Here is a 72089-nt window from a genome sequence, read left to right as displayed (position 1 = left end):
TGCCCCCTGTATCTGTACTGTGCAGGGTTGGGTTGAGGTCCTCCATGACCCTCGCCCATGACTGCCCCTCTCCGGCACTTTACAACATCACTAGACATCAGAGGTCATGAAGCCCAGGGGTCATTCGATGAAGAAGAGTGGACTGCAATAGCGCCACTCACAGGCACTATTGGCAACACAAGGTATTTGAGAGAAAACTTGTTTCTCAACATAATATCATTGAGGCCAATAATAAGGTGAACCACCCCTTTAACTCAAAGGGAACCTGTCATGAGGAATTTATTGGCACTTTTACTCCCAGTTCTCCACTGTCTGCCTCCTGTCTCTGACTGACAAAGAACTCTTGTTTCTGTGACCTGGCTCCCCTGTCCTGTCATTCAGACATAGGAGGCAGGCAGTGGGCTGGTATATTGAGGGAGAGCAGGAGATCTGCCATGGTACCCAGAAGCATTTGCAAAACACTTAAAAATGATATCAATGCTGGATTTCTCAGAAGTTGCAAAAGGGACTTCCACAATAAAAGTATGGATTTAAGCAGCATAAAAGTGTATGTCCATTGATGTGATTAGTTGGAGGTATAAAAATCTTCATTAGAGGTTCCCTTTAAGATGACAGATTGCGTACACAAGTCTGCAGATTCTGTGTGCTACCTATCAGATTACTGCAAAAAGGTGCCTGATTGCCTTCTCAACTCTGCTGTTCTTGTGCTATACAGACATTTTCTCAGCTGTACAATTTCCAGTTTAGGACATGATCATGTATCAATGTCAAACATCAGAAATACCATTTGACAGCTGACTCTGACTCCTGAGAACTGACATCTGACATCTGATAACTGACTCTGTCAACTGACATCTAACAAGTAACAACTGATATCGGACAACTGACAAATGATATCTTACATCTGACTTCTGACTTGGGACATCTGACAAGTGACAACTGATATCTGACTTCTGACAAGTGAGATCTGACAACTGATATCTGGCAAATGATATCTGACAAGAGACAAATTATATCTGACAACTGACAAGTGACAACTGATATATGACTTCTGACAAGTGACAACTGATATCTAACATCTGACTTCTGACAACTGATATCTGACAAGTGAAAAATATCTGACTTCTGACGAGTGACAACTGACAAGTGACATCTGATAACTGACTTCTGAAAGCTGACAAGTGACACCTGACATTGTTTTCTTAATGTTAAGGCATCTGTGTCACACAGTTTTGGATTCAAAGGATAAAACTAATAATAAAAAGAAAAGAATAAGAACGCAGGCTATTATAGGGACTAGAACCCAGAACTCTGTACCAGTAGGGGAGTACACTTACCACTGAGCTACTTACTCTGTACAAGATAAACCGCCTTTAATATGTTTATGTGATTTTTAGTGCAAATGTGACTGAAACACATTGGGCCTTTTACACTGAAAGGGTATCTGAAAGTCCTTCTGATTCTCATTTTGATGTGTGAGATATGACTTTCTTCACCTATCAAAGTCAGAGTCAAATATCATATGAACTTGGCTTGGAGGAGGCCAGTGTAAGTCCCAATGTGTTTCACACACATTTGCACTGAAAATCACAGAAACAAATTAAAGGTTACCATCCCTGTACTGAGTAAGTAGCTCAGTGGTAAGTGTCCTGTCTTACAGATGCAGAGCTCTGGGTTCTAGGTCCTATAGTAGACAGAGGTCTTTTCTTTATATTATTAGTTGTTTCCTTTCAAATCAAAACTATGTGTTACACAGATGCCTCACCTTTAAGCTATAGGTTCATTATTTATTGGAATAAATATTTAGGTAGTAATATTTCATAAGAAAACAATGCTTTCAGTTATCACTTATCAGATGTCACTTGTCAGATGTCAGATATCATTTGTCAGATGTCAGAGATGTCAGTTTTCAGGAGTCAGAGTCAGTTGTCAGTCAATGATCAGTTGTCAGAGTGAGTGTCAAACAAGGTATTTCTGATCTTTGACACTGATATATGATCATGTCCTAAAATGGACACTGTAGATGAGGGATCTTAGGGTTTTCTGCACCACCATTATATTCAACTGTATCTGTGACCTCAATACACAGATACAGCTGAATTCAGGACATAGTCTCAACTTCTCAGGACAGTGGGAAAGCTACCCAAATTCAGGACAGTCTGGCTGGATCCCTGATGGTTGGGAAGTATGGTGTAGGCTGCAGAAATGTATATATATTTAAAAAAAAACCTTTAACATATCTCTCAGTATATAAATAAACTATTGGCTTCACAGGTGCACAGGGCATGATAAATTTCCCCCTGAGTCTATAAAAGACAGTTTAACTGATAACCCTTGTTCTATAGAACGCTCAAATATATAACACTTTTATTGGACATCATTGATATACAAAGTTACAATACAAGTTTTAGGCCGTTGTATTAAACAATTTATTTCTGTTGGTTATGTTGCAAATATTTTTAATCTGCTACTAACAGCTTGCCTAAGTTCCTTCAAGTGATGTCTCAAGTGAGGTTTGTTACAGACTTCTAATAGATACTCCCAAAAAATAGGCAACATTAGCCATGGACCACTAAACTATTGAATAGAGTTGAGCGCGGTTCGCGGTTCTCCAGTTTGCGGCTCGAGTGATTTTGGGGGCTGTTCTAGATCGAACTAGAACTCGAGCTTTTTGCTAAAGTTCGATAGTTCTAGTTACATTCGAGAACGGTTCTAGCAGCAAAAAGCAGGGCTTTTTACAGCTACAGTGTGCAGGAGCCATCGCTGGCAGCCTGCCAGAAGCTGGTAACCAAGATAAACATCGGGTATCCAAGCAAAGCGCTTTGGTTAGTAACCCGATATTTATCCTAGTTACTGTGCAGGAAGCCGACACTTCCCCGCTCAGCTCGATCCGCCCCCTCCTGCACGCGGCATGTACACATACATACACACACACACACACTCACCTGTCCCCAGCCATGCAGGCCACGACACTGACGTCCTCAGCGCCACATGACCCCGCTAGGCTCCACCCACTTCGCACTCCGCCGCCAGCACACATGGCTCCGCCCACCTGGCACTCTGCACACATGGTCCCGCTAGGCTCCGCCCACCTGGCACTCTGCATACATGGCCCCGCTAGGCTCCGCCCACCTGGCACTCTGCACACATTACCCCGCTAGGCTCCGCCCACCTGGCACTCTGCACACATGGTCCCGCTAGGCTCCACCCACATGGCACTCTGCACACATGGTCCCACTAGGCTCCTCCCACCTGGCACTCTGCACACATTACCCCGCTAGGCTCCGCCCACCTGGCACTCTGCACACATGGTCCCGCTAGGCTCCGCCCACCTGACACTCTGCACACATTACCCCGCTAGGCTCCGCCCACCTGGCATTCTGCACACATGGTCCCGCTAGGCTCCGCCCACCTGGCACTCTGCACACAAGGTCCCGCTTGCCTCCGCCCACCTGGCACTCTGCACACATGGTCCCGCTAGGCTCCGCCCACCTGGCACTCTGCACACATTACCCCGCTAGGCTCCGCCCACCTGGCACTCTGCACACATGGTCCCGCTAGGCTCCGCCCACCTGGCTCTCTGCACACATGGTCCCGCTTGCCTCCGCCCACCTGGCACTCTGCACACATGGTCCCGCTAGGCTCCACCCACCTGGCACTCTGCACACATTACCCCGCTAGGCTCCGCCCACCTGGCACTCTGCACACATGGTCCTGCTAGGCTCCGCCCACCTGGCACTCTGCACACCTGGCACTCTGCACACATGGTCCCGCTAGGCTCCGCCCACCTGGCACTCTGCACACATGGTCCCGCTAGGCTCCGCCCACCTGGCACTCTGCACACATGGTCCCGCTAGGCTCCGCCCACCTGGCACTCTGCACACATTACCCCGCTAGGCTCCGCCCACCTGGCACTCTGCACACATGGTCCCGCTAGGCTCCGCCCACCTGGCACTCTGCACACATGGTCCCGCTAGGCTCCACCCACCTGGCACTCTGCACACATTTCCCCACTAGGCTCTGCCCACCTGGCACTCTGCCCACCTGGCACTCTGCACACATGGTCCCGCTAGGCTCCGCCCACCTGGCACTCTGCACACCTGGCACTCTGCACACATTACCCCGCTAGGCTCCGCCCACCTGGCACTCTGCACACATTACCCCGCTAGGCTCCGCCCACCTGGCACTCTGCACACCTGGCACTCTGCACACATTACCCCTCTAGGCTCCACCCACCTGGCACTCTGCACACATGGTCCCGCTCGGCTTACCTGCGGTGATGAAGTCCCGACCTCAGCGCTGTCACTGTCCTCCATGGCCGCCGCTTGTCACATCACCTTCTCTCGCTTCCGACCCGAGACTGTGGCTAGCGGTGACATCACGGGCCTCTCGCGATACTTGGCTGTGAAGGTCATTGAACTCAGTGACAGGTGCTGTCAGCAGTGCAGGAGATCAGCGCAGGTAATGTACCTCGCTGACAGCAGCACTTGTCATCCCCTGCAGTGACCTGGGCTGACCCATTGATGTTAGCTCAGGTCACTGCACTGCTCTCCCAGCCAATGGGAAACATCCTGCTCTTCATTGACTGGGACAGTGTGGATCGTCATGGCAACCCCTTGGATTACACCAGACCTGGATTTGTTTTTCTTTCTAATAAATTGGTTAAAGAGGGAATGTATTGGGGAGTGTTTTTTCAAATAAAAATGTGTTTGTCGTCTATTTTTTTTTTTACTGACTGGGTTGGTGATGTCGGGTATCTGATAGGCACCTGACCTCACCAACCCCAGGGCTTGATGCCAGGTGACATTACACATCTGGTATTAACCCCATATATTACCCCGTTTGACCACCGCACCAGGGCACGGGATGAGCTGGGGCGAAGCACCAGGATTGGCGCATCTAATGGATGCGCCACTTCTGGGGCGGCTGCGGCCTGCTATTTTTAGGCTGGGGAGAGTCCAATAACCATGGACCTCCCTAGTCTGAGAATATCAGACCCCAGCTGTCTGCTTTACCTTGGCTGGTGATCCAATTTTGGGGGACCCCTACGTGTTTTTTTTTAAATTTATTTATTTAACTTAAAATAACAGCGTGGGGTGCCTCAGTTTTGGATTACCAGCCAAGGTGAAGCTGCCAGCTGTGGTCTGAAGGCTGCAGCCGTCTGCTTTACCCTAGCTGGCTACAAAAATAGGGGAAACCCCACGTCATTTTGTTTTTTCATTTTTTTGGCTAAATACAAAGCTAAGCACCCCTTAGTGCCACATGAAAGGCACCAAAGAGTGCAAAATTACAAAATGCAGGAGAGTGGGACATTATCTGTCTTTCTGCCATTATAATGACAGAAAAGACTGATATGAAGTGCACAAGCACAGGAAAATCTCCAGAGCGCTCTACGCTGTGAAAAGCAATAGAAAATGGCACTGGAGTGAACATGTGACCGTCTCATGTAGGTTGAAGCTATGGATCCTGGGTAAATTTATGTATTTTCCCTCCTTCAGTTTTTTTGCAGTACACAAAAAAAACGGAAGGCACACGGATGACAAACAGATGACATACGGACCGTCTACGGAATGGAAACGGATGCCACACGGATGCACCCGTGAAAAAAAACGGACTGTTTTTTGCAGACCACAAAAATGGATCGGTCGTGTTAATGTAGCCTTATTCTGATCTGCCGTTTATAAACAGCAGGCAGAAATAAGTGAATAACGCCCCCCAGCGTCAGAAAATCTCCGGAGTTTCAGGGCTAGCTGAGACCCTGGAGATCATGATTCAGGACGGTTTTTCCGGTCCCCGCTCACGTGATCACAGGTATACACCATATACCGATGATCACGTTACAGTAAATGACAGTGTCGGTAAAAAATTATTTATCTCCCATCTGGCATGAACAAACATGATAAATCTCCTCCGGTCCCCCAGTGTCGCCAAAGTGCCCCCCTGATGCCCTCCCAGAAATCCAAGATGGCAGCGCGCACAGCAGCGCGCCAGCCGCATTCACCCTACTCCTCTGATTTCTGTCGCATGTGCCATGACGTGCCATGACACATGCGACAGAAAACTCCTCCCCAGGCCCTGCCAGGTCACCCCCTATAACCCCACCAGTGTTCCCCGGTGTCCCACGGTACCTGTGCAGCATTGATCCTCCCACGGCCCTCTCCTTCACAATAGACGCTGCCGCATGCAGAGAGCGGCTGTCAGCTCAGCTTCCTGTGTTCAGACACAGTGAGTGGTGGTTATGCATCTGTAAGCTAAATGGGCGGCACGGTGGCTCAGTGGTTAGCACTGCAGTCTTGCAGCGCTGAGGTCCTGGGTTCAATTCCCACCAAGGACACCATCTGCAAGGAATTTGTATGTTCTCCCGGTGTTTGCGTTGGTTTCCTCCGGGTACTCCGGTTTCCTCCCACACTCCAAAGACATACAACGCTATGGAATTAATAACGCTATATAAATTAATAAATTATTATTATTACTGCAATGCCCTGCTCATGAGGTAAGGAACATAATTGATCAGGAGAGCTATATACTACATTTCCAAATGGAGGGATTTGCTTTCATAGTTTCCCTGCTGAACGACTACCAAACATGAGAGTCCGTTATACGCCACAAGAAAACACATCTAAATAGCGAGCTCTGTTGTTAAGTATTCATTCAGCTGGATAACTGGACTTAAAGGGGTATTCCATTTCCAAGATCCTATCCCCAATATATAGTAGGTGGAATAGCAATAATATCAGCAAATACCAATATTTGGAAATGTAGAATAGTTCTCCTGATTAGGCATGCCCTTACCTCATGAGCAGGGCATTGCAGCTTTGGTAGCAACCGTTACGACATGGACTCTGCTGCTGTGGACCCGGGGAGAGTGAGTGCAGATTCATTGCACCCACACTCCTCACATGAAGGGTCTGCACTCCTAGAAAATGGGGGATACGTTCCCTGAGTGTCTCCCCCCATATTCCAGACGGTCCCGAGTCGTCGAGGGACCCCTTTATTTTTTTTCTTACAATAGATTGGTGAAAGAGGGAATGTTTTGGGGACTGTTTTTTCAAATAAATTTCTTTTGTCGATTTTTTTTTGTTAGTACTGACAGTTTATGATGTTGGGTATCTAATAGACGCCATGACATCACAAACTGCTGGGCTTGATCTCAGGTGACTTTACAGCTAGTATCAACCCGATTTATTACCCCGTTTGCCACTGCACCAGGGCACGGGATGAGCTGGGGTGAAGCGCCAGGATTGGCGCATCTAGTGGATGCGCCACGTCTGGGGTGCCTGCGGCCTGCTATTTTTAGGCTGTGAAGGCCCAATAACTATGGACCTTCCCACCCTGAGAATACCAGACCACAGCTGTCCGCTTTACCTTGGCTGGTGATCCATTTTCGGGGGAACCCTACTTTTTTTGTGTAATTATTAATATTTATAAAATAATTATAAAAAAAGAGCCTGGGGGGACCTCCACATTGGATCCCCAACCACGGTAAAGGTGCCAGCTGTGGTTTTTGGGTTGCTTTACCCTAGCTGGCTATCAAAAATGGGGGGACCCAACGTCATTTTTTTTTTAACTATTTTTTAAATAGAAAAAATTAATGGCCTTCCCTGTATTTTGATTGCCAACCAAGGTAACGGCAGGTAGATGGGGGTGGCAACCCATAGCTGTCTGCTTTATCTGCGCTGACAATCAAAAATACCGCGGAGCGCTACGTCATTTTTTTTTAAAGATTTATTTTTACAGCACTGTGATGTCCAGCAATCAAAATACAGGGAAGCCCATTTTGTTTTTTGTATTACTAGCTAAGGCTAATCCAAGCAGCTACTGGCTGCTAACCCCCACTGCTTGGTGTTACCTTCACTGGCAATGGAAAATCTAGGGAAGCATTTTTTATTTTTTTTGCCAAAAAACTTGAGCTTCGCCATATTTTTGTATGCTAGCCAGGTATAGCAGGCAGGTGCTGGAAGAGTTGGATACAGCGCCAGAAGATGGTGCTTCTATGAAAGTGCCATTTTCTGAGGCGGCTGCAGACCGCAATTCGCAGCAGTGGGGCCCAGAAAGCTCAGGCCAACCTGTGCTGCGGATTCCAATCCCCAGCTGCCTAGTTGTACCTGGCTGGACACAAAAATGGGGCGAAGCCTACGTCATTTGTTTTCTAATTATTTCATGAAATTCATGAAATAATAAAAAAAGGGCTTCCCTTTATTTTTGGTTCCCAGCCGGGTACAAATAGGCAACTGGGGGTTGGGGGCAGCCGTACCTGCCTGCTGCACCTGGCTAGCATACAAAAATATGGCGAAGCCCACATAATTTTTTCAGGGGGCAAAAAACTCCTGCATACAGTCCTGGATGGAGTATGCTGAGCCTTGTAGTTCTGCAGCTGCTGTCTGTATGGAGAAGAGCACACGGCAGCTGCAGAACTACAAGGCTCAGCATACTCCATCCAGGACTGTATGCAGAAGATTTTTGCCCACCAAAAAAATGACGTGGGCTTCGCCATATTTTTGTATGCTAGCCAGGTACAGCAGGCAGCCACGGGCTGCCTCCAACCCCCAGTTGCCTATTTGTACCCGGCTGGGAACCAACAATATAGGGAAGCCCGTTTTTTTTAATTATTTCACTTATTTCATGAAATAATTAAAAAACAAATGACGTGGGCTTCGCCCCATTTTTGTGTCCAGCCAGGTACAACTAGGCAGCTGGGGATTGGAATCCGCAGCACAGGTTAGCCCGAGGTTTCTGGGCGCCTCTGCTGCGAATTGCAGTCCGCAGCCACCCCAGAAAATGACGCTTTCATAGAAGCGCCATCATCTGGCGCTGTATCCAACTCTTCCAACAGCCCTGAAGCCGGGTGGCTTGCTGGGTAATAATGAGTTAATACTAGCTTTGTTTTACTAGCTAGTATTAAGCCAGAGATTCTTAATGTCAGGCACGTTTGACCCGGCCATTAAGAATCTCCAATAAAGGGTTAAAAAAAAGACACCACACAGAGAAAAAATACTTTAATAGAAATAAATACACAGATACATTAGAGACTCCATGTTTATTACTCACTGTCAGCCCTCCACGATCCATGGTCTTCTGTCTTTCTCGTTCAACAAATGCAGCTCTGCTCCATCACTGCTGCATGGGGGAAGACGCTGCTTCCCGTGCAGCCTTCACTCCGTGAGAGATCAGTGCTGCTGGCTGTTAGCGGTAACAGCGGTAACGCTGACAGACGCGTTACCATAGCAACGGTGCTCCGATCATCTGATTCCCGGAGCCGCGGTTAGCGGTGACGTCACTGCTAACTGCGTTGCTATGGCAACGGTGATCTCCGTTAATGACCGGCTGTGCCAGCCGGTCCCTAACGGAACGGGGAGTCGACCATGTGCTAGAGCATGTCGCCGGTACACAAATGTGCACCGTGTACCGGAGAGTGCAATGACAGGACCTAGGACAGGACATGACGTCAAAGCCATGTGACCAGTCTGTAGCCAATGAGATAATAGCCACGTGACTGGTCACATGGCTATTTTGACGACGTCACGGAAGGTCCTGTCAGTGCTGGTTATCGGGAGGATGCAGCGATCATTGGAAGGAATAGTGACAGGAGACAGAGTGCAGGACGCATCGCGGGCACCGGTAAGTGTTATGGCAATGTTTATTAACTGTATGTGTACATTTATAATGCGTTTTTATGTGTTTGTGATTGCCTCCCATTCTTTCCTATTGGTTCAAGTTTGGTTCGGCGAACGTTCGACTCGAACTCGAACGGGACCTCGGTTCGGCGAACCGAGCTCGAGCCGAACCGCGGCTGGTTCGCTCATCTCTACTATTGAATAAACATGAAAAGTACAGTATGTCCAAAAGCCAGAAGTGTCTGATATCAAGCCAGAAAAGATAAAAACTTTTATTCTTCTGTACTATTTCATGCACACAGTTATTTATATATACACACATGTGGTCAAAATTGTTAGTATCCCTCATTTAATGTAAGAAAAACTCACAATGGTCCCAGAAAAACCTTCAATCTGACAAAAGTAATAATAAATGAAAGTTCTATGAAAATGAACAAATGAAGGTCAGACATTGCTTTTCTGCTTCCACAGAAATTTTTTAAGAATAAAACTCATGACATAGTCCTGGACAGAAAGGATGGTCCCTTAACTTAATATTTTGTTGCACAACCTTTTGAGGCAATCACTGCAATCAAACGATTCCTGTAATTGTCAAAGAGACTTCTGCACTTCTCGACAAGTATTTTGGCTGCTCATCAAGACCATAAGCAAGGATGATTGACCTTAGGGAGATCAACATCCAGTACCACGGAGACACCATCACGTGTTTCTCAACGCAGTGATTCTAGAACAAGGCCCCATGGGAAAATATGCAAAACAAGACTGCCGTGGAAACACCATCACATGTCTCAACGCTGGCAGGAAACTAGCCAGGTCTTTCACCGGGAAGGAACAACCACGGGAAGGGCAGTTTCCAGTCAAGGAAACTGCCTATGCCAAAACATGGTATCCATCCACAGACAGCTGTTTCGGGGTATTTGCCCCTCATCAGTGTGGAGTAGTTTCCTACTCCACACTGATGAGGGGCAAATACCCCGAAACAGCTGTGCCCCTCATCAGTGTGGAGTAGTTTCCTACTCCACACTGATGAGGGGCAAATACCCCGAAACAGCTGTCTGTGGATGGATACCATGTTTTGACATAGGCGGTTTCCTTGACTGGAGACTGCCCTTCCCGTGGTTGTTCCTTCCCGGTGAAAGACCTGGCTAGTTTCCTGCCAGCGTTGAGACATGTAATGGTGTTTCCGCGGCAGTCCTGTTTTGTTCATCAAGAGCAAACTGCTCCAGTTGTCTTGTGTTTGAAGGTTGCCTTTTCCATACATCATGTTTCAGCTCTTTCCAAAGATGCTCAATTGGATTCAGGTCAGGGCTCATAGATGGCCACTTTAGAATAGTCCAATGTTTTTCTCTTAGCCATTCTTGGGTGTTCTTAGCTGTGTGTTTTGAGTCATTATCCTGATGCAAGACCCATGACCTATGACTGAGACCAAGCTTTCTGACACTGGGCAGCACATTTCACTCTAGAATCCCTTGATAGTCTTGAGAGTTCAGTGTACCCTGCACAGATTGAAGACACCCTGTGCCAGATGCAGCAAAGCAGCCCCAGAACATAATAGAGCCTGCTCCATGTTTCACAGTAGGGACAGCTTTCTTTTCTTGATATGCTTCATTTTTCCGTCTGTGAACATAGAGCTGATGTGCCTTGTCAAAAAGTTCAATGTTTGTCCCATCTGTCCATAGGACATTCTCCCAGAAGATTTGTGCCTTGTCAATATGTAGTTTGGTAAATTCCAGTCAGGCTTTTTTATGATTTTTTTTTCAACAATTGTGTCCTCCTTGGTCGTCTCCAGTAAAGTCCACTTTGGCTCAAACAACGACGGATGGTGCGATCCGACACTGATCTTCCTTGAGCTTGAAGTTCACTTTTAATCTCATTAGAAGTCTTTCTGGGCTCTTTTGTTACCATTCATGCTATCCGTCTTTTTGATTTGTCAGCAATTTTATAAATGTACAGTACATATATATATATATATATATATATATATATATATATATATATATATTTATTTATATATATATATATATAGTACAGACCAAAAGTTTGGACACACCTTCCCATCTCTCCATCTCTAGAACAACTGTTAAGAGGAGACTTTGTGCAGCAAGCTTTCATGGTAAAATAGCTGCTAGGAAACCACTGCTAACGACCGGCAACAAGCAGAAGAGACTTGTTTGGGCTAAAGAACACAAGGATGGACATTAGACCAGTGGAAATCTGTGCTTTGGTCTGATGTGTCCAAATTTGAGATCTTTGTATCCAACCACCGAGTCTTTGTAGAAAAGGTGAATGGATGGACTCTACATGGCTGGTTCCCACCATGAAGCATGGAGGAGGAGGTGTGATGGTGTGGGGGTGCTTTGCTGGTGACACTGTTGGGGATTTATTCAAAATTGACGGCATACTGAACCAGCATGCGTACCACAGCATCTTGCAGTGGCATGCTATTCCATCCGGTTTGCGTTTAGTTGGACCATCATTCATTTTTTCAACAGGACAATGACCCCAAACACACCTTCAGGCTGTGTAAGGGCTATTTGACTAAGAAGGAGAGTGATGGGGTACTACGACAAATGACCTGGTTTCCACAGGCACCAGACCTGAACCCAATCGAGATGGTTTGGGTGAGCTAGACCACAGAGTGAAGGAAAAAGGGCCAACAACTGCTAAGCATCTCTGGGAACTCCTTCAAGACTGTTTGAAAACCATTTCCGGTGACTACCTCTTGGAGCTCATCAAGAGAATGCCAAGAGTGTGCAAAGCAGTAATCAAAGCAAAAGGTGGCTACTTTTGTAGAACCTAGAATATAAGACATATTTACAGTTGTTTCACACTCTTTAACCCCTTCAGCCCCCGGGCACTTTCCGTTTTTGCGTTTTTGTTTTTTGCTGCTTTTCTTCCGAGAGCCGTAACTTTTTTATTATTCTGTCAATCTTGCCATATGAGGGCTTGTTTTTTGCGGGACGAGTTGTACTTTTAAATGAAACCATAGGTTTTACCATATATTGTACTGGAAAACAGCAAAAAAATTCCAAGTGTGGAAAAACTGCAAAAAAAGTGTTATCGCACAATAGTTTTTGGGATGTTTTATTCACCGTGTTCACTATATGATCAAACTGATGTATCTATGTGATGCCTCAGGTCGGTGCGAGTTTGTAGACACCAAACATGTATAGGTTTACTTGTATCTAAGGGGTTAAAAAAATTCACAAGTTTGTCCAATAAAAGTGGCGCACGTTTTGCACCATTTTCCGAAACACGTAGCGTTCTTATTTTTAAGGATCTATGGCTCAGTGATGGCTTATTTTTTGCGTCTTGAGCTGACGTTTATAATGGTACCATTTTTGCGCAGATGCTACGTTTTGATTGCCTGTTATTGCATTTTGCGTAAAACTTGCGGCGACCAAAAAAAGTAATTTTGGCGTTTGGAATTTTTTTGCCACTACGCCGTTTACCAATCAGATTAATTGATTTTATATTTTGATAGATCGGGCATTTCTGAACGCGGCGATACCAAATATGTGTATATTTATTTATTTTTTAACCTTTTAATTTTCAATGGGGGGAAAGGGGGGTGATTTGAACTTTTAGGTTTTTTGTTTTTTTTTATTTTTTTAAAACTTTTTTTTTTACTTTTTTTTTTATTTTACTAGTCCCCCTAGGGGGCTATAGCAATCAGCAATCTGATCGCTGATCGCTATCTGCTGATCACAGCTATACCGCTGTAATCAGCAGATTCAGTCACTTTGGTTTTCCCTCTGCTCTCGGCCGAGGGAAAACGAAAGTGAAACATCGTAGCAGCAGGCGTCATCACATGACCCTGTGCTACGATGGCAACCACCGATAGTCACGTGATAACACACGTGACTTCCGGTGGGGGCGGCTGTAAGTAACAAACATGGCCGCGCGCATTTAAATCTTGCTGCCAGACTTTGGCAGCAAGATTTAAGGGGTTAATGGCCGCGGGTGGAAGCGATTCCACCCGCGGCTAGCAGGCACACATGTCAGCTGTTGAAAACAGCTGATATGTGTGCCGATCCACGCCGCCTGCCCGCGGCAGGGGGCGGGGCTTAACGGGACACGATCCTGGACGGATAGATCCGTCCAAGGTCGTGAAGGGGTTAAAGTATTTCATTCCACATGTTTTAATTCATAGTTTTGATGCCTTCAATGTGAATCTACAATTTTCAGAGTCCTGAAAATAAAGAAAACTCTTTGAATGAGAAGGTGTGTCCAAACTTTTGGTCTGTACTGTGTATATATATATATATATATATATATATATATATATATATATTTGGATAGAAAAAAACAATAATTCAGATCAGCAAAAAATATTTTTTTTCTTCTGGGTAAATAAAGATGAAGGCAAAATACAAAACATACAAACACCAGAGTATCTTAAGGCTTCAGCAATGTCTTCTCTACATATATCTCCTTGACGGTATGTGATATACATGTTACATTGGAACAAGCACTGGTTCTACTTAAAGAGGACTCTTAGGTGGGCTTTACACGTTTTGACATCGGTAACGATATATCGTTGGGGTCACGTCGTTAGTGACGCACATCCGGCACTGTTACCGACACCACAGCATGTAAACCCTAGGAGCGTCGATAACCGATCACAAAAACGTCAAAAATCGTTGATCGGTGACATGTCGCTCCTTTCCATAATATTGTTACTGCTGCCGGTACGATGTTGTTTGTCGTTCCTGCAGCAGCACACATCGCTGTGTGTGACACCGCAGGAACGACAAACATCTCCTTACCTGCGTCCACCGGCAATGCGGAAGGAAGGAGGTGGGCGGGATGTTACGTCCTGCTCATCTCCGCCCCTCCGCTTCTATTGGCCGGCCACTTAGTGACGTTGCGGTGACGTCGCTGTAACGCCGAACACACACCTCCCCCTTGAAGGAGATATTGTTCAGCGGTCACAGTGGCGTCGCCGACCAGGTATGTGCCTGTGAAGCTGCCATAGCGATAATGTTCGCTACGGCAGCAATCACCACATATCGCATGTGCGACGGGGGCGGGTGCTATTGCGCTCGACATCGCTAGCAATTGCTAGCGATGTTGCAACGTGTAAAGCCCGCCTAAGGCCTGCTTTACACACTGCGATATCGTTACCGATATCGCTAGCGAGCGTACCCGCCCCCATCGTTTGTGCGACACAGGCAAATCGCTGCCCGTGGCGCACAAAATCGCGCGGACTCGTTACAGGTACTTACCTGCCTAGCGACGTCGCTGTGACCGGCGAACCGCCTCCTTTCTAAGGGGGCGGTTCATTCGGTGTCACAGCGACGTCACTAAGCGGCCGCCCAATCAAAGCGGAGGGTCAGAGATGAGCGGGAGGTAACATCCCGCCCGCGTCGTTCTTTCCTCATTGCGGGCGGCCGCAGGTAAGGTGAGGTTCCTTGTTCCTGCGGTGTCACACATAGCGATGTGTGCTGCCGCAGGAACGACGAACTACATCGTAGAAGCAGCAGCAACGATAATTGAGAAGAAGGGGTGATGTCACCGATGAGCGATTTTGAACGTTTTTGAGACGAATCAAAATTGCTCATAGGTGTCACACACAACGACATCGCTAAAGCGGCCGGATGTGCGTCACAAATTCTGTGACCCCAATGAGATCGCTTTAGCAATATCGTAGCGTGTAAAGCCACCATAAAGCCTGCTTTACACGATACGACCGATTGTGCGATATCACGATCGATCGTACCCGTCGCCGTCATTTTTGCGTCACGGACAATTAGTTGCCCGTGGCGCACAAACTCATTTAACCCCCGTCACACGTACTTACCTTCCGGACGGCCTCGCTGTGGGCGACAAACGTCCACTTCCTGGAGTGGGAGGGACGTTCGGCGTCACAGCGACGTCACACGGCAGCCGGCCAATAGAAGCGGAGGGGCGGAGATGAGCGGGATGTAAACATCCCGCCCACCTCCTTCCTTCCATTAAGCCGTCGGTTGCCGCGGGAAGCAGGTAAAGCTGCTGTTCATCGTTCCCGTGGTGTCACACGGAGCAACATGTGATGCCATGGAAACGATGAACAACCGCAGCCATTTTAATTAAACAATTTTAAGAAATCTAGCGACGAGTACACGACTCACGATTTTTGAGCGATACAATTTCTGGTGACTGACCATCACCATACCATGCACGCCTGATTTTGGTTTGCAATGTATTCCTCCTGTTGGTAGCTGTTCAGATTCAGTTACCTCACCCCTTTCCACAGGCAATGCTAATTAAGCACCATTCTTGGATCTGGTCCGCATTTATCAATGGTTGCTGTCTGGCACTGGGAGGGTCAGTTCTGATATAGTCCTGGTATGTGTAGAGCTTGCTCCACATGCTGGGACCTGGGCTGGTCTCTATTCACAATTGCCTTTTTTGCAACATGGAAGCGGCTATATACAGGTTACAGGTATGTGTGCTCCATTATGGTTCTGCTTTTAACTTTATCTAGGAGGCCGCATGGCACATGAAATACGTAATATAGGTTAGGACCCCCCTATTGAGATTTGCCGTGACGTTGGCAGGGGTGGCTCAAAGAATTGATCAATTATTTGCTAATAATCTCATTTTTTTATTATAGTACAGTTGGAATAAATCTGTGAATTTTCACTTTTTATATGATGCATGCCAATTTCAGATCGTGCTGGCTCCGTTTTCTCAGAGTATTTAACCCGTGCTGTGCCACCATTGTGCTTGATGTTATCTATGGAATCACCTCCCTGTATGACATATTACACCACCACTACAATTTAAATAGGCATTATTCTTTCCATCTTCCCCTTGTTGACTGGATCATTAACCCATACTGTGCTGTGGCGCCCTGGACAAGCCAGGGGCCACAGAGAACAACACCAACACACCCCACACTCCCGGTCAGGCACACCAAAGTCAGACAAAAAACCCTTGTTGCCTCCCTCCAGGGGCTGATGTCCACACCAGGGGGTGGGCCAGGCAGTTGGCCCCGCCCACCGAGGAGTTCACAGTCCTGGAGGCGGGAAAAGCAGACAGTTTAGTTTTGGAGGTGAAAGTGGAAGGGAGGAAAGTGGTAGTGGAGCAACTAACTGACAGCGTCCGGGTGTGTGGCCCGGGTGGTACAGCAAGGTTGGCAGGCGGTGGTGGCCGTCTGCAGGAGTGGCCTATCGGAGTTTACCGTAAGGACCGTGGACGGGTGGTGGCCCGGCGGTACCGGACCGGTACGCAAAGAGAAGTCAGCACCATCTGGCAGGGGCTTACAGACCCCGGCAAGGCTAGGAGTCGCCGTGAATTTGCCAAATCCGTTAGCGAAGGGAACCTCCTGGGTTTCCCAGCAGTCAAGTCCCGACAGAAGGCAACAGTCCAACCGTGAGAGGGAAACACAGCCACTGCCAAGGCTACCGTTCCCAGGGCCAGAGCCTGCGGGCAAAAGGGGCTCCTCCAGCCCATATCCAAGCTGGGGAGCGGGTTACCGGTGGGAACCCATTGGAACCGTTTACCGTACATAGGTGCAGGGAAAGGCAGTCACCACCAACCTGCCGGGAGAAACAACACCGCAGCTGTCTGTGGGACCCGTCCATCCAGCCATGTGTTTTACCGAGAACTGTGTCCTCATCATTGGCTGAGTGAGTACCACCGTGCCGTGTGGCACAGCGCTGCCCCCGCGACCCTGCACCTCACCAGGCCCCGTAACCCGCCTGCCATCCATCCCTACCCCATCACCGGGCCCCGGGACAACCAACCCCCCTACCCACGGAGGGGAGAAATAACAACCAAGCTGCTCCCTGTCACCGCTCCCGGGATCCCCGTCTAGAGCAGCGGTGGTGTCACCAATATCACCACAACCGTGGGTGGCGTCACGGACAATCACCAAATCCCCCACCATCCAATCAATCTCCCTTTTCACTCACGGGCGAGGAACGCCGCTCGAGTCCCCGGGATCCGGCCCACCGCTCGAGCCACCACAGAGCAGTAGCGGCGGCAGCAGCAGCGGCCGGACCCGAGCAGTGGGAGAGCGCAGCGTCCCCTCCTCCGCCCGGAGATGTTGCGCAGCAAAGGTGTTAACCTCTCCGTGGGCAGGGGTGATGGCCCCGGGACCCGATTGGGATGGTATGTCGGTGCTTGGAGGGCGGTGCGCGGCCTGAGGTCCCAGTTGTACTCACTATGATTGATGCACAAGAGTCTCTGGTAAACCAAGATGATGGTGGTCGGTGCCCGCAGCCGGCTGCGTCTGGTCCCCCTACTCGGCTTGGTGGTCTCCGCCTTTCTCCTGCACCTTGTACTGTAGCGTTGGGCTGCCTGTGCTTCAGCAACGGGAGCCCACTCCCCAGCGTTGTGTATGTTGGGAGAGCCAGTTTGCCCGCAGATGCTGGCCAGTGGGATCTCTCTGCCTATGCGGTGGCTTTCTATCCCCCTCGGTGGGCTGTTGTCTTCAGTCGGACTTGGGTGGGAAAGGACCTAAAGTCCAGACCTCAATCAGTTAATTAACGTGGTGCACTGGTTTCTGGACTCCGCTTCAGGGTCTGAGTACCCCCCTTTGTGCTCCGGTTTCCAATCGGTTCCCCGGTTCGGTACCGGCGGGCCACTACCCTGTCCCGGTCCCTTACGGTTCCACCGAGCCGTCTTCCCGGCTCCTGCAGGCTGAGGTCACCGTATGCCTCCTAGCCAGAGGTGACTGGGCTCCGACCCAGACACCTGATGTCAGTCTGCGGCAGACCTGGGCACAGGTCTGCCTGTGCACTTGAACTTTGCAACTTCACCTCCAAACTCAAACTGAAAACTCCACCATGTTTTCCTGCTTCAGGACTTGTGAACTCCTCGGTGGGCGTGTCCAACTGCATGGGCACGCCCCCTGGTGTGAACATCAAACCCTGAGGGAGGTGACTAGGGTTTTAAGGGTGGCTGATGACACCTTTTTAGGGGATGGGTGTTATGCAAGGGCCTACCTGTGACTACCTGGCTAGTTCAGGGCGTCACATCTCTGTCAGGTAGCGGGTGCGTCAGGCAGCGCGGGTGGTGAGGAGAGGACAGGGCGGCATGGTGCATCGGCACCCGCCACCCACTAGTACTGCAGGGCAGGCTGAACGCTGCTCCCGCAGCCGCTCCTAGTAGGAGCTGTATAATGCCGTCCTCAGTGCCTGCCAGCCGCTCTGCACTGCAGATCAGCACAGCGGGGACTGGACTGGAGTGATGCCATTGACATCATCACTGTACGCCCTGTTGTGTCGAGTCTTGCAGTGCAGAGCGGCCTGCACAGTCACAAGTTGGGGAGACTGCTGGGAGGGTGAACTGCTGCCACAAGTAAAAAAAATGTAAATATTAAATCAGACAGTCTGGGGGTCTGGGAAGCTGTTGTATATGATGGGGGGGCTGAATATGGGAGTCCTATGGGGAGCTGTATACAGTATGTGTTTGTGGGGAGGCTCTTTGACCCGGGACCACCATGTGACCGGTGACGTTGCCTGGTCACATGGTGCTGTTTAAGGTCCTGCTCCAGGTCCTGCTCTGCATAAATGCAGAAATACGCAGCATGTGAACGTACCTTTTTCTCTAAAACAACTAATCGTTCGAATTTATTCCAGTTATAATTTATTAGTTTGCCTTCTTATTTACATTTAGAATACATTGAGGCTGCCTAAATGGATATAAGAAACTGGTTCCAAAAAGGCAAGTTAAGTAATTTCTGTAGGAAATGAAATTGAGAGGAAGCGACCCAGCCTAGAGACATTTAACCATAAATTCCATGTGTTCCAATAGGTCTATAATAGTGATCACTGATGAGCGAGTGTAATCATTACTATTCGCTATTCGCATTATTCGTTATTCGGCCAGTATCGCTGGTGCTCGTGAGTGATGTGTCCATCAATATGGATCTGACACAATTTGACAGCTCCCTTCACTACATAAAGTGAGCTGGCACCTCAGTGAGAGCAGATTGAACGTTAGGCTCTCTCTGGGGGGCACTAAAAGGTGTTTTATATAGTAGAAATGTGAAAATTCCCACTCTCCCGTCCTGTCCCGGAAAGACTCGTTTTATGACCGGATGTGTGTAGACGGATCACTAATTGAAAATCGGGACTGGATTGAAACAAAAGTTTTGAACAAGTTTTCTTTATTCCCAAGAAAAATTATATTAGTATAAAACATGTAATCAGAATAAAAATCTAAATTTGTTTGCAAGCAAATAATTGTAATAACTAATAAAGCACTGCTATAATTACATTTAATTCTCTTTTAAAATTTTCACTTCATTCACCTTTTCTGTTCTAATATTTTACAACCTGAACGACCATGGCTTGCCCCCCCTAGTTTTGATCCTGGGTACGCCCATGCACCAGTCCCTTAGAAGAACAGCTGTCACGGATCCAGTGAGACTCCAGCGCAGAAAGATATAAAGACTAAGACAAATTATCCAGTGTCCGTTCCTCTAAAATCAATTTTATTCCATTTTCTTTTTTAAAACAACCCACAAATACTGGTGCATAAAAGATAAAATCAAAAAGCAAACAACTCCGAGAAGCCTAGTCTGTGTAGACTCTAGGCTTCTCGGAGTTGTTTGCTTTTTAATTTTATCTTTCATGCACCAGTATTTGTGGGAGTTTTTAAAAAAAGAAAATGGAATAAAATTGATTGTAGAGGAACGGACGCTGGATAATTTTTCTTTATATGTTGTTATAAGCACCCTAGGTGGTATTTATTTCTTACACCATTGGGATCATGATTGTTCCTTGATGAAATATTTTTTTTACCATAGGGATTTATTATTTGATACTATGCACTTTATATAAATTTTGATATACACTGATTTTTTTTGTATTGTATATTTTTGTATAGTTCATATATTAAGATATTTATGTATTCACTAATTTATAATATTTTTTTAATAATTAACTAACCCTTTAGTATATATAGACTCACCACTTGGTTCGATTTTTACGTGTGGTGACGCTGCCTTTTTTCTGTAACCAATTTCTGTCACATGTTTTAATAATAAAAGTTGTTATTATAACCTGTTATGTGTTTTTTTTCTCTTTTTCTTCGGTTTTGATATATAATCCACTTGCTGTGTACTGAATCCTAACCACGCACTCAGCATGTTCCATACTTACACACTCCGTACTTCTATTTATAATGAATAGAAGAAAAGGCTGGGAATCATAGTCTACATATATAATAATAAAGCGTCAAAGCTAATGTCTTGCATAAAAAATGTTTTTTTTTATTTTTCCATGAAAGGTTTATAGCAAGATTATAAATACATCATACAATTAATAAATTTATAAATAACATGTAGGTTTATACAGGAGAGGATCCTGACATAGTACACTATGGTCCAACACCAGACATGGGAAAAATCCAAAATCCAATAGCGTTCTCAAAGAAATGCCTCACAAAAGTTACAATCATCAATGGACATATAGTCTTATATCAGAAACATAAATACCTTGTGGGCATTCAGAATTTTTATAAAAGGATTGCATAAGTGCTGCCGTAAGAACAAGAGAATTTCAAACAGTCATCATAGTAAAAAAACTACAAAGTAACAAATAATTATGCCCCAGTCTAGCGTGCAGCGATATAGTAGTTGTATAAATTACCCATGTTCGGGTGGATGCCAGGGTAGAAAACGTGCAGCATCACAATCTTTCCCTTAAACATCGGGAAGCCCTGAAACAACTTAAGACTATTGAAGGAATAGTGATCAAGCCTGCGGACAAAGGCGGGAACGTGGTAATATGGCCGACTCAGATGTATGAACGCGAAGCGTTCAGACAGCTGAGAGATCGGGACGCCTATATTCCCCTCACTGAGAATCCGCTGGTAAAATTTTCATTAGAATTAGTTGGCATCCTTGAGCTGGCTCTGGCCCGAGGAATTATTACAAAAAAAAGTGTTCGAGGGCCTCCACATAAAATTTCTTGTAACACCTACGTTCTACCTGCTACCAAAAATACACCTTTACCTTTATCCTTTTTTATGCAAGATATTAGCTTTGACGCTTTATTATTATTATATATGTAGACTATGATTCCCAGCCTTTTCTTCTATTCATTATGACTGTAATTTGGGTTTAGTCGAATATAATAAGCAATGATCCTATATTCTGTCCCCTTCCGTTTTATTTATACTCCTATTTATGTTGTGCATGTACAATTTTCTGCCTTGATTTAATAGTCATGCTCAAAGCTGTAGTGGATGGAGCCTGAAATTTGAAAGTTCAAAACATTGTTACTCTTTTGATTGTCAGTGTATGTATACCCCTCAGGGGTAAATGTTTTTCAGCCCTTGCACTTAGTGCATATGCTTTACCATTGTAGGTGTGCCACTCTTTTTAAAAATGTATTCAATTTTTGCAGTTGAGACTCAGCCATGGATGTCTAGGTGTCTTTGATAATATATGAGATACTGGAGCATATTATAGCTGATGCCCCTGCTGGCCTTCCCGAAAAAAGAACTGGAATTGCATCTGCCGCCATGGGAGCTCAGAGTGTGGCAAGACAGGAGGGATATTGGGTGTGGCTGTCATGGTCGTCTCCCTATTTTGGAGTGACAGCTTTAGGACTTGAGCCTTTCATCTCCATCTGGAACAATACATTTAAATGTTGTTTTGTTTCTCTTGGTGCTGAAACAGTTAATGTCAGTTTTGCTGCTAACAGCTTTCCTGCAATGCATGTCAGCTGCAGCTGCTCTGTAGCCACGCTGCTTTGTGTTTAAGTAGCTAGGTTTCCCAGCAATCTTTGCTGATTATAAAATTCATTTGTATTCTGGTCCCTTGATGGAAGGAGATGTGTAGGAGTGTTCCAGAAGTCGGACTTTATCCTTTTGTTGCTGTCTCCCCTGTTTGTCTTACCTCTCCTTCTTTTATATTAGTGCAGTGGTGGGACTAGCATCTCCCAGCTGCCAATGCACTAGCCAGAGCAACTACAGGACTTTTTCAAGGTCTCAGGTTCCTGCTTGTTGACAGTTGCAGAGACTGTATAGGGCCTGGCTAGGAGAGTAAGGACAGTTGCAGGTGAGGATAGGAGGTGCCTCATCTACCCCTCTCACTAGAGCTGGGGCCCACCGTTGTTATTGTGTCCCCAGTGGTCCCCCTTTCTTGTATTGTTTGCTCTATTTTTATTGTGCGTCAGACATCTGTTGGTCTGAATGCACCCACTTGAGTAAATATGACAGTGGCGGAACTAGTCCCCATCAATACTATATGTATTGGAAACTTTGGACACCATTTATATGTCAATGGGAACATCCTTGAGGTTCCTCCTTAATGGACAAGATACTATCTAAAAATGAAGGACAGTTCCACAACCAGTATCAGAATGGGGTTACGTGGACTTACCAAAAGTAAAGCATCATAGAGGTTATTTGCAATGCATTCTAGAAATGTTTATTATTAATAAAAACTAAAACGTTAAAGTTTCCAAAGCAACGTATAAAGATACGTCCTAGTGGAAGTGGTTACCTTCAAAATCAGACTAAAATAGAATCGTCATTTTCTAAACCTATGACACCCATTATTGCATAAGAACCTGGAATGTACATGTTAGGGCCAGGTGGACGGGCAGACCCAGGAGGTGGATCCACTGGGCCGAACACCTCACTGAAGGCAAGGGGTCCGGTAGCCGGAGCACTACGGGTAGCAGGACAGTCCATTCAAAGGAGTGGAGTGTAGAAGTCCCTGGGACCACGGAGTCACCGAAGGTAGTCCGGATGACGGAGCTCAGGTTCGGAGGCCGAGATGTTGTCAGGCAGAGTCCGGAACCGACGGAGCGAGAAGACGGGTCACCACAGGGATCAGAGATGGTATGGACTGACGGGATGGCAGACAGTCACCGTTCGGGGTTCGGGAATCGTCAGGACCGGATGGGGAGGCAGGAGCGGCTCTAGGAGAGAGATAGGTAAGTATACCGCAAGACACAAGGAGACCTGACTCCTAGTTTAGCAAAACACGAAGAACAGGCCCCGCCCACTTGGAAAGGATTCCCCTATATACCCTGTACCTGATTCTTCAATATCTTGTTGGAGGACACTGGCCCTTTAAGAGAGGGTCAATGACCGCGCGCGCGCCCTAATGCGCATGCGCGAGGCCCGGGTGCCAGAAGCCAGAGCAGGGAGCGGTGAACAGGAGGCAGGAGAGCCGGGCTGGGGCCGAGTTGCCGACGGGCGCCGGGAGCGGGGACCGGGCTGCCTGGGGACCGCAGGCGATGGAGCAGGAAGGCTGTGGAGCGGGGGACCGGGAAGCCTGGAACGGGAGCGGCGGAGCGCGACCTGAGAGCGGGGAAGCATGGCAGGGGAGCCGGTAAGCAAGGCAGGGGAGCCGGGGAGCATGGCAGGGGAGCCGGGGAGCATGGCAGGGGAGCCGGGGAGCCTAGCAAGGGAGCCGGGGAGCGTGACAGTACCCCCTCCCCCACGCCCCCCTCCCCGCAACCGGGACAGGAAGGCACGTATCAGAGGAGTACCCACATTCTCCCGGGGTTCCCAGGACCTATCTTCAGGACCATACCCTGCCCAGTCCACCAGGAAGAACTGTCGGCCCCGTACGGTTTTCATGGCCACGATATCCCTTACCGCATAGATGTCATCATCAGCAATAGGAGGAGGAGTAGAACTGGCAGCAGCGGAGAAGGGACCAAGGACAACCGGCTTGAGCAGGGGGACGTGGAAGGAGTTGGGTATTCTCATCGTGGCCGGGAGCTGCAGCTTGTAGGAGACCTCATTTATTTTGCTGAGGACTTTAAACGGCCCGATGTAGCGAGGACCCAGCTTGTATGATGGTAGCTTCAATCGGACGTACTTGGAAGCAAGCCAGACCAGATCTCCTGGAGAGAAACATGGAGGATCCAGACGCCTCTTGTCTGCGTGTCTCTTCATCCGCAGGGAAGCACGTCCAAGGGACGCCTTGACAGGGTCCCAAATTGTTGCAAAGTCACGGACTACAGCATCAGCAGCAGGGACATCCGAGGAAGAGGATACAGGTAATGGGACGGAAGGCTGAAGTCCGTAAACGACATGGAAGGGAGAGCTGGAGGAGGACTCACTGACGTGGTGGTTATGGGAGAATTCAGCCCAAGGAAGAAGCGTGGACCAGTCGTCGTGATGGGCGTTGACGTAGTGACGTAAGAAGGAGGTCAAGATCTGATTGACTCGTTCCACTTGGCCATTCGACTGAGGATGGTAGGCTGAAGAAAAGTCCAGAGTCACTCCCAGATGTTTGCAGAGAGCCCTCCAGAAGCGGGAGGTAAACTGAGTTCCTCTGTCGGACACAATGTGTGATGGAAAGCCATGCAACCGGAACATGTGTTGTACATAGGCGTCAGCGAGTTCCTGGGCAGAGGGCAGTCCAGCCATAGGGACGAAATGAGCCATTTTGGAGAACCGATCCACCACGACCCATATGACTGTGTGTCCGGAGGACAGGGGCAAGTCCGTAATAAAGTCTATTGCAATGTGTTGCCACGGAACGGATGGTATAGGCAGAGGCAGAAGACGGCCATATGGCAGGTGTTTGGGCGTCTTGTTCCTGGCACAAGAGGAGCAGGCTGAGACAAAAGAAGCGACGTCCGTGCGAAGGGATGGCCACCAGTAGTGACGTACAATTGTACTCCATGTTTTCTTCTGACCAGCATGGCCGGCTATTTTCGAGGCATGGCCCCAGTGCAACACTTTTTGCCTGTCAGTCTCAGAGACATAGGTCTTCCCGGGCGGTATCTGGGCCAGGGTGACAGGGGCCACCGGAATGATTTTACTAGGGCAGATGATGGGCTGGGATGTCTCCTCCTCCTGCTCCATGGGCATGAATGACCTGGACAAGGCATCTGCTCGTACATTCTTGTCCGCGGGTCGAAAATGGAGCTGAAAATCGAACCTGGCAAAGAACAAGGACCACCTGGCTTGCCGTGGGTTCAGTCGCTGAGCGGACCGCAGGTATTCCAGGTTCTTGTGGTCTGTGTAAATGATCACGGGGTACACTGCTCCCTCCAGAAGGTAGCGCCATTCCTCCAGAGCCAGTTTGACTGCTAATAGCTCTCGGTCACCGATGGTGTAGTTGCGTTCAGGCGCTGAGAAGCTCTTGGAGTAGAAACCGCAAGTAACCATCTTCCCGGAGGAGGACTTCTGCATGAGCACTGCTCCGGCTCCCGAGGAGGAGGCATCCACCTCCAAGGTGAACTGTCGGTTTAACTCAGGACGGTGGAGCACAGGGGAGGAATCAAATGCCTGTTTCAGGGAGCCAAACGCGGCGTCGGCCGCAGGTGACCAGTCCTTTGGATTAGCCCCCTTCTTGGTCAAGGCGGAGAGAGGTGCAGTCAGAGCAGAGAAGTGGGGGATGAACTGACGGTAATAGTTTGCGAATCCCAGAAAGCGTTGGATTGCCTTCAGTCCGGAAGGAGGGGGCCAGTTGAGAATGGAAGAGACCTTCTCCGGGTCCATCTGCAGACCGGTATCGGAGATTACGTAACCCAGGAAGGGAAGAGAAGACTGCTCGAAGACACACTTCTCGTACTTGGCGTACAGACGATTCTCCCTCAGTCTTCGTAGTACCAGCTGCACGTTCTCTCTGTGGGTCTGGAGGTCCGGAGAAAAGACCAGGATATCATCGAGATACACCACCACACAGACGTAGAGAAGGTCCCGGAACACGTCGTTCACCAATTCCTGAAAGACTGCTGGTGCGTTACACAGGCCGAAGGGCATCACATAGTATTCATAGTGCCCATCGCGAGTATTGAATGCGGTCTTCCATTCGTCCCCAGAGCGGATGCGGACCAGGTTGTAGGCACCCCTAAGATCCAACTTGGTAAACACACGAGCTCCTCTAAGCCGATCAAACAATTCGGGGATGAGCGGCAGGGGGTATTTATTTTTCACGGCGATTTGGTTCAATCCCCGGTAGTCAATGCATGGGCGTAGGTCGCCCTCTTTCTTCTTAACGAAGAAGAAGCCTGCTCCAGCAGGAGAGGAGGATCTCCGAATGAATCCCCTTGCCAGGTTCTCTGTGATGTAGGTAGACATGGCCCTTGTTTCAGCAGGAGACAACGGATATATCCGTCCTCTAGGTGGTGTAGTTCCCGGGAGTAGGTCGATGGCACAGTCGTATGGACGATGTGGCGGCAGTACCTCTGACTCCTTTTTATCAAAGACATCCGCGAAAGACCAATAGGCCGAGGGCAGTCCTGGTAGGGACTCCGGAACCGGAGATCGTCGGATGGGCTGTATAGTCTTCAGACAGTTCTCGTGGCAAGAGGAGCCCCATCGGGTGATTTCACCAGTACCCCAGCTGACTGACGGTTCGTGTGTCCGTAACCAGGGGAGTCCCAGCAGGATTTGATGAGACATGTGTGGGAGGACGTAGAGAGCGATGTTCTCGGTGTGCAGGGCACCGATACGTAGTTCCACCGGCTTGGTGATCCACGAGATGGTGTCAGAGAGGGGTCTCCCATCTACAGAGGCAATCACGAGGGGTTTGTCGAGTGGAGCAACAGGCACCTGGTACTTGTCCACCGTGGCCTGCTGGATGAAATTGCCTGCTGCCCCGGAATCGAGGTACGCCTCGGCCGTGAACCGCGTCTCTCCCGTTGTCACTTGAACAGTCCACGTAACCGGGTCTGAGAGAGTCCCAGCACCTAGGGTGGCCTCTCCTACCAACCCTAGGCTTTGGAGTTTCCCGGCCTCTCTGGACAGGAGCGTAGAAGGTGTGTGCCCTCTCCGCAGTAGAAGCAGAGGCCCTTGGCCAGCCGTTCTGCTCGGCGTTGTTCGGACTGCCGCAAACGGTCAATCTGCATGGGCTCGTGGACAGAGACACCAGACGACGTTGACTGAAGTACGGCGGGCTTCTGCGGAGGAGAGGAATGCCGTATCGGACGTCTCTCACGGGACACCTCTTTGGATCGTTCCTGGAATCTGAGGTCCACGCGGGTGGCTAGTGCGATCAGGGCATCCAGAGTAGAAGGAACATCGCGGTCTGCCAGCTCGTCCTTAATACGACTGGAGAGTCCTTCCCAGAAGGCGGCGGTGAGGGCTTCATTGTTCCAGCCCAATTCTGAGGCCAAAGTGCGGAAGCGGATGGCATACTGCCCCACCGTCATGGTCCCCTGACGTAGCCTGAGGAGTGATGAGGCGGATGCGGCGGCACGGCCGGGTTCGTCGAAGGTGGTTCTAAACGCCTGCAGGAAGTCCTGGATGTTAGTGGTTACAGGGTCCTCCTTTTCCCACAAGGGGTTCATCCAAGCCAGTGCCTCACCCTCTAGATGGGACATCACAAACGCCACCTTGGCTTGGTCGGAGGCAAACAGGTGCGGAAGCAGCTTGAAATGGAGGGAGCACTGGTTTAAGAATCCTCTGCAGGTCTTGGGATCTCCGGCATATCGGGATGGAGAGGCCAAGCAAAGTTTAGATGCTTCCGAGGGAGCCGCCACGGGAACCGTGACCGTGGACTGTGCAGTAGTAACCTGAGATGCCAGGGACGTGGCAGATGCTTGCAGCGTGTGCAGGCGGGTATCCACTGAGGACATGAAGGCCAGCATGTGGGACTGAGTCTCGCACTGACATCCGAGTTCCTGCTGCAAGTTGCCCAGCTGGGCCGCTAGTGCTTCAGCGGGATCCATGGCCTGTTCTTACTGTTAGGGCCAGGTGGACGGGCAGACCCAGGAGGTGGATCCACTGGGCCGAACACCTCACTGAAGGCAAGGGGTCCGGTAGCCGGAGCACTACGGGTAGCAGGACAGTCCGTTCAAAGGAGTGGAGTGTAGAAGTCCCTGGGACCACGGAGTCACCGAAGGTAGTCCGGATGACGGAGCTCAGGTTCGGAGGCCGAGATGTTGTCAGGCAGAGTCCGGAACCGACGGAGCGAGAAGACGGGTCACCACAGGGATCAGAGATGGTATGGACTGACGGGATGGCAGACAGTCACCGTTCGGGGTTCGGGAATCGTCAGGACCGGATGGCGAGGCAGGAGCGGCTCTAGGAGAGAGATAGGTAAGTATACCGCAAGACACAAGGAGACCTGACTCCTAGTTTAGCAAAACACGAAGAACAGGCCCCGCCCACTTGGAAAGGATTCCCCTATATACCCTGTACCTGATTCTTCAATATCCTATTGGAGGACACTAGCCCTTTAAGAGAGGGTCAATGACCGCGCGCGCGCCCTAATGCGCATGCGCGAGGCCCGGGTGCCAGAAGCCAGAGCAGGGAGCGGTGAACAGGAGGCAGGAGAGCCGGGCTGGGGCCGAGTTGCCGACGGGCGCCGGGAGCGGGGACCGGACTGCCTGGGGACCGCAGGCGATGGAGCAGGAAGGCTGTGGAGCGGGGGACCGGGAAGCCTGGCACGGGAGCGGCGGAGCGCGACCTGAGAGCGGGGAAGCGTGGCAGGGGAGCCGGTAAGCAAGGCAGGGGAGCCGGGGAGCATGGCAGGGGAGCTGGGGAGCATGGCAGGGGAGCCGGGGAGCCTAGCAAGGGAGCCGGGGAGCGTGACAGTACATGAGCCAGTGTAATCCAGTCCACCCCATGCCAGCACTTACTATAATGCCCAGAGTGGTCTCTTTAATTAAAGTATACATCTGAAAATCCTTCAACTGGGACAGCATGTGTCCCCTTAAACAGGTTGTCCACTACTTTTAGGCTGGGGCCACACGGGGCACTATTGCGATGCTCGCATGACACTTGGCTCGCGCTGGCAGCACAGCAGGAGCCGAGTGTCATGCTAGTATCCCTGCGACTGCGGTCCGTTCGTGCGAGCGGACCTCAGCTGCAAGGGGCGAGCTGGCACTGAGGAGGGGCGGGCCGGCACGAAGGAGGGGAGGGAGGGATTTATCTCCCTCTCTCCTCCATTGCTGGCTATTTCCATTCTCGCTCTGCACGCATGGTACACCGGTGTACCGCAAGTGCAGTGCGATTTTTTTTCTCTCGCCCCATTCACTTGCATGGGTGCGAGAGAAAAGAGTCTCGCATTACAATCACAGCATACTGCAATTGTTTTCTCGGTCCGATTAGGGCTGAGAAAAAAATCGCTCATGTGTGCTGACACACAGGCTAGAATTGGTCTGAGTGGAATGCGATGTTTTATCGCACTCCACTCGCACTGATTTTCTCGCCGTGTGGCTTAGGCCTTATACTGATGACCTACACTGAGTACCCTGCTGCGGCCACTATACAGTTGATGAAGTTGAGTATCGCACCCCCATTGATCTGATATTGATGACCTATCATGAAGATAGGCCATCAATATAATACTGGAACAACCCTATCAATATAATAGTCGAAGAACAACCCTATTAACGCTGATTGATTAATTTAGACTGTACTTTCTATAACTTGGAGACCAATTCAGAAATGACTACCGTAGCATATTCTCCAGCTATTCCACAAACATCTCAGAGGGCTACACCGATAGATAATCATTTATAATGTTTTTTTAGAATAATTGTATACACATTTAACAAATTTTGCTTATAACAATGCAAATGAACCACATTCGAAGAATGGTAAGTTTACATGGCTGTTTACAGTTAAACTTAAGTAATCGCGTACATATTATTTTATCTGATTATAGCGCTATCAGCCACATGGAGTAATGGATCTTGGCTTATAAGTTCCTAAATTCTGTTTATAAAAGAGAAGACCTAAACAGAAGAACAAACCTGTAGAAGATCATCAGACTTGTGAGAAGGCATCTAGACACCATGTGGAAGCTTCTACTGCTGCTTTTGGTGGGGATGATCTATGCTCAGGAATCTGGTGAGTTAATTCATTGATGCTTATATCACAAAGATCTATTGTCTTGGCCAGTAATATAGTAATTATAGTTACTGCTGATGGGGTAAATATATTTAACATCGATGAATGAGGTGGATATTGCAGAAAACAATATTATGGCCACTGATGATAGTTATGCTAAAAACAAGAGATATCATTCAGATTCAATAAGACCAAGTTATTTAATAATGTTTTCTCAAGCTGAAGAAGCTCCAAGACTTTTATTTGTTTACCAATTCACTCAACTTTAAATTCTCCCCAGCTCTATATAATTTTAGGATAATTTTAGTATTTGAGACCAAAACTCTGCCTCACATTAAGGCCATGGTCAGACGATTGTGTAACTGTCATCGACAAAATTCGTTTTGTCATCCGTGACATCCATTTGCCATTTTTCCAAGGGGTTGTCCTGCAAACAAAGTACATTTTAATCAATAGATCTTGTAGTAATCATGGCTTCCAAAATTGGATGTGTTAAAAAATGTACCTATTCTAAGATAATCTTATATATGTGTCCTTGCTATGTACTGTGTAATGGCCATGTCTGACTGTACAGGGACATGGTCTGATCATTCCACATCTTCTAATCAGAGGAGGAAGCAAAATAGTATATAGATAGGACAGCATCGAATCACATCACGGCTGATTCTTTCTGTGATGTAAAACATTTCCCTGCCTGTTTTTAGGTTTGTTTTATCTCACAGAAACCAGCAGTTGCAATTCTATACCATCCTGGCTTTATAATCATTTGTGTCCTCTCCTGCACAGGAGATGTGATATCATCAGACCATGTCCCTGTACAGTCAGACACGGCTATTACACAGTACATAGCAGGGGCACATGTAGAAGATTATCTCTGCACAGGAACATTTTTTTAGCACATCCAATTGTGGAAATTATTTCAAGATCTATTGATTTAAAATGTACTTTGTTCATGGGAAAAGTCATTTAAGCCTATGTGACATCTGGTTTTATGCATCAACATTTTAACATGTATGTGATCACATAAAGTTTCCTAGGTTAACGCCTTAATGACTGTGGGCTGTAAAATTATGTCCTAGCGGTCATAGTGTTAATGTCCCCGGCTGCCGCAGGCAGTCGGAGGGGAACCGCGCACATTTTGCTGATTTGTACAACTGACATGTGTGCCTACCAGGTACGAGCATATCCGCGATCCACCCATACCTGTTAACCCTTTAAAAGCCGCTATGAAACTAGGACAGCGGCATTATAATAGCGGTCGTGGTTTATGCTTACTCACCGCCAGACACTGGAAGTCACGTGACGTGATCACGTGGATCCGAAGGTTGAAATGGTAGCACAGGTTCATGTGATGACTCCTGTATCTCACATAACTCACTTTCTGTCTCACCCGGCCAAGAGCTGTGTGAGACAGGAGATGAGCATATCTGGTGTTCACAGCTGTGTTGCTGTGATCAGCAGATATGGAAGAGCGATCAGACTGCTGATCGTTATAGTCCCTTAGGGGACCTAGTAAAATAAAAAAAAGTTTTGAAAAATTAAAATAAAATAAATAAAACCTAAAGTTCAAATCACCCCCCTTTCGCCCCATTGAAAATGAAAGAGTTAAAAAAAATTAAAATATACACACATTTGGTATCACCGCATTCAGAAATGCCCGATCTATCAAAATATAAAATCAATTAATCTGATTGGTAAACGGCGTAGCGGAAAAAAGATTCCAAATGCCACAATTACGTTTTTTGGTCGCCAGAAATTTTGCGCAAAATGCAATAACAGGTGATCAAAATGCAATCTGTGCAAAAATGGTACCGTTAAAAACGTCAGCTCGAGACGCAAAAAATAAACCATCACTGAGTTATAGATCCCGAAAAATGAGAATGCCATGGGTCATGGAAAATGGCGCAAAACGTATGCCACTTTTTTTAACCCTTTAGATAAAAGTAAACCTATACATGTTTGGTGTCTATAAACTCGCACTGACCTGAGGCATCACAGCGACACCTCAGTTTTACCATATAGTGAACACAGTGAATAAAAGATCTAAAAAAAATGTGTGCAGTTGCCCTTTTTATGCTATTTTTCCGCATATGGAATTTTTTGCCGTTTCCAGTACACTGTATGGTAAAATGATTTCATTTAAAAGTACAACTCATTCCGCAAAAAATGAGCCCCCACATGCCTATATTGACGGAAAAATAAAAACATTACGGCTCTCGGAAGAAGGGTGGTGAAAAAAAATGGAAAGCACAAAATCGTCCGGTCGTGAAGGGGTTAATAATGGCAATATATGCGTAAAGATGGAAAGCAATACGCATCTTCTGAGACTCAGAAGAGAATAGTGTACGCTGTGGTATTTTTCACACGGACACTCTATTAATGTGAAAAAAAACGTCATCTGCACAGCCCAATTGATTTACATTATTCAGAGTGTTGTTCAATATTTACTCAGACAGCACACATCCATATTATACACTAGTCTGAGGACTTAAAAGGAGGGCATACAAATGATTTATTCAGGGTAAATATTATTTATATAAATCATTATTTGCTTTTTTCATACACCTTAAAATCCAATTTTTACAGCAGTTGATTGATATTGAGTACAGCTGCCAAAGTATCCACCATTCATGAAGTTTGCCATCCCAAAAAGTTGTGTTTGTTGTCCACCTATGCCAGTCTTGGCTTCCTTCCTCCATGGCGGACGTCCGTTAAGGTGCTCCACATCGGTTTTCCCAAGTTACCTGGCGTATTTCAGTGACATGTCCCTAGGGCTTCTACGCCCAGCTAGAGACACTCCCATGTTCCAGTATTAAGACTCAAGAGTTCAGATGCTGTCTTGAGTATTCCATCCTCTAGTCATTTTGTGCCGTCATCTTGCATTTCTCCAGTGATTCCTCCATGTCCTCACTCCTGAAAGTTAAACCTCTGTTAGCCACCTTCTGCAGTAAGCATAACAAATGTCTCTGTTCATATTGGGCCTGTGGTTCTTCAGCCTTCCTCTGTGCACTGCCTTGCACTTCGATTTCCATTGTGCACAAATCCTTGCTCTCCCACGTGCCCACCAGTCTGCTGCACCAATGCTTTGGATTTGTGTGTCTAGCCGGACCTGCAACTTTATGAATCCACCTCACCAGGTGAACCTAATGAGTCTAGTTTCCTTTAAAAAATAATTGTTATTGTTATTGCTTCCAGGAGATTATGCTCAGAAGAACAATCAGATGATTAAAGATAAATTTCATGGATCATTTGAAGAATACAAGGATGAGGATGGACCTGATGGAGAAGATTTTTCTCTGGGTCAAGACAGTGACCGCATTAAACCAGATTTCACTGTAAAAGCAGAAGATGATGCATGTCCAGATAAAGTAAAATGTGTCTACCAACTTTTCACTACTCACAAAAGCTACAACGACGCTGAAGTACGTTTATATACCTGCAGTAATTAAATAGCCTCAATATCGTGTATTATCTATACAATATGGGCACTTAGGACATCAACAATAACCTTGTAATGTTGCCAATGGCAAGTTGCCCATTGGTTCATGATTTTCTCCTGTGCTAAGATGTAGTGGCATATCAGATATCACTAAGGGTATGTGCGCACGTTGCTTTTTACCTGCTTTTTACCTGCTTTTTTGCTGCTTTTTCTTCTGCGCTGTTTAATGCCAAAATGGATGTGTTCTTCTATTCAAGCAAAGTCTATGGGAATTTGGGTTTCTTGTTCACACTATGTTGTTCAAAATGCTGCCTTTTTGTGGCAGAACTTTGGTCAAAAACTCAGCGTTTCAAAGAAGCAACATGTCAATTGTTTTTGCCATTTGGGTTTTGCACTGCAAAGCTGAGTTTTTGACCAAAGTTCTGCCACAAAAAGGCAGCATTTTGAACAACATAGTGTGAACAAGAAACCCAAATTCCCATAGACTTTGCTTGAATAGAAGAACACATCCATTTTGGCATTAAACAGCGCAGAAGAAAAAGCAGCAAAAAAGCAGGTAAAAAGCAGGTAAAAAGCAACGTGCGCACATACCCTAATAGCTTCAGACCACTATGGGGCCCATGAGTCAGGATGGCTGGTGCCATCGCTGGCACGGGGCCCCAAGCATTGCACATTCAACAGTATTGGCATCCTGGATCCATCATTCTCCCTTCGCGTCTGAGCTTCAACTTCTTAGTGTAGTGGTGGAACGAGGCGAGGTTAGTATTTTTATTCAATTTTTTTTTTTATCATTGGGGGCCATTATACCATTTTAAGGGCTATGTGGGAACATTATACAGTTTGCAGGGCAATGTGGGGGCCATTAAACTGTTTGGAGGGCTTGTGGGGGCCATTATACAGTGTGAATAGTTATGTTGGGGCCATCATACTGTGTTGAGGGTTATACAGGAATGTGAGGGCCATTATGTAAAGAGGATTCTGTTGGGGCAATCAGAATGAGTTGGGGTCACTGTGGGGTTGTCATACATTGCAGGGGAAGTACTATAGTGTCATCAAACTGTGTTGAGGGTACTGCAGAGGAATTCACTGTGGGGGTATTATAATATGCTTGGGGTACTTTTGTTTTCATCACTCTTTATGTGGTCCATGAAAGGGGTATCTTAATGCATGGGGACACTAAGTGGTCTCAATGGTAGGAAAACTTTGTAGGGGTTGCAAATTTTGGGAGTATGCTTTTCTGCGACCTTAACAATTTTTTTGTTTTGGGGGGGTGCGAAGGGGCAAAATGAGTACTTCTACTATCAGGCCCAATGATTTTTATGTACACACCTGCACAGTTCAATCAATAAATGGCTATAATTCAAGGGTAAACTCAGCTCTTTATTTTCACCATCATATTTTAGGCCAGCGGAGAGGCAATGGCAACTACATATCAGATGGAATCATCTCCTTTATAACAGTCAATAGCTCTGTTAAGAGGTCAATTTGAATCCCCCTTTTCAAGGCTTAAGATACAAGCCCCGATGGAGTGTCTAGTGGCCCAAAAGTGACCTGAACAACATACAACACAGCTTAACACACAGAGAGACAGTTTGAGTTTGATGTGTCATGGTCAAAGGTGATACTGCATCATTCTGACATTATTTAGCTATTTATGAAAAAGTATCATCTATTAGTTTTCAAATATTTCAACCAAATAGTAAAGCCTATTATTTTCTTCTGATTATATTATTTTTATTCTATTTGATCTCTTCAGAACAGAAAAGCCCTGATTCATCAAGATTGTAGATGAGGGGCATGGTTGGACACGTCTCTTAATGAATCCAAGTGGTGTGCACCTCGCCTAATGTCTTATTCCGTTCCTTCACTAGAGTAATATTTCTCACATCATGAATTAAATGAGCTGTGGCACCATGCCCCCATCACACACCCCTATCACTCCAGCGCTGCCCGTTTTGGTGAAATAGAGAGCAGCTGGTGAGAAAAAGTCCCAATTTTTGTGACTTTTCAAAGCTTTTTGCACTAGTTATAAGGCATAATAGCTTTGATGAATTGGACCCAGATTATCAGGCCCAAACCTGTTTCACACGTCCTCATTTCACGGTGTACAGATCACAATGCCAGAGAGACCTTAGGTCTCTGGACCAGAAGAAACGGCTTCATAAGCAAATATGAGGCAGTTCATTAAGGTCAGGAGACCATTGCCCCAGTCTTGGTATTGAGGTCCATACATGAACTGGTAAATGTTCATGTGAGAGGTCTGCTTCATATTAAGTTTAGTGGTCAAAGAGAAAAATGCAAGCTTGTACCATTTTCTATTTATTTATTTTTTTAAATAGTGAAATGGCATAGGAAAACAAAAAAATCAGAATTTGAAAAAAAATAAAATTAAAAAATGCTCCATACAAAAATTTGATATAAGCAATAGGTCATAGAAATGGCATACAAAAACTAAAAAAATAATCAGAATTTGTAAAAAATAAAATTAAAAAATGCACCACACAAAAACTTGATATAAGCAATAGGTTATTTTATTATGAAACATTCATTTCAAGGCTCACTACAAATGCAGCAATAATCCCTATATTCTACATAATACACACACTAAAGGCTGCTTTATACGCAACGACATCGCTAACGCAATGTCGTTGGGGTCACGGAATTTGTGACGCATATCCGCTCCTGCGGCAGCACACATCGCTATGTGTGACACCGCAGGAACGAGGAACCTCACCGTGCCTGCGGCCGCCCGAAATGAGGAAGGAAGGAGGTGGGCGGGATGTTCGTCCCGCTCATCTCCACCCCCTCTGCTTCTATTGGGCGGCCGCTTAGTGACGTCGCTGTGACGCCGAACGAATTGCCCCCTTAGAACAGCGACGTAGCTAGGCAGGTAAGTAGTGTGACGGGTCCGAGCAATGTTGTGCGCCACGGGCAGTGATTTGCCTGTGACGCACAACCGATGGGGGCGGGTACGCACGCTAGCGATATCGATACCGATATCGCTGCGTGTAAAGCTCCCTGAAGGCCCCTTCACACGTTTGTATAAAGCACATACATGAAAAACCGGTATCAATATCATCAGTGCATCATCCGTGTGTAATCTCTGTGTTTGCATGTGTCATCCCTGTGTCTGCGTGTGTTATTTCCGTGTTTGCATGTGTCATCTGTGTGTCTGCATGTGTCATCTCTGTGTTTGCGTGTGTCAACTGTGTGTCTGCGGGTGTCATCTGTGTGCTTGTGTGTCATCTGTGTGTCTGCGTGTGTCATCTCTGTGTTTGCGTGTGTTGCGCCCAGAGAAGGGGGTACTCGGTCCTGAGCAGTAAAAAACAGGAATGTCACTCTGGTGGCCGTTGCCCGGTCCCGTGCTCTGGGCACTTTTTTTTTAATGGGTGGTATTTACAGGGGAGATAACAGTTTTTGTCATGTGACGCCACCTGCGGGTTAAGGTTAATTATTGAGAACCGCTGCTGCTCAATGTGGGTACTCCCAAAGCTGATGGTAGTGGCAGCTGTGATGGTAGGCCCTCTGCAGGAAGGGCTGTGCCTGGGAGATGTAACGGGGGCAATAACGGAGACCACACAGGTTGTCATTAACAGTCTCTACTCACTTTGGATCCAGGGGTGCTGGTTCAGGTCCCAGGAGGACCAGTGCCAATGTAGAGACCCAGGTTTCTCTGTCCCTGGCACTCTCTGTAGATTGAGTCCCCATAGCGTGGAGCGTTTGGGGACCCCGACTGTCCCTTTTGGGGTACAGTTTCATTCTCCGTACGGCGGGCAGTGCAAATCCTGCGGGGAGGTAAGTGTCCGAACCCCGATCTTAGTTTACTGCTGACGCCCTCGGATTATTTGGTTCGATGAAGTCCGTGAAGGTGTCCTCACCGTGCAGGTATTTGCCAAACAGTCTGAAACTAGCGCTTGACCTAGGGCCCTGTGCCCCATTCTTGCTTCGGTCCCAGCGGTATCTCGGTTCCCAACCTGGCGACCTCTCTCCTGTGCCCCCATGGTCACCGTTACACAGACCCAGTGTCGGCCCATCCGCACACTTCAACGTGCGCCGTCAGACTTCCCCTGACTCCAGACTCTGACTCCCTAACTCCTCCCACCAAGCTGGCTAAACCCTTCGGTTAACCCTTCAGGCCCGGTGTGAAGAGTTCACTATGATTTGATTCACGTTTTGGTGGTCAATAGCACTGTTACTCCAGGTCCCAGGGGATAAGGGATAGTTCCTTGTAGTGCCCTAATGTTCTCAGGGGCACTACACGTGTATCATCTGTGTGTTCGCGTGTGTCATCTCTGTGTTAGCATGTGTCATCTCTGTGTTTGCCTGTGCCATTTGCATGTGTCATCTCTGTGTCTGCGTGTGTCATCTCTGTGTTTGCCTGTGCCATCTCTGTATCTGTGTGTGTGTTATCTCTGTGTTTGCCTGTGCCATCTCTGTGTCTGCGTGTGTCATCTCTGTGTTTGCCTGTGCCAGCTGTGTGTCTGCGTGTGCTATCTCTGTGTCTGCCTGTGCCATCTGTGTCTGCATGTGTCATCTCTGTGTTTGCCTGTGCCAGCTGTGTGTCTGCGTGTGCTATCTCTGTGTCTGCCTGTGCCATCTGTGTCTGCATGTGTCATCTCTGTGTTTGCCTGTGCCATCTGTGAGTCTGCGTGTGTCATCTCTGTGTCTGCGTGTGTCATCTCTGTGTCTGCGTGTGTCATCTGTGTGTCTGTGTGTGTCATCTCTGTGTCTGCGTGTGTCATCTGTGTGTCTGTGTGTGTCATCTCTGTGTCTGCCTGTGTCATCTCTGTGTCTGCGTGTGTCATCTCTGTGTCTGCCTGTGCCATCTGTGTCTGCATGTGTCATCTCTGTGTTTGCCTGTGCCATCTGTGAGTCTGCGTGTGTCATCTCTGTGTCTGCGTGTGTCATCTCTGTGTCTGCGTGTGTCATCTGTGTGTCTGTGTGTGTCATCTCTGTGTCTGCGTGTGTCATCTGTGTGTCTGTGTGTGTCATCTCTGTGTCTGCCTGTGTCATCTCTGTGTCTGCGTGTGTCATCTCTGTGTCTGCATGTGTCATCTCTGTGTTTGCCTGTGCCAGCTGTGTGTCTGCGTGTGCTATTGTGAAGCCCCACAGGTGTTGTGTCGGTGCATTACCTTCAGGGACTCCACTCAGCTGGATCTGGCCACAGGTAGGAGATCTTCTTCTTGTCGTGACGCCACTCTCAGTATTGCGGTCAGTGGGGACCGCCACTGCAGGTTGAGGGACGCCTGGGGCTGATGGTGAGTGCAGTTAGTTGGAATAGCCTCCTGAGAGTGAGGCAAGCCCCAGGGCCCTGTGTAGGTGCGTAGAACCACAAGGCGCAGAATAACTCCACACAGGCAGAATGTCTTTCAGGGTTTTTACTCACTTCAGGTGGCAGGGTGAGTAACCCGGGCGTAGCTGGGATGAACCAGGCGGGAACCAGGTATCCTTCAGGCTGACTTCTGATGGTGACTACCAACTCGCCTTCCTTAGCCCTTGGTGGTTTGGGGTGACCCCGACTTTTAGTCCCTATGGGGGTCACCCAGGGAAGTTGCTGAAGCCTCACTCCCCTTCGTTTGCCGTTTGCTTGTGGCCTGGACCAGCTCACTCCAGCTGCTTGCCTCCTGTGAGCTATGGGCCCTAACTGTGGCTACGTGGCTGCGGCTTTTGTGGTGTTGTGGTGTGGGCTTTGAGGGCCCCACACCGGCAGGTTTAGCAGGGAAAGGTGGATCTATCCCCGCTCCGGGATCTGCCGCCCGTTTGGGCCTGGTTCTCCCTAGCAGTCTCCTTACTTCCCACTCTGTGCTCTCTCTCTAGCTGGAGATGGGTTTCGGGTAGCACTCCTAGGTGACCGTTCTCCCCCGTCGGTAGCCACTGCGCGGACGCTGTCAGACTACAGCAGCCCAGGGGAAGGGGTCAGCTCTCCTCGGAGCTCCCTGGACTCTGCTCTGAACCGGCTCACATCTGGGACCTTCACTGCTGCTCCTGTCAGAGCTTCACTTTCCTGCTCCTCACTCCTCCACACTCTGCTGCAGACTGTTTACTCCTCCTTCTCTTTTCCCTTTTGTGCCTGCCTACGCCACCTAGCAACCAGATTCTCTTACCACACCCCTTGAGAGGAGATGGAGGCTCTTGGCCCCCTCCACTATTCCAGTGGAGGCGAAGGCTTTTCCCCCTCCTGGGATCCCCAGGGGTCCTCTCAAAGGTACATGTGTGAGACCTGATCACTATGCGCCTGTGTAGTCACACCTCGGTCAGCCTTCTGGATTACCTGTATTGTACTGTCCCCAGCATGGGTGCAGTACTCAGTGGTGCCTGACCAGGTCAGGGGCGCCACACTATCTCTGTGTCTGCCTGTGCCATCTGTGTCTGCATGTGTCATCTCTGTGTTTGCCTGTGCCATCTGTGAGTCTGCGTGTGTCATCTCTGTGTCTGCGTGTGTCATCTCTGTGTCTGCGTGTGTCATCTGTGTGTCTGTGTGTGTCATCTCTGTGTCTGCCTGTGTCATCTCTGTGTCTGCGTGTGTCATCTCTGTGTCTGCGTGTGTCATCTGTGTGTCTGTGTGTGTCATCTCTGTGTCTGCCTGTGTCATCTGTGTGTCTGCGTGTGTCATCTCTGTGTCTGCGTGTGTCATCTGTGTGTCTGTGTGTGTCATCTCTGTGTCTGCCTGTGTCATCTGTGTGTCTGCGTGTGTCATCTTTCTTTCATCCGTTTGCCATCCATGTTTTTCCCATATGGCTAAATAAATAATGATAAAGCTTCTCCTATACTTTTCAATGTTAAATATGTACAGCACATGGACGGCAAACATATTATACTCTATCATCTGTGCGCTGTACATGTTTTTTACAGACCTATAGACTTGTATTGGTCATTGACATCCGTGCTGCCAGAAACAAAGTGACTTGAACAGCCCCATAGAATAATGGGCACTTGTGCTGTTCGTGGAAAAAAAAACATGCCACACATACCGGAAATCACAGAAATGTGAAGGAGGCCTAACATTTAACGTTTAACATTATTTAACATTATATTAACATTTTTACTGTTTTTCTTCCATAGAAAGTCTGCCGTAATTGGAGTGGGCATTTGACCTCCATTCATCACTTTAAATCAAATAGTTTTGTACAAGGCTACCTGATGAAACATATTCGTAATAACAGCTATGTTTGGATTGGTGTTTGGAAGCCATATGCAGTAAGTACTTCACCATTTTCAATATTAGCGCATCTTCCAATAAATGTTAGCATTGCTATGGGGTTCTAGAGAAAGAGATAGGGCTGCCCAGGCGCCCACTAGTCGAGTTCTGGCCGGGAACAAGCTTATTGCACGATTGCAGTCACATGACCGCTGTTCCCAGCTCAGAAACCGACGAATCCTTGAAACACACAGTGTGTGCGCTGGGAGGATTCGTAAGTCTGAAGTCATCATTTCAGACTGGACAACCCCTTTAAGGAGCAGACTGACAGATCAGACAGTTTGCCATTAGCGGTCTCACAGTGGAGTCACATTAGATTTCTATATGGGGCCTTTACTTCCATTTTAATTTTATAGACCTCTGATTCTTCTGCTTTCTATCAGTGTAAAATCCTAATTTACTAGCTGCCTGCAGTTGCCCTTAAAGGGGTTCATTTTAAAATTGATTTTTAATCCATAAATCTTATAACAATAATAATATATACAATTGGATGTATTTTTTAAAAAAATATTCCTGTGCTGAGATAATCTTATATATGTGCCCCCGCTATGTACTGTGTAATGGCCGTGTCTGACCGTACAGGGACATGGTCTGATCATACCACATTACAGCTTGGGATCACAAATTATTCTTTCTATGAGGTAAAATATTTTTTAAAACAGGCAGGGAAATGCTTTACCTCTCAAATAGAATGAGCTGTGATCCCATGCCCTGCTATCTGTATACTCTATTTTGCTTCCTCCCCTGCCCAGGAGATGTGGTATGATCAGACCATGTTCCTGTACAGTCAGACATGGCCATTACACAGTACATAGCAGGGACATAGTTATAAGATTATCTCAGAACAGGAACATTTTATATAACATCCAATTGTATATAATATTATTATTATTATTATTATTATTATAAGATCTGTTTAGTAAAATCATGTTTGAAATTAACTTTGCTTGTGGGAAAACTCCTTTAACTACTATATATACATTTTTAGAGTTCCTATTAAATTCTTTACAAGCTGTTGTAATGGGTTGTTCACTTCTGAAAAACTCATGCTTAAAGGGAACCAATCATCAGGATTTTCGTATAAAACCTAAAGCCAATGCTGTACTGGTACTATCAAGCGTATTGTATACATACCATTGGTGTTCAGCTTGGATGTATAGGTTTTGAAATCCAAGAAAGTAAAGTTTATAAAATCGGCAACCTCTTGAGTGACAATGTGTCGCCCTGGGTAAGCCAGGGGACACAGGTCGCACACCACCACACCCTACATCCCAGTTAGGAACACCAAAGCTAAACAAAAATCCTTGTTGCCTTCCTCCAGAGGCTGATGATTCACACCAGGGGGTGGGCCAGGCGGTTGGCTCCGCCCACCGAGGAGATCACAGCTCTGGAGACGGGAAAAGCCGGCAGTTGAGCCCAGGCAGGGCAAGAGTTGAAGTCTAGCTGAGGGCTAGAAAGGAGTAAACAGCTAAGTGAAAGTGAAGGAGAAAAGTAGTAAAGGAGAAAAGCTAGAGTGGTGACAGAACAGAAGGAGTGTGCAAAAGCCTGAAGTAGTCCAGCTGTGGGCAGGACAGGTCAGCAAGGTCAGCAACGGCGGTGACTGTCTGGAGGGGGACCGTTTGGAAGTTCCTGGAAGGACCCCGGAGGCTGTGTGCTCGGCGGTCTGGAGCAGTGTTCCGAAGGACAGTCAGCACCAGGGCAGGGGCCTCTCGGACCCCGGCAAGGCTAGGAGTCGCCAGAATTTGCCAAATCCGTCAGTGCAGGGGACGTAGATCCCCCTACAACCAAGTCCCGACTGAAGGCAACAGCCCAGCCAGTGTAAGAGAGACGCCGCCACCGCCAAGGCACGAGTTTCTCAGGGCCAGCGCCTGCGGGAAAGAGTAGAGCTCCTCCGGTCCAGCTTGAAGCCGGGGAGCGGGTTACCGGTGGGGACCCATCGCAACCAACAAGTACACAAAGGTGCTAGGAAGAGGGACATCACTGTCACCTACTGGGAGAGCAAGTGCAGCCGTCCGTGGGACCGTCTTACCAGCCGTTTGGTTTACCGTAAAAACTGTGTCAACGTCTCAGGCTGAGTGAGTACCACAGTGCCGCAAGGCACAGCGCTGCCCCCGCGTCCCTGCGCCCACCAGGCCCTGCACCTCCCAAGCCATCTCCGGGCCCCGGGATCACCAACCCCTACCCACGGAGGGGCAACACAACACCTGGCTGCTCCGCATCACCATCCCCGGGATCCCCACACCGAGCAGCGGTGGTGAAATCACCACAACCGTGGGTGGCGTCACGGACAATAAACAATCCCCTCACCCAACATCCCCCCTTTCACTCACGGGCGAGGAGTGCCGCTCGAGAAACCCCCGGGATCCGGCCCACCGCTCGAGCCACCACTGAGCAGCAGCCGCCGGACCCGAGCAGAAGGGGTGAGCGTAGTGTGCTGACACCCTCCTCCCCGCCCGCGACAACTTGGCGTCACGAACAGGATCTTACCGCTCTGCCGTCTGGTAGAGGTGCGCCTTGTTACCGCCGGAGTTATCCGGCAGAAAAATTTCAGAAGCCGCCATCTTTGGCGCGAAAAGTTCCCGCTCGAGCGTCTTCTCGAGTAGTAGAGGCGCGAAGGCCAAAACCCCGCCCCCAGAAAGGAGGGGCCGGAAAGAGCTAAGGGGGACGCGATGGCGGCTGGACGCATGTAGCTGCAGCTATAAAAGCAGGGACGCCAGGACTCTGCAGACATACCGTTCCTGGAAAAAGAAGCCATCATGTGGATGCCGTCCCGCGACACCGTAGCCCCCGCGCCTGGAACCGCGGCGTGGGTGGAAATCCGGACCGCGCAGCTCTACCAACGGCTGCAGGTGAAGATGCAGCTCCTCATGGAGGAGTGGGAGGCCGACATGGCGGACGTTGTAGCCACCGTGCGGAGACGCGAGGAGGAGACGGAGAAAGGGAGGGTGAGTGACCCACGTCCCGATGCCCTTGCAGGGCCAGTCATCGCGGCTGTGGGGCCCGGTCCAAGCCCTCTCCCCCCGTCGCCTCCCTCGCCACCCGTCCCGGAGGCCGTGACTCCGCCACTAGGCCTGCTACCACCGCAACCGGTAGCAGTACCCAGCGTCCCCGCCCAGGCGGGCCAACCTGTAGCCGGAGCCCGCAGTACACCGGAGGTGTTACCGTGGAAGATTCCGAAAGTTGAACCGGAGGCATCCCCTGAAAAATCCCCCGAGCCGGAGCCGACGACCCGCCCCGAGCCGAAGGCCCAGCAGCGGAAAGTCCCTATGCCCATCCCCCACACCTCGGCTGAGGTAGCGCCGGGTTGTTGCTGCAAAGCAGCGCCCAAGGCCAAGACACCGCGGGACATGCCGCCCAGATTCCTGACAGTGGGCAACGTCCAGGATGTCCCGCGGGGCCCGACCCGTGCGCCGGCGCTGGCAGCAGCGCCGTATTGGGATAGGGAGCCGGTACCGCTGGGCCTGGAGATCGCCGAGAGGGAACGGAAGAAGGCCGAGCTGGTGGCTCGAGCTATCCGAGAAAAAGAAAGTCTCCGCCAGGCCACGTTCCGTGTCCGGGGACCGCTGTACGAGGGGCAGGTGAGGCGGTTTGATGTCCGCCGGGGCTACGGGTTCATCTACGAGCCGGGCCTGGAGGCCGAAGTGTTTGTAGCCCAGCGGGATGTGAATGCCCACCTGCCCGAGGAGCATCCTGGCCGCAACCTAATGCCGGGAGACCTCGTTCGGTACACCCGACACTGCGGAGAGAGGGGGTGGTTTGCCCTGGATGTGAAACTATGGGGCAGCCAGGAGAGCAGAGTGAGCTCGGCACCCCCTCCCTCGGATGAAGCTGAAGGCCTGGAGTAGGGCAGCGGAGCACCGTTGTCCAGTCCCCGTTGGGACCACCACTTTGGTTGTTTGTTTAAAAGTTTGAAAGAATGATGAAGATGATTACCGCGTACCTCACCTGATTTGCTTTGTGATTGAACCGGCTGGAGCCGGCACCGTTGTCCCCGTGGGGACCGTTTAAAAAGTTTTGCATGGGAACTATCCATGGACAAGCCCGTGAACTTGCAGGGCACCCACAAACGTTAAGTGGCTTGTAAATATGTTGTTTACCGTTACCGTTTTCCGCAGGCCGCCTCCGGAGAGGCAGGTTGGAGGGAGGGCCCTGAGCAGAGCAGGCTAGGGCCCAGCCACCAAAGGAACCGGTGGCTACCCTCTGGAGGGAAAGGACAGATCCCGCTCGGGTACCGTGTGCTGGACTGTGGGTCAAGGGGTGCTGCCTGGGCTTTAGGGGCAGCATCAGGGCCAGGTTGCTTGGGTGGGAGAGAGCGGAAACCGTAACCGTAAACCGTTATGCAACGTTAAAGAAATGTGCCTCCCGTAAGGGAAGAGTTATTAAAAATGTACATATGTTATTATTTTACCATGTTATCTTTTGCAGAAAAATAAAACCGGTGTTGGACGGCAGCCCGCGGACGGTCTGCATTTTGCTAAGGGGGAATGTGTCACCCTGGGCAAGCCAGGGGACACAGGTCGCACACCACCACACCCTACATCCCAGTTAGGAACACCAAAGCTAAACAAAAATCCTTGTTGCCTTCCTCCAGAGGCTGATGATTCACACCAGGGGGTGGGCCAGGCGGTTGTCTCCGCCCACCGAGGAGATCACAGCTCTGGAGGCGGGAAAAGCCGGCAGTTGAGCCCAGGCAGGGCAAGAGTTGAAGTCTAGCTGAGGGCTAGAAAGGAGTAAACAGCTAAGTGAAAGTGAAGGAGAAAAGTAGTAAAGGAGAAAAGCTAGAGTGGTGACAGAACAGAAGGAGTGTGCAAAAGCCTGAAGTAGTCCAGCTCTGGGCAGGACAGGTCAGCAAGGTCAGCAACGGCGGTGACTGTCTGGAGGGGGACCGTTTGGAAGTTCCTGGAAGGACCCCGGAGGCTGTGTGCCCGGCGGTCTGGAGCAGTGTTCCGAAGGACAGTCAGCACCAGGGCAGGGGCCTCTCGGGCCCCGGCAAGGCTAGGAGTCGCCAGAATTTGCCAAATCCGTCAGTGCAGGGGACGTAGATCCCCCAACAACCAAGTCCCGACTGAAGGCAACAGCCCAGCCAGTGTAAGAGAGACGCCGCCACCGCCAAGGCACGAGTTTCTCAGGGCCAGCGCCTGCGGGCAAAGAGTAGAGCTCCTCCGGTCCAGCTTGAAGCCGGGGAGCGGGTTACCGGTGGGGACCCATCGCAACCAACAAGTACACAAAGGTGCTAGGAAGAGGGACATCACCGTCACCTACTGGGAGAGCAAGTGCAGCCGTCCGTGGGACCGTCTTACCAGCCGTTTGGTTTACCGTAAAAACTGTGTCAACGTCTCAGGCTGAGTGAGTACCACAGTGCCGCAAGGCACAGCGCTGCCCCCTGCGCCCACCAGGCCCTGCACCTCCCAAGCCATCTCCGGGCCCCGGGATCACCAACCCCTACCCACGGAGGGGCAACACAACACCTGGCTGCTCCGCATCACCATCCCCGGGATCCCCACACCGAGCAGCGGTGGTGAAATCACCACAACCGTGGGTGGCGTCACGGACAATAAACAATCCCCTCACCCAACATCCCCCCTTTCACTCACGGGCGAGGAGTGCCGCTCGAGAAACCCCCGGGATCCGGCCCACCGCTCGAGCCACCACTGAGCAGCAGCCGCCGGACCCGAGCAGAAGGGGTGAGCATAGTGTGCTGACACCCTCCTCCCCGCCCGCGACAACAGCAGCTGAGGAGCAGATAATATATTTATAGTTATCCTCTTCCCTGTTAGAATTAGCATAAGTATTATAACATCGATTTAACTTTTTACTAGGAAGGACCTGTGTGAGGTCATATTCATGTGACCAGAAGGGGCAGGGCCTCAGCCAACAGAGCTGATACCACAAAGCAACATTTTTCTGGTGGCTGAGGCCCTGCCCCTTCTGGTCACATGGGTATGACCTCACACATTCCTTCCTAGTGAAAAGTTAAATCGACGGTATAATACTTATGCTCATTCTAACAGGGGAGGGGATAAGTATAAATATATTATCTGATCCTCAGCTGCTGTCACTCAAGAAGCTGCCGATTTTATAAACTTTACTTTCTTGGATTTCAAAACCTATACATCCAAGCTGACCACTAATGGAATGTAGAGAATCAGTCTGATAGTGACAGTATAGCACTGGCTTTGGGTTATATAGGAAAATCCTGGTGATTGGTTCCCTTTAATCAATTTTCCTCCCACAGCGGCGCTGTTCTAGCAAAGTAGTTGCTGCTGTTCTCAACAAGTGAGTTTACATTGTTGTGGCATGTGAGTGCTTAAGTCAATTAGAGGTTGTGGATAGGCTGCAGGTCATCAATATTCCTTCAAAGTGGACATCCATCTACACAAATGAAATCACAAAGACTGCAGCAGATCAGCAACTGATGGTTGGCTGCAAGGATCACGAGACAACAGTGTGAAGTCACTGACATCGCTGGGACATCACTGCTATAGGAGGTAAAGATACTGTAGATTGTTTTTATTTTCTATGAAGCTCTGCACTGATTAAGTAGGGGTTGTCCATGAGTGAACAACTCCTTGAAATCGCTCTGCAGATAACATCGCCTGGTGGCAGCTCCATGAACCCAGTATTACACAATTTATCAATGTTTTACAGAACTATTAAGGTAAGCTGAATACTCACAGCTCTATAACAGAAAAATAGAGGTCTGACCCCAAGATATATAGTGACCTTTCTGTGACTACCAAATCTCTACATCAAAAGCATTCTAAGTCTAGCCAAACAGCATAAAAATTGATTGTGTTGCACCCCACAGGGCCTTGGGAATTCTCGTCACCGGGCCGGTGAGAGTCAGGGGATGTCACAGATGGATGGTGGGATGATGGTGGGGAGATGAGGATGAAGGAGTTGAGGAAGTTGGGAGTTGTTGTCTCGTGACGCCGCCACTGCGGGTGCTGTCCTCAGGGGTGGATGATGTCGCAGCCGGGATGGTTCAGCTCCCCACAGGTAGAGCTAGGCCCCAAGGAGGATGATGGGGGCGGTAGTGGCCATTGGCGCCGGAGCGCGGGGCGACGGCACCAGCAATGAAGGGTTGACTTAGTGGTTGCAGTTCAAGGTCTTTTACTCACAGTCCAGTTGTCAGCCTTGGAGTGTCGGTCTCTGCTGTGTTGAGCCTCATCCGATCCCGGAAAGTTCGGAGGTCACCGCCAGTGTTCCCACTGTGTGTTCCTTCTGGTCGGGGTCCCTCCAATCCCAAGTATGGCATATGGAACGGGCTGCGGGTGTTTCCTGCACTCTCCGCAGACCCTGGAATCCCCTGTAGCTGTAGAGAGCCCGGGCTGAGCTGTCTGCTCCAAGCCACAGGTCTTGTAGTGCTCCCAGAATTATAAGGTGATGTCTGGACCGAGGTCTTGATTGTGCTCCTCACACCAAGCTGTGCCCAGGGGTAACTGCTCAAGTGTGAAGATGCTCCTTCCTTTTCCCCAAGTGGTGCCTGCCCCCCAGGTGGTTGTCTTAGTGACCAGGAAAGTCCCATACCTCGTGATGGCCACCCCCTTATCTACACTAGGCCAATCCCAGTGGGAAAGCACCTAACTTTGTGTGGTTTGTGAATGTGAGACACACCAGCGATTAACCTATTCCTTACCCGGAATGAATACAGCACCTTAAGTGAGATGCCATTGTCGCGGGCGGAGGAGGGGACGCTGCGCTCACCCACTGCTCGGGTCCGGATGCTGCTGCTGCTCGGTGGTGGCTCGAGCGGTGGGCCGGATCCCGGGGACTCGAGCGGCGTTCCTCGCCTGTGAGTGAAAGGGGGTGGTTTGGGTTTAGGGATATTGTCCGTGACGCCACCCACGGTTGTGGTGAGGTTGTGACACCACCGCTGCTCTGGACGGGGATCCCGGGAGCGGTGACAGGGAGCAGCTTGGATGTTGGTTCTCCCCTCCGTGGGTAGGGGGGTTGGTGGTCCCGGGGCCCGGTGAGGGGTAGGGATGGATGGCAGGCGGGTTATGGGGCCTGGTGAGGTGCAGGGTCGCGGGGGCAGTGCTGTGCCGTACGGCACGGTGGTACTCACTCAGCCAATGACGAATGCAAAGTCTCCGGTAAAACAAACGGCTGGATGGACGGGTCCCACAGACGGCTGTGGTGTTTCTCCTCCCGGCAGGTTGATGGTGACTACCTTTCCTTGCACCTAGGTTGTGTTTGCGGTTCCAATGGGTTCCCACCGGTAACCCGCTGCCCAGCTTGGATTGGTGCTGGAGGAGCCCCTTTTGCCTTCAGGCTCTGGCCCTGGGAACTGTAGCCTTGGAGGTGACTGTGTTTCCCTTTACGGTTTGAGCTGTTGCCTTCAATCGGGTCTTGACTGCTGGGAAACCCCGGAGGTTCTCTTCGCTAATGGATTTGACCAGTTTTACGGCGATTCCTAGCCTGGTCGGGGTTCGTAAGCCCTGCCGGATGGTGCTGGCTTCTCTTTGTTCACCGGTCTGGTACCGCCGGGCCACCGCCCGTCCATGGTCCTTACGGCTCACTCTAATCGGCCTCTCCTGCAGACGGTCACCACCGTCTGCCAACCTTGCTGTTCCGTCTGGGCCACACACCCGGACGCTGTCAGTCTGCTCCTCTACCACTTTACTTCCCTAACTGATCTCTAACTGCTTTTCCTGCCTCCAGGACTGTGAACTCCTTGGTGGGTGGGACCAACTGCCTGGCCCACCCCCTGGTGTGGACATCAGCCCCTGGAGGAAGGCAACAAGGATTTTGTGTTTGGCTTAGGTGTGCCTAACCGGGGTGTGGGGTGTGTTGGTGTAGTACCTGTGACGTCCTGGCTTGTCCAGGGCACCACATTCCCCCTTAGTAAAATGCAGACCATCCGCGGGCTGCCCGTCCATCACCGGTTTTATTTTAACTGCAAAAGAGTAAAACGGTAAAACATGAAACAAGTATTTTTCAATCTTCCCACATCGGGAGGCACATTTCGTAAACGTTACCAACATTTTTAATAAATAACGGTTACAGCTTCCGCTCTTCTCCCACCCAAGCAACCTGGCCCTGATGCTGCCCCTAAGCAACTGGGCAGCACCCCTTGACCCCAGTCCAGCACCAAGTTCCCTGAGCGGGTTCTGTCTCTTTCAGGGGACCCGCGTCCATGGGGAACCCCTGAACCCCCGGAGGATCGCCACCGGTTACGGTAGTGGCAGGCCTGGCTGGGCCATCACTTTCCTGCAGGCCCATCCTCCAAATCAGCCTCTCCGGAGGCGGTAACGGTATAAGCCAAAACATATTTATTTACATGCCACTCAGTTTGTGGTTGCCCTGCAAGTTCTCGGGCTTGTCCGTAAGGAGTCCCTTACGCAAGGATTAAGGACAGTCCCCACGGGGACAACAGTTGCTGGCAACGGCCGGTTCAATCACGGTTGTCAATCAGGTAAACTTCAGTTGATCATTTTCATTTATCATTCAAACTTTCTAACTGGTGGTCCCAACGGGGACAACTTGCAGCGGAGGACCGCCAACTTATTCCGGATCCACGGTGTCGGCCAGGAGAGGGGCTGGGCGGATACTCGGGCCTCTTGATTGCCCCTCAGCTTTGCATCCAGCGCAAACCAACCCCCTCTCCCCGCAGTGCCTGGTGTACTGTACCAAATCTCCCGGCATCAGGTTGCGGCCCGGGTGGTCTTTCGGTAGGTGGGCATTGACGTCCCGTCGGGCCACAAAGACTTCGGCCTCCAGGCCCGGTTCATATATAAAACCATAGCCCCGACGGACGTCAAACCTCCTTACTTGCCCTTCATAAAGCGGGCCCCGGACACGGAAGGTTGCTTGGCGGAGGCTTTCCTTCTCCCAGATCGTGCAGGCCACCATCTCCGCCTTCCTTCGCTCCCTCTCTGCAATTTCCTGGCCCAGCGGGATCTGTCCTCTGTCCCAGTAAGGGGCCATTGCGGGCCCCGGCGCACAGGTCAGGCCCCGCGAGACCTCCTTCACGCTGCCCAGGACTGGCATTCTGGGGGGAAGGTCCCGCGGTGTCATGGCCTTGGGTGCTGCCCTGCAGCGACAACCCGGCGCGGCCTCAGCCGAGGCGTGGGGGATGGGCACAGGGATCGTCTCTCGCTGGACCTCCTGCACGGAGCGGTCTGTCGGCACCGGTTCGGGGGAAGTCTCCACAGGTGCCTCCGGTATCTCTCTTCCGATGGCCTCGGACTTCGGCACCTTCCACGGGAGCGTCTCCGGACGGTCACGGGCCTCGGCTGCAGGTCGGTTCGCCTGGGCGGATTGGCGGGGTACCGCTACCGGTGGTGGTGGTAGCGGGCCTAGTGGCGGGGCAGCAGCAGCCAACACGGGTAGCGGGGGAGGTAGCAGGGCGAGCAGGTATGGACCGGGTCCCTCGGCCGCGATGACCGACCCACTAGGGGTACAGGGGCGTGGGTCACTTACACTCCCTTCCAAGACTCCATCCACCTCGTGTCTCCGTATGGCCGCCACCCCCTCCACCATGTCGGCCTCCCACTCCTCCAAGAGGAGTTGCATTCTGATCTGCAGCCGCTGTTGGAGCTGGGCGGTCCGGACCTCCACCCACGCCGCGGTTCCAGGCGCGGGGGCTACGGTGCTGCGGGACGGCTGATACATCGCTGCAGTGGCCTCTTCCAGGAACCAACAAAAAGATGGACGCAGGGTCCTGGCGTCCCTGCTTTTATAGCCGCGGGCTACATGCGGCCAGACGCCATCCGTCCCCCTTAGTCTTTTTCCGACTCCTTCTCTACCGGGGCGGGGTTTCGGCTTTCGCGCCTCCACTGCTCGAGGAGACGCTCGAGTGGGGACTTTTCGCGGCCAAAATGGCGGCTTCTCAAAATTTTCGGCCGGACACCTCCGGCGGTCACAAGGCGCACCTCTACCAGACGACAGAGCGGTAAGATCCTGTTCGTGACGCCAAGTTGTCGCGGGCGGAGGAGGGGACGCTGCGCTCACCCACTGCTCGGGTCCGGATGCTGTTGCTGCTGCTCGGTGGTGGCTCGAGCGGTGGGCCGGATCCCGGGGACTCGAGCGGCGTTCCTCGCCCGTGAGTGAAAGGGGGTGGTTTGGGTTTAGGGATATTGTCCGTGACGCCACCCACGGTTGTGGTGAGGTTGTGACACCACCGCTGCTCTGGACGGGGATCCCGGGAGCGGTGACAGGGAGCAGCTTGGATGTTGGTTCTCCCCTCCGTGGGTAGGGGGGGTTGGTGGCCCCGGGGCCCGGTGAGGGGTAGGGATGGATGGCAGGCGGGTTACGGGGCCTGATGAGGTGCAGGGTCACGGGGCAGCACTGTGCCGTACGGCACGGTGGAACTCACTCAGCCAATGACGAATGCAAAGTCTCCGGTAAAACAAACGGCTGGATGGACGGGTCCCACAGACGGCTGCGGTGTTTCTCCTCCCGGCAGGTTGATGGTGACTGCCTTTCCCTGCACCTAGGTTGTGTTTGCGGTTCCAATGGGTTCCCACCGGTAACCCGCTCCCCAGCTTGGATTGGTGCTGGAGGAGCCCCTTTTGCCCGCAGGCTCTGGCCCTGGGAACTTTAGCCTTGGAGGTGACTGTGTTTCCCTTTACGGTTTGAGCTGTTGCCTTCAATCGGGTCTTGACTGCTGGGAAACCCCGGAGGTTCCCTTCGCTAACGGATTTGACCAGTTTTACGGCGACTCCTAGCCTGGTCGGGGGCCGTAAGCCCTGCCGGATGGTGCTGGCTTCTCTTTGTTCACCGGTCCGGTACCGCCGGGCCACCGCCCGTCCACGGTCCTTACGGCTCTAATCGGCCTCTCCTGCAGACGGTCACCACCGTCTGCCAACCTTGCGCTGTCAGTCTGCTCCTCTACCACTTCACTTCCCTAACTGATCTCTAACTGCTTTTCCCACCTCCAGGACTGTGAACTCCTCGGTGGGCGGGACCAACCGCCTGGCCCACCCCCTGGTGTGGACATCAGCCCCTGGAGGAAGGCAACAAGGATTTTGTGTTTGGCTTAGGTGTGCCTAACCGGGGTGTGGGGTGTGTTGGTGTAGTACCTGTGACGTCCTGGCTTGTCCAGGGCGCCACACAATACTGTGGCGACTGAAGCCGCATGGGTGCCACAATTGCTTTTTTATTCAAGCAGCTTACAAATCATTCAATATACAGTGGCACCTCGCTTAACGAGTAACCCACTTAACGAGAATTTCACTTAACAAGCAAAGCTTTCTGTAAATTTGTAACCCGCTTTACGAGAAAGCTTTGCTGTACGAGCGAAATCCTCACCTCACACACTTCCGGTTCCGTCCATCCACCGTGCACTGACCCGCACTTGCAGTCCACAGAAACACACACATGTACGCACGTTCCACCGCCGGTCTCATGGTTCTTGTAGTTCCCGGGTACATCGCGACATCCTCGTGGCGAACTACAAGACCCAGGAGGCCGGTGGTGGAACGGAAGGTAAGGTGAGCATATAATATAACATAATATAGTGTACCTTTCGTTTCATCGCCGGCCTCCTGGGTCCTGTAGTTCCCCGCTCCGCTCCTCCAGGCTGTGTATCGGCATCCACAGCAACGAGGCAGGAACTTCCTGTCACCGCTACTGAAAGGCAGCGCGCTGGCCAATCAGAGGCAAGCGGCTCTGCCTTTGATGTCAGCGCTCTGGCCAGGAAGTTCCTCCCTCGTCGTTATGGTAACGCGATACACAGCCCGGCCCCATACCAGAGAACAGCAAGTCCCAGGAGATGGAACGGAAGGTAAAGTGAGCATATAATATGTGCGTTTGCATGCGTGCTTGTGTGTTTGTGTGTGTTTGTATGTATTTGTGTGTGTTTGTGTGTGTTTCTACATGTTTGTGTGTGTGGAATGACATAATAGGGGACCAGGATGGGACATTTAACACGTTTTGGAACTAATCGTCTGCATTGCAATGATTTCCTATGGGAAATCTTGCTCTGCTGAACGAGTAACTTGGTTAAGAAGCACAGTCCCAGAACGGATTGTTCTCATTAAGCAAGGTTCCACTGTACTGTATATCACAGCTATAGTCAACTATTCATTTAAAAAAATCACAATTTTCTTAATCTTGGCCTACATCTCTGTTACCCTTAATTGTTTAGATTGGTGGTGATTAAAGGGTATCTGTCACCAGTTTTTCCCACCTAATCTGTGAACAGCATAATGTAGAAATAGAGACCCTGATTCCAGTGATGTGTAATTCACTGGGCTGCCTGCTGTAGTTTTAACAAAATCATTGTATTTCCAGCAATAGGTTATTCTTAGAGGACTAGTAAATCTTCTGTCATTTAGCCCTCCATATTCATGAGCGCTGTATAACCCTGTCTATACCACTGATTAGCTGCTTTCTGCCTATGCACAGTGTACATAGAAAGATGCCTATCAGTGGTGTGGGTAGGGTTATACAGAGCTCAGCATTCAGAGAACTGGAAGGTCTGCAGCAGATAAAATTGTGATTTTATCAAAACTGCAGTAAGTAGCCCAGTAAGTGATATATCATTACAAACAGGTTGTCTGTCCCTACAACATACTGCTTTCAGATAGGGTAGCATAAATCTGCTGACAGATTCCCTTTAACTGATCACAAAAGGAGAACCATGTATTCGTATTCTGGGAGGTAAGAAGCTTGTGACCCATGACTGTGCCTCTCTGAAAGAATCAAGATTTTAAGGTTATATAATATCATTTTATTTCTAGAATGGTTCGTACTGCAATATCGATGGACGTAAATTGGATTATACCAATTTTGAATATAATCATCAGCGTGTCAAAGGACGTTGGTGTGTTGCCATGGATATAAGCAGTAAGTACAGTATCACAATGCCAGGAGCACTTTATAAACATTAAATATATGTGCCGATGTGTCCTTCCTTAAGATACCTATCAGCAAAATTAACAACCTATTTTAAGTTTTAATTCAAAAATGAAAAATAATTGCTTTATTTTTCTGTCAATATAGCCATATGAGGGGATTTGAACTTTGAGTTTGGGGTTTTTTTTCAGATTTTTAAACTTTTTTTTCTACTTTTTACTCCCTTAGTTGATTTGAACCTGCAATGGTCTGATCTATATACAGCAATGCCACAGCATTGTCACAGTCTCCTATGAATGACGACAATTGGCTGGTTTTCACAGGAGTACTGTGATGACAAACATAGGGGTCTTCAGCTGACCCCCTGGCTGTCATGGCAACTCATCGATGATGATGAGGGCTCAGAAGTGCCTGCCCCCATTCCAACACTAGTTAAATGTCGCTGTCAGAGGTTGACAGGTTAACAACCACAGGCAGAGCGCCGCTCCACCCTCAGCTGTTAGAGGCAGATGTAAGCCTTCATCTGCAGGGAAAGATTGAGCTCGGCATGCAAGTCGCATCAAAGGCAGGGAAATGACTCATAGCATGTACATAACATGTCATAATGGGGTGAATGTAATTAAAGGGTTGTCCCATACTTGGACAACCCCCTTTTCATTCCCCATGTGCACTCCCATAAAAATAACAAAGTATATACTACCCACCCGGTGGTGGTGCAGTTCCAGCAACGTCAGAACTCGTGTTCCCGGGGCCCACTTGACATTGTCATGACACGCAAACCCCAAACTAATCAATGCAGGCTTCCTTCTCACCGCCTTCGGATGTTTAAGGAATTAACTGGAAGTGTCAGCTGTACATAGTGAGTGGCAGCTATAACTGCACATGACACTGACACTGTCTTGAGCAATGAGTTAAACTGCTCCAGCCGTGCTTTGTTACTCTTGATGCTCCCCAATGGGGAAGTTTACTTTCCATCGGAGTGGAGCTGCACTATGCCTGATCACTGCTCCAATGATTCTCTGTGAGTCCTTGAGAAAAAAATGAGTGCAGCACTCCACATCCCCAATGAGACTGAATGGAGTAGCAGTCAAGTATGCTTACTCCTGCTCCAATCTAGTGGTGATACAAATGCCCCTACCTGCCAAAAAATTATGGTTACGGTGGTTGTCAGATACTCACCGGTCAATACATTGTAATCCATCCAGTGGATATGTGAACACCGCATATTCAGGGCTCATTCAGACAAGCATATGTACTGTATATCCGCGTTCTGTCTGCCTGCTGTCTGATTGTCCACGTGTGAAAAACTGCAAGTTTGCATTACAAAACTGGATGTTATACAGACATTATTAAGGATCCATTGGAATTATTAAACTAGAAAACTATGTAAAAGACAGACATACAGATCACATACTGATGAAATTCAGGTCACAATACGGATGAAAATAGTCATTTTTTCAGGATAAAAAAACATGATTTTTCAGGATGAAAAATGGATTATTTTTTATCAGTAGTGTGAACGTAGACATATGATAGCCCTCTCTTAGGCCTCTTTCACACGTCCGTGTCTCTGGTACGTGTTTGGTCCGTTTCCTCACGTACCGGAGAAACGGGCACACATAGACCCATTAAAATCAATGGGTCTGCGCTCACGTGCGTATTCTGCCATGGACCGTATGTACGTGTGGAGCATACGTGTGCCCGTGTGCTCCACACATAGACATGTCCGTTTTTCTCCAGCATCACGGGTGTCACACGGAATGCAAACGGGTGTCACACGGAACGCAAAGGGACCACACGGATGTGTTCCGTGTGATACGCACCGGAGAAAACACATGTGTCTGCGAGAAAAAAAAAACTTTACTCACCTTCTCCAGCCCTGCTGTCTCTGCCGCTGCTGTCACTTGCTTCCGACCCCCGCTCATTATGCTCATTGCATTTTCACTTCACTGCGGCCGGAAGCAGAAGCAGCGGGGAGTCAGCAGGACCGGAGACCGAAGATCAGCACCACGGACAGCGACGCCAGTGACAGGTGAGTAGAAAGTTCCTGCTCTTTGTGTGTTATCATGGATAGCACACAGAGAACACACGTGTGCCATACACACGGATCACCGAGGGCAATACGCACCTTTGACACGTCCTTGAAAAACGTGCGTGATTTTCACGGACGTGTGAAAGAGGCCTTAAGGAGAGGCCGTCAATGTTAAAGTAGTGGCCAACCCCTAAAATACAGGGTTATTCATCACAAGCCAAGAAACTCCTATGAAGTCCCATGAGCTATAGAATAGAAACAAACCTTGAGTTTTGAAAAGTCATATTCTATCCTTAACCCTCCTTTTTTCATTATTTTTCAGATGGACTGTGGTACTCTTTCCATTGCCGCAGCCAGTTGGCGTTTGTCTGCACTTACTAAGAATCAGCCCCCTCATCAGCCTTCATGCACCAGCTATGAATAATTGCGACTACACAAGTGTTGGAGTCTAAAGTTGTGTTCACATGTTGTGTAAATGCTGTGTTTGTTCTGCTGCTTTTTATCTGCACGTATCAGCATCAAAATATTAGAAAACAATATTTTTTTCTGCATTTTTCCCTTTATTTAATGCATTTTTAGTGCAGATTTGAAGCTGCATTTTTTTATTGTTTATTTTTTCAGTACAGAAAAACTTTTATTTCATAGTTAAAAATGCACCAGTATTTTTGACAAGCAGCTTTTCAGGCTCTCCATAGAAGCCTATAGAGAAAAACATATCCAAATATTGCTAGTTCAGCAGCATCATTATCTGCACAGTGGATGGAATCTCCTTGAAATCACTTACACTTTCCTTCACGCAGAAGATTTTCTGCACATAGAAAACGCAGTATACTCTGTGCAAAGACAATACAACTTTATTAGAAAATCACACACAGATATAGATAAAAAACTAATATAAAATCAATCTCACAAGTTGGAGAAAAGAGGGGGAAACTGAGGCCAAGTATTGAGGATCTCCCTCCCCGAAGAAGCGTGCAACTCGTAGCGAAACGCGCGTTGGTGGTCCCCTGATCCGTTCTGGGGGGGTCTCTGATGGCCTAGGAACATTCCTTGACTGTTTGTTACCTGCACTTGCACCTTAGGTAAATTATGGCTTCCGTTTTGTATGGCCTGGGTGCCTTTATAACTCTCTTATACAATTAAATTCTGTGGTATTATATATATATGTACTAATTATCTTTTGCATTTATTATACCATTATTTCTTAATACTTGGCCTCAGTTTCCCTCTCTTTTCTCCAACATGTGAGATTGATGTTATATTAGTTTTTTATCTATATCTGTGTGTGATTTTCTAATAAAGTTGTATTGTCTTTGCACAGAGTACTCTCTGTCCTCTTGTTTATACCATGTTTCTCGAGTAGTGCACACACCGGTCTAACTATACCAAGGCTAGCCAGGTGACTGTATAGTCAGCTCAATTATGAGAATTTTGTTTCTAACATAGAAAATGCAGCAGAGAAGGCAGCATTTATATTATATGGTAACACCAGAGAGCTCATATGTCCTTTCCTCCACAATTGCTCCATAAGCGTCCCCTGATCATGTTCCAATTGCTCTTCTGCTATGTAGCTCATAATAAAAGCATAATACATTTTCATGCAGTTGGACGTGTTATGATTCTTTATAACTGTATAACATTATGGCAATTATCTACAATGGAACCTATTGTCCAAACTAAGTCCTCAGTTGGGCATCCATTTTTTACGACTAGGATAAGTACCCATGACTCCAGTACTGTAGAGCCTGACCATTAACTACTTCTTTTCAATACCCTCTCCATTCCCACACACACACACACACACAATTTTTCTTCCGATTTTCAAAATAAAAAATAAAAACCAGTCCAGTCATTTAGATTAAATTGGTCAAGATGGCCTTTACTACAGCAAACATAACAGTAAATAACTTGAGGTAAGGAGATTCTTGGAGCTTTAACCCCTGTCGGTCCCTGAATATTGTAACCTTCCTGCGTTACTCCCAGTCACAACCACAGACTCAGGGCACCTCTATCAGTGGAAAAAAAACATACCACCGACTCCCAGTATTCCCATCCTAAAGAGTCCCATAAACTCTGTCAGGCCAAGACCAAATTCTAAATAGGGTACTGATGGGCCCCATGGGGTCTTGGGAATACTCGTCACCGGGCCGGTGAGGGTCAGGGGATGTCACGGGTGGCCCTGCTCGGTTTCGTGACCCCCGTCAGCGTCAATAAAAAGGATGGATAGATGGTGATGATGATGAGGAAGGAGTTGAGGATGTTGGGAGTATTTGTCTCATGATGCCATCTGTGGTGTGCGGCCAGGGATTAGCCGCCGCTGCTGGGGATTTCTTCTGGGGCAGATGGTAACACAGCTCGGATGGTTCGGCTCCCCACAGGTAGAGCTAGGACCCAAGGAGGATGATGGGGGTGGCAGTCTATGGTGTCGTACCCTGGGGTGCAGGACTGAGGACGCCCACAGTAACTGGACAACACAGGCCGGTAGTTTCTTTTACCTTTTACTGGTTAGTCGTTATGGTCCCAAAGTTACAGTGGTCCGGTCAACCTGGAAGCAGTGAGGAATCTCTCTTTGCCAGGTGAGTTGGAGAACTTCCTTAACGCGCTCTGTGTGTGGGTCACTGTGTCCTGAAGCAGCACAGCGTCCCTCTTCCTAGATGCAGTTTGCCTTGTCACTTGTGGCGGGCAGCGCAAGCCAGATGTGGGGCGCGCTTGTATTTTGGCGGCCCCGGGCTCTATGGTGCTACTTCACCTTGGGAGTCTTTGGTGGGCCAGGGGATGTGGAATCTCCAGCCCTCCGGGTTTTACTGCTGGGCCATTAGAACCCTACAGTCGAGAACCCCGGTGTCCTGATTTCTGCGCCTGGTCCTGTAAAGCTTACAGACAGTTCTTTTACAGCGACCGTTCTACTTCCTCGCCACTCATGTTCTGAGGTCCCTCTTCCTGTTCCTCTATCTAACCCCTCCCCCGCCCAGAATGCACAGGGAAGCTCGCCCCAAACAGGACTTGAGCTCCCCCTTCTGGCCTAAGTTAGGAAGTGTTGTGTGTAATTGTACCTGACATGGAGATTTTTCCAACTGTTTCCAGGCATAGCATTGCACCGCTGGTGAGAAGAACAACGCCACTGTGGGTCCCATGACAACTGGTGTGCCACAGTATCATCTATTTGACGTACAACCACCACACCACAATTTTGCAGCCATCTCTGAAAACTCCCTCCCCATTTCCAAACCAAAGTAACACTGAAGAACAACCATTGTCTTAACTGCTTTAGGATTCTCCAACTCCCCAATTAACATGGCCGGTAGGATGTTTCCCTGTGGTACCTGTGCAAAGTTTGAATCCCTCCACCCCCTCCCTAACTAAATCTAGTCCCTTTCCATTCCTCCTTAAACTTTTGACCCTGCTAACTTCCTACCTCTTAGGCCTCTTTCACACATCAGTGAAAAACAGACACGTTTTTCACTGACGTGTTGAAGGTGCATATGTCCCTCCGTGTGCTGTGATTTTGGCACACGTGTGTTCTCCATGTGCTATCTGTGACAGCACATGGAGAGCAGGAACTTTATACTCACCTTCTCTGACGCTGCTGTCCCTGGTGCTGATGTTTGACACCCTGCTACTTCCGGGTGTGGTGCAGTGAATATTCATGAGCATAATTAGCGGACATAGAAGCAAGTGAAAGCAGCGCCGAAGACAGCATTGCTGGAGACAAGTGAGTATAATAATCATTTTATTTCAAAGATACGTGTTTTTTCCTGTATGTGTCACACAAATCACATCACTGTTTGGTCCATGTGACATCAGTGATGCCAGAGAAAAACGGACTTGTCTCCGAGTGGAACACTCAGACACGTGGGTGCTCCACACGGAACGGACACACTGTCAGTGAGAAATCACTGATGTGTACACACACCCATTGATTTAATGGACCTGCGTATGTCAGTGATTCTGGTACGTGTATGTCGCGCCCCTGAGGCTTCAGTTGCCACAGAGGTATTGCACCTCACCCAGAGGTGTGGTATTCCATCTCAGGTAAGGAGGAGGTCATCACCAGTTCACACAAAAGCACAACACCCAGGCTCAGAAACAATTCATCAGACATGGCAGAGAGCGTGATTATACCCGAAGCCAGGCTGGGAGGTAGAGTCTGTGCAGTGGGAACACAGTAGCACAAGTGGAAACATTCAGTTAGTGAAGTGTGGAGAGAGAAAGAGGAGCAGTGGAGGAGCTAAATCCCGCGGCAGGTGGAAGGACTAGGTCGCACCACAGGGATTGGTCCCTAGGCAAGAGGAGTATAACCTACGGGCTCCGCTAGCAAGACCAACGGCTGAGGTGTCTTCACGCACCAAAGCTACCACCGCCACAAACTCACTGGAAGGTGACCCCAAAGGACCAAAGAGATAGAGCTTCACGCCACCCCACAGGGTTCGGTGAGTGAGGGCGCAAGGCAGGAGGGCTAAGTAAGCGCAGAGACGACCAGGAAAGAGACACTTAAGAAAGTGCACCAAACTCGACCTCCAAACTACCCGGGATCGGCTGGAGCCCGTCATGGTGAATCCCGGCACTCCAAAGGTGGTCCCTGGCATGTGTAACCGGCTACAGTGAGTAAAAATCTTGAGACTGCATCCTTGTGTCGCTCCATTATTCGCCTGTGCCCGCCAACATAGACTACTACTACCACCCCCATCTGCCCTGGGGCCAGCTCTACCTGTGGAGAGCTACACCATCTAAGCTGTGTCACCATCTGCCCCGGGGAGCCCCATCTCGCAGCAGCGGCACCTAACTTGCCGCATACCACAGGTGGCGTCACGAATAAACTATCATCATGCCTTTCCTTTTTATTAAATGACACCACCGAGATCACGGAACCGTGCCATGCCACAAGGGCGCCCCAGAGCCAGAACCGCTACCCGGTAACGAGTCGCCCTGGTGGGCGCGTCATGTAAAAACAGCGATATACATACCGGAAACACTGTCATGTGACATGGGCCTTGCATATTGCTTAATTAACCTCTCACTTGCCCTACAAAGTCACTATGCCCATGTCCATTCCTTTATAATCTATGGGGCTGTTCTGTGTCTCTTGCGGACCATATGTCTGTCCAGGCACAAATTATAGCACTATGTCAAATTTGATTCGACTCCTCACACACTTGAGAAGGTTTGCTTTTTTTTTTTTTTGCATACGTGAAAATCACTGATGAAAATTGATTTTTGTTTTTCACGTGTATGGGAAAAACAGATGTGTGAATAAGGCCTATCAGCTCTCATATCAGCCTTCTTTCCAGACCTTTCCATGAACAGGTCCTTTCAAAATGGGAGATTGATGATGGACTCCTAAACATTTGGTGCCCCTTAGAAACTTAAATCACCAACAAAGAAATAGTCTATATAAAAAATTAACCTTTATTAATAATAAAACATTAAAAATAGACAGGATGTCATGAGAAAAACAACCCCTCAAAAGTGTAAATTATATAAAAAATTATTATATTGGGAACACCAAAAAATCACATAATTGTCACCCCGTATAAATAGTATTGGTATATATACAAGAACAGAAAAGTGTAGTAATAAATATATATATAATAACACAAGTGTTATGAGGAAAATACAAAAGCTCATAAGAACTAATGACAAACACCGGTAACAAAAAATACCTACAGGGGATCAGAAAATACAAGTAGTAGCGTCCCACACCCTCTCCGACGCACGTTTTGCATTTGTAGCGCTTCTTCCAGGAGTGAGGTTAAATCAGAAAAGGGTCCCTCTATATAGTGCCGATGTCCAATGAAAAATGTCCATATAGTGACACCTCCACATGGGATTCCCATAACACACCGCTGTTAGTCCTGTCATATCCTATCAACGAATGTAGCGATATGTGTAGTTAAGGACTCGTTGCTAGGCAGGGGAAACATCATGTCCAATCACTGCATATGGTAAGGAGTGTAGTTAGGGACTCGTTGCCAAGTAAAATACACGTCACATCCATTCGCTGTATGCATTAAGGATTGTAGTTAAGGACTCGTTGCTAGGGAGGAGTAACACCATGTCCAAGCTTTTGCAGTATATGTTGTTAGAGACGCGTTGTCATCAGGCATAGAATACGTCATATGCATAAAGTCCAACAATATATTAGAGACACACAGCAGCCGTCCCTCACTTGGGACGCTGCATTGTGTGTCAGAGCTACTCACAGATAGAATTGAAAACAGGAGAAAGACGAGTAGAGCTGCTTCACAATATATGTATTTTATTTTTGTTATTATCTTACTTTATAAAAATTGGATAAGAAAAAATACATATATAAATATATGAGGTCAATAGTAAAGAGAATGAGGCCAGGAGGAGGGATGTTAAAAAGGCACAGACAAAACCTTCAAGGATACTTGTAAAAGGTACTATCAAAAGACCACATAAATGTCATAGAGATTATATCAGATAGGGTGAACAACAATACTGGCTAAACCATTCCTGCGTGCTGTCATGCACAAATATCACACTTGTGTATGATTACAACGATACAGCAAACTCACATACAGGAAAAATCAAAAAGGAATGCATAAAAGATCTATTTAAGCCAGTTGTGTGTCAACCATAACCTTTAACGCCTAGAGCAAAAAGCCGCACATGTGTACATTTATTTCATCAGGCATGTAACCACACCATAAGCAGACACCATTGATAAATAACCCATTACACGTGTATAAAACAGGGGGTATCAGAGGAGTCTGCCCGGCCGGCTACATATCAACTACACAATTTATCACATAAGTGAAAATCACATATGCGTGCACTCAACTTAATAGGCATATGACACGTATATACAAAGTGGTTGTAAGTGGAGTCCTGCCAATTACAATGTCCCTCACTACCAGTCGTGTATCAATACACTGGGTCAGCGTAAGATTTCCTCATGCTACTACGGCAGAGGGAACACAACATTGGCAGGAACCCCATACATACCACAATGTGCAGTCAGCAAATATAAATCAAACCAGGAAGGTTTGTCAGGTGTGGAAGGGTTAAATCCCCCAAGAAACTCCCACAGATAACCTAGCTTGTGCGCGGTTGCTTCGACGTACGTTTCACAGATAACCTAGCTTGTGCGCGGTTGCTTCTTGACTCCCTGATGAATTAGGAGCTGCTAAACGATGCCCGGAGGAGTCCGGGCACAGAATAGTACGCAAATACCCAAACTAGATAGCCCAAAATATTGATTACATTCTTTAAATGGTAAAACGATATATAGATATAAAATTAAAATTAAGTGCTAAGACCACCACCCGGGGAAAAAAATATATGTAAATGTGAATGAAGAAAACCAAGTGAACACACGTGAGACAGAAAAAAATGAGAAACATTATAGTAAATTTGTTAATTATGATACTATAAGAATACATATAACCATAAAACATCTAGATGTTGTATAATAAAGAAATATGAATATGAAAACAGTGTATAATAAGTGGAGAAAAAAGCAACTAGTGATAAAATAATATTTTGGAAAAACATACGTATGTGTATTAATGTATATATATATATATATATATATATACTGTATATATATATCTATATATATATATATATATCTATATATATATATATATATATATGTGTGCATATCATCATGTAAAGTGATAGAAAAATATGTGAGTGAAAAAATGTATAACTAGTGATGTGTGGTATGAAAAATATTATTATGATCTATCATGACTGAAAAAGTGAATGAAAAAATAATAATTGACAATAGATAATGAATAGAATACATAATAGTTATATAAGTATGCTTGTAAAGAATATAGTCATATTAGTAATAAGAATGTCTATATGAATGTAATATAAATAAGTGTATAAGTAATTATGCATTTAGTCCAACTAGATAAATATATAAATATACATATATATAATATATTCATATTAGTAATAAGAATGTGTATATGAATGTAATATAAATTAAGTGTATAAATAATTATGCATTTGGATAAATATATAAATATAACAATAAAAAATGACAATAAGAAAAACCAAAGCCAAACAATCAACCTAAACTATATATAGAGAAAATAGTGAACAATAATATAAATATATATATTTCAAATATTAATTTATCAAACATTAAAAATATGTAGAAATATATAAAATAATTAATACTCAATAGACCAAGGGAAAAGAATGACCATCAATATAAAAAACATACATGGTGGACATAAAAAAAATTGCGGTGTTCCCAACATAAGAACAATCATAACAAAATCAACAAGATGGATAATAGCTACATACTAGAAAAAATATAGCAGCAGCATAACAGAGGACACAATGAAGCCCCATGCACAAACATCAACATTTTGGAATCATAAAGGCATATCTAAAGGGACCTAAAAAACAAGAAAAGTATAATAATTAAAACCCTAACCCAACAATAAAAATAATAAAAGTAAAAAGATAAAAGCAAATTAAAAAGCCCAGTAGAAAAAGGGACACAAACAATCAATTGCGCATCAACGTACTAGGTTGGCAGAAAAGGTACAAAGCTATTATGGTCATTAAAACCATGGGGAGCCAATGTATTTAATTTGTAAATCCATATGGATTCACGATTCCAATTTCCACCTCTGGTACCTAGAAATATTCTGTCAATGCCTTTGGCATGGAATAAAGTGCTATCACAATCGTGATGCACTTTGAAATGTCGTGGAAATTATTTAAGTTTCGTGAGATCTTGTTCTTGCTTTGCATTTTCAATGTCCAAAACATGTTCACGAACTCGCCGTTGTAATTCACGGGATGTCATCCCAATATAAATCAACTCACAAGGACACGTGGCACTGCCCTTGTGGTGCAACAGATTTTGTGAGTGATGTTGTACGTCTTGGTGTCATCAGAATTTCTTTATGTTTGGCTCGTTAGAATGTTAGCACAGGCAACACAATTACCACATGGCGAGCATCCCCATTTGGGACCCTTAGTGTCGAAAAAAATTTTACTTGGTGATTCATCTTTTTAGTGACTGTGTACTAGTCTATCATGAAGATTTTCAGATTGTCTATAAGTTACTGATGGAAAAGGATTAAGATGATTTGCCAAGGTCTTGTCCAATAGAAGGACTGACCAATGTTTACGCAAAATGTTGAGGAATTCATCACTTCTTGAATTAAAATCTAGTATACAACGTACCTTAGATGGAAAATCCGTTTTTCGTTTGCCATATGTAAGTGGATCAGATCTTTTTCTTAATGATGCTCTCTTGTATGCTTGACAAATAGTCTTTTTCTTGTAGCCTCTATCCCTGAAACGAGTGCATAGGTCAACAGCTTGAGTCTCAAAATTTGTGTCAGTTGAGCAAATACGCCTAGCACGTAAAAATTGTCCTACCAGGATGTTTCTAATTAAATGATTTGGATGCTGAGAAGAGGCATGGAGAACTGAATTAACTGCAGTACTTTTCCAAAAGAGATCTGTTTGTAGAAATCCTCGTTCATCAACTTGGATCAGAATATCTAGGAAATCAATCTTGGTGTTACTACTTTTGTATGTTAATTTGATGTTCATCTCATTGTCATTCAATTCTTGAAAGAATATATCAAGCTCAGAAAGAGTTCCAGATTAGGATCACATCATCGATGTATCGTCCCCAAAAATTCACTTTATGACTCAGTGGTGATGCATCAGATTAAAAAACATTTCTCTCCCACAGCCCCAGGAACAAATTAGCATATGAGGGCGCACAAGACACCCCCATTGCTGTGCCCTGGAGCTGTAGGTAGAGAGTGTCCTTAAAAATAAAGAAATTGTGCGTAAGCACAAAGTCAAGTGCCTTAACCAAAATAACGGATAAATCTGTATCAAGACCACTAGATTCCAAAAAAAACTTTACAGCGGCAATACCATCTGTGTGTCTAATGGACGTGTATAATGATTCAACGTCACATACAACGAACCAAGAATTATCTTCCATCTGGATGCCATCCAATTTATGAAAAACATCTGTGGTATCTTAAATGAAAGAAGGAAGTACCTCCACCAAGGGTTTCAAAAAATGATCAGTGATACCACATAAGAGTTCCAAAAGGTTGTTAATGCCGGAAACGATTGGCCTACCTGGTGGTGTATTCATGTCTTTATGTATTTTCAGAAGCAGATAAATGCTGGGCATTGTAGGTTCTTTAATGATGAGGCCTTCCTTTTGTTTAGTAGTTAGCACTCCATCTTCAATCACTTCACATAAAAGCTACATATTTCTATCTTTGAGGCTACTGACTTTTCTGAAGGAGGCACACTTTGTATGGAGTCTTACTGGCTATGTCCCATTGGAAAACCATTTGTAAAGAACAGAAAACTACTTAGTGCTACTTTTTGGAGGTAGAGCTAAGTAACTGTCCAACCCTTTATCAAACCTTCCAACATGCCCAAGAATATAAGCCAAGATCAACATCGATCTACTAGAGATGAACAAATAAATGTGCAGGACTCTGGCCCAGTGGCCAGGTCAGATATCCATGGCCACTAGATGGGAGCACCAAGAAGTAGCTCCTACCTGCCAGGATCTGTGGCTCCTCATTTGCTAAAGGCCCTGTCACATGCAACAACGTATTTAACGATATATCGCCGGGGTCACGGATTCCGTGACGCACATCCAGCATCGTTAGCGACGTCATTGCGTGTGACACCAACGAGCGACCGTTAACAATGGAAAATACTCACCAAATCATCCATCGTTGACACGTCGTTCATTTTCAAAAAATCGTTGATTGTTGAGGATGCAGGTTGTTCATCGTTCCCTAGGCAGCACACATCGCTACGTGTGACACCCCGGGAACGACGAACAACAGCTTACCTGTGGCCGCCGACAATGCGGAAGGAAGGAGGTGGGTGGGATGTTACAGGTGCTCATCTCCGCCCCTCCGATTCTATTGGGCAGCCACTTAGTGACGCCGCTGTGACGCCGCACGAACCACCCCCTTAGAAAGGAGGCGGTTCGCTGGCAACAGTGACGTCGCTAGCCAGGTAAGTCAATGTGAATGCTCCTAATAATAATGTGCGCCATGGGCAGCGATTTGCCCATGACGCACAAACGACGGGGGCGGGTATGCTCGCTAGCGATATTGCTAGCGATATCGCTGCGTGTGACAGGGCCTTTAGCCGATCTTGTCTGTCGTTGTGTGTTCAAGTCACAACGATGACATTGTGCCATGGCAGCTAATCAAAAGAGGAGCCAGACCACAGGAGTCCCATATGCAGCCATAGATTACTGATCCACTCATTGGAGAAGAGCTAAACTGAGCACATCTCCAAGTATTTGCAAGATCCAGAGTTACACATTGAAGCAACTCCTTCATAGTTTATCTTCCCAGCCTTTGTCACTCTAGGTATGAAGAAGTACGAAGCGAGTGGCGACAGGGAAGGGAAGATGACACCTGTGTGTAGGAAAGGGGGAGATGGTGACCCCTAACCAAACCTACAGCTGGTCCCTGGGGTCCCTCACCACCCAAGATAGGTTCCTCACTTATGCACTGAGCCGGTTACCTGACCCTAGTGCTGGACCCTAAATAGGGAACAGAAGGCATGAGCTCTTCATCAATACCACTAAATGTTAAAGTAAGACACAAGGGGGACACATGGGAGACTTATCCACAGATGACTGCTCTAATTGTAAAGAACCCTTTCCTATTTAGCTGCTGGAAGAAAAGCGATTCCAGCAGCTAAATAGGAAAGGGTTCTTTACAGTTAGATCAGTCAGACTGTGGAATGCCCTACCACAACAGGTAGTAATGGCAGATGCCATAACAGCCTTTAAAAAAGGGCTGGATGATTTCCACAGTACACACAACATTGTCGGTTATAAGTGACTTAGGGACAAAATGTAGAATTGGTGGAGGAAGGTTGAACTAGATGGACCTAGGTCTTTTTTCAACCTATGTAAATATGTAACTATGTAACGAGTTCAGCAATGATACTACAGACGAGTACAAGCCACCTTCTTGCAACCAGAGCTAGAATGAACTGAATAATATCACCAGCACCACTCCAAAGAAGAAGGGAGTATTTAAGCAGCAAGAGAATACTGATGATCAGCAGCTGGATGGAAGGCGAGCTCCTGCTGGGTCCAAAAGGGGAAAGATGAAAATCTAGCAGGAAAGCTACCTATACTAATAAATAATAATAAACAGCAGGAACAATGGAAAGTTATGGAGCATTCTGTGCTGCCAAACACTATGACCTTCTATTGCCAGAAACCAGCCTTGTTCTGGTTTACAATCAAACCTATTTCCTGCATATATATGGTATTTTTACTCTTTTTTTAAGCTTTAAACTATTTAAATAAAACTATCTATTCATTTACTGTATTTCTTAAAATCTGATTTTAATACATCTCCAAAAAAAAAAAATTGACGTATAAAACAGAAATAAAAATAACATACTATGAAAAAAATGTAGAGTATTAAAGAATCAGTTGTCCCAAGATTAAACCTGTTATTGAAAGAATTCATCAATTTCCCACCAGGGTGAATGTCTTAACGGAAGGATTAAAGAGAATTATACTGGTCTTTCATGGGTAGACGTTTCAGTTCAGATATTCCATTACCATGTGGAAATCAGCTTGTCCTCTAGGATGTAGATCAATCCCTTCTTTATCACTATTTCATTTTCACTAGTGGAATTTATATTCCCGGGAATACTTTCTCTTTGCTGATAGAGTTGGGTAGATTAGCAAACCGTAAGGTCAGAAAACTCTGAAGGATATTTTTAAAAACTAATTAAAATTATTGAAAATTCTAAAGGATATTTTAAAAAAATAATTAAAATGGAAAACTATTGTTTTTGTTCACCAGAGCTTCCCTTTAAATGCAGTTTGCCTAAAAAAATATTGTTCATTTATTTCCTATAAGCGAGGTTAAATAGTAGTCATTAAAATATAAAATTCTATCATTCTCCTGCTGCAGACTCTATAGGTCCTTTTGCAAAAATATTTAAAATCAGTCAAATGAGCTCCTGATAGTAGTCTGCTATCCTTTCCCTTCGCTCAGAGGTAGAGGTAGCAGTAAGAGGGGTTGTACTCAGATCTGCAGAGGAAAGGAGAGAAAGTATCTAAAGTTTGACGCAGAGCCGACAACCTATAAATGAAAAGGAAAGCACATGAAAAGGAAATAAGCACAGGCTAGAATCTGTGCTGATATATGAAGTGAAAACAGCAGCATCCTATCTACACACAGAGCTCAAATTCAGCCTGTATTACAGGGAGAGAAACTCTGAGCTCACATCCAGCCTGTATTACAGGGAGAGAAACTCTGAGCTCACATCCAGCCTATATTACAGGGAGAGAAACTCTGAGCTAACATCCAGCCTGTATTACAGGGAGAGAAACTCTGAGCTCACATCCAGCCTGTAATACAGGGAGAGAAACTCTGAGCTCACATCCAGCCTGAATTACAGGGAGAGAAACTCTGAGCTCACATCCAACCTGTATTACAGGGAGAGAAACTCTGAGCTCACATCCAGCCTGTATTACAGGGAGAGACACTCCCACTAAAATATCTAAAACTTTGATCAGTCAAATTGTAGAGGGACTTAAATGAATGAAGGAATGAAGATTGAAGACTGAAAGAGTGCACTTTCATTGACTAAAGATAACCACTAAAATATGTAAAATACTTTTTCATTGTCAAAGGTATCCACACCCTTTTAGTTCTCTGGGTCTTTTCAAAGTTTTATGGGTATAGTCAATGATTGTGTAACATTCACATTTATTGGAGGTAACAAGATCTGATAAATCACGGAACTTTTGGAGAACTTGGATATTAAACCATTTAAAAGGAATCAGTCAACAGTAAAATATAGAAAATATACTCACCTGCCAAACCCCTTTATACTCACTGCCCATGGCCTCTGCAGCAGCACAGCTCCAGCCTATTCTGGTTGTACAGACATGTGACTGCTGCATCCAATCAATGGTCTTCATTGATGTGGCCACTGATTGACTGCAACAGTCACTTGATGTGACTGTCAATAGAAAAAGCTCGGAGTCCATCAGGGGACCCTGGCAGCTCTATGGATGGGCTTTGGCAAATTAGTATTTTGCCAATGTTGGGACGCCAGCTAAAAAAACCTAAAAATCTGGATAATCCCGTTAAGGCCGGGATCAGACAAGCGTATAGCATGTGATGCAGCCTGAAGTTTCACACAAACCCATAGGCTTATATAGGTGTGAGTGAGCCGAGACTCGCTGCCAATCAAAACATGCTGCAATTTTTTTCTCATTCCGATTCAGCATGAGAAGAAAGATGCAGATCTGCTCTGCCTGGGTGAATAACATTGGTGAGAGCGCAATGCAGGATTTTTCGTATTGCACTTGTTCGAATCATACGCTTGTCTGACCCCGGCCTAAAGGTCAGACAAGATCACTGGGTTTATAAGTAATTTGAGAGCAGTACGATGTAGAGGCTCATACCCTGATTCCAGTGATGAATCATGTACTAGGCTGTGCTTGTTGTTTCAATAAAATGTTATATCAGCAGGAGATTATCAGTAGAGGACTAGGTGTCATGTGCTTCCTGGTCGAACAACACCCCCACCACTGATTGGTAGCTTTTTGTTAATATACAGAGTAGACAGAAATCAGCTGCTAATCAGTGGTGTGGGCGGGGTTATACAGGGCTCAGCAATCTGACCCCTGCAGGATCTGCAGCAGAGAAAACAGGGATTTTTTCACAACTGCTGCACATCACTAGAATCAGGGTCTCTGTCCCTACACCATTGAGACGCCCTGAACTAGCCAGGTAGTCAAAGTTAGCCCCATACACTACTCCCATCCCCAAATAAGGTGACAGCAGCCAACCTATTAAACCCTAGTCACCTCCCTCAGGGTTTGATGTCCACACTATGGGGGCAGAGCCAGGTGGTTGGCCACACCCCCCAGGAGTTCACATGCCCAGAGGCAGGAAAAGCAGTGCAGTTTGGAGAGATCAGTTTTAGGAGAGGAGTTAGGAGGAGTAAATCTGTCAGGGTCCTGGGTAGGCGCCCAGGCACTTTGGCTAGGAGGCAGACGGTGGTGGCCGTCTGCAGGAGCCGGAAAGACAGTCCTGGTGGAACCGTAGGTAGCCAGGACAGGGTAGTGGCCCGCCGGTACCGAACCAGGGAACCGACTGGCAACCGGAGCACATGTGGGGGTACTCAGACCCTGAAACGCGGTCCCGAATCTACCGGACCCCGTTTAACTGATTGAGGTCTGGACTTTAGGTCCTTTCCCACCCAAAGTCCTGAAAGAAGGCAACAGCCCACTGA

General features: G+C 47.7%; 1 protein-coding gene across 1 annotated transcript; it reads left to right on the top strand.

Moving 5' to 3' along the window:
- The first annotated feature begins 30222 nt into the window (after positions 1-30222).
- LOC142309957 (C-type lectin BpLec-like) lies at positions 30223-57676 on the top strand. The gene is made up of 5 exons (XM_075347429.1): positions 30223-30332; positions 33528-33754; positions 40834-40968; positions 54658-54763; positions 57127-57676. Exons 1-5 carry the CDS (start codon positions 30278-30280, stop codon positions 57183-57185), a joined length of 582 nt encoding a protein of 193 aa, XP_075203544.1. The 5' UTR covers positions 30223-30277; the 3' UTR covers positions 57186-57676.
- Positions 57677-72089: the final 14413 nt, after the last annotated feature.

Source organism: Anomaloglossus baeobatrachus, chromosome 5 (genome assembly GCF_048569485.1).
Source record: "Anomaloglossus baeobatrachus isolate aAnoBae1 chromosome 5, aAnoBae1.hap1, whole genome shotgun sequence".
Lineage (NCBI taxonomy): Eukaryota > Metazoa > Chordata > Amphibia > Anura > Aromobatidae > Anomaloglossus > Anomaloglossus baeobatrachus.
Note: the sequence above shows the minus strand (reverse complement) of the source record. Positions and strands in the feature narration are given on the sequence as shown.

What these genes read in the sequence shown, in the direction of transcription:
- LOC142309957 (XM_075347429.1), top strand. Translation starts at nt 30,278, where the DNA reads ATGTGGAAGCTTCTACTGCTGCTTTTGGTGGGGATGATCTATGCTCAG. An exon ending in AAAGCTACAACGACGCTGAA is followed by an intron (nt 33,755 to 40,833) that starts GTACGTTTATAT and finishes TTTCTTCCATAG; the next exon opens with AAAGTCTGCCGTAATTGGAG. An exon ending in TGTTGCCATGGATATAAGCA is followed by an intron (nt 54,764 to 57,126) that starts GTAAGTACAGTA and finishes ATTATTTTTCAG; the next exon opens with ATGGACTGTGGTACTCTTTC.